At 41.9% G+C, this 71,410-nt stretch overlaps 3 protein-coding genes across 3 annotated transcripts in view; 1 reads left to right on the top strand and 2 right to left on the bottom strand.

Moving 5' to 3' along the window:
- Positions 1 to 7,647, bottom strand: part of GABARAPL1 (GABA type A receptor associated protein like 1) — a 9,153-nt gene extending 1,506 nt beyond the window's left edge. The window contains exons 1-3 of the mRNA XM_012477042.3: positions 7,281 to 7,647; positions 2,725 to 2,803; positions 1,040 to 1,158 (exon numbers count right to left, since the gene is read on the bottom strand). Of these exons, the coding sequence (XP_012332465.1) occupies positions 1,040 to 1,158; positions 2,725 to 2,803; positions 7,281 to 7,370 (288 nt within the window). The 5' untranslated portion in view covers positions 7,371 to 7,647. The remainder of the gene's footprint in view (positions 1 to 1,039; positions 1,159 to 2,724; positions 2,804 to 7,280) is intronic.
- Positions 7,648 to 30,702: 23,055 nt separating this feature from the next.
- Positions 30,703 to 43,093, bottom strand: TMEM52B (transmembrane protein 52B). Its single transcript, XM_012477069.2, has 5 exons — positions 42,499 to 43,093; positions 39,769 to 39,812; positions 36,582 to 36,620; positions 35,340 to 35,509; positions 30,703 to 32,575 (listed from the first exon to the last, which is right to left on the bottom strand). Exons 1-5 carry the CDS (start codon positions 42,595 to 42,597, stop codon positions 32,352 to 32,354), a joined length of 576 nt encoding a protein of 191 aa, XP_012332492.2. The 5' UTR covers positions 42,598 to 43,093; the 3' UTR covers positions 30,703 to 32,351.
- A 7,169-nt stretch (positions 43,094 to 50,262) lies between these two features.
- OLR1 (oxidized low density lipoprotein receptor 1) lies at positions 50,263 to 63,514 on the top strand. Its single transcript, XM_012477066.2, has 6 exons — positions 50,263 to 50,398; positions 53,970 to 54,071; positions 56,196 to 56,441; positions 60,893 to 61,032; positions 61,355 to 61,470; positions 61,787 to 63,514. The coding sequence occupies exons 1-6, from the start codon at positions 50,323 to 50,325 to the stop codon at positions 61,929 to 61,931; spliced, it is 825 nt and encodes a 274-aa protein (XP_012332489.2). The 5' UTR covers positions 50,263 to 50,322; the 3' UTR covers positions 61,932 to 63,514.
- The last annotated feature ends 7,896 nt before the right edge of the window (positions 63,515 to 71,410 follow it).

Below are 71,410 nucleotides of genomic sequence, written 5' to 3'. Positions count from 1 at the left end.
TCACAAACAATCCTTCATTGAAAACATGTTGCATAGGTATCAGGGATATGAAGATGACTGGAGCACAGTCTTCACTCTTACAGAGCTCACTCTAGCAAGGGGAACGGAGATACCACAGAGCATGGGATATATAATGGGATATATCCTGACAGGGAATATACACTATGGAATAAAAGTTAGATTCAGGATTATTAAAAGTTTATGTAAGTCAGTAACGGGGCACAATGAGAAAGAAGCATCTTATGTAAAATACTGTAAAAAAATTGTTACAATCCTAGGTTATATTTTCAGTAATAAAGTCCTTTACTATAGTTTCCTCAGATTCTGACACTTTACCAATTAAAGCAAATCACATAAAAATTATTCCTCCTGAGTTTATCTGTTAAGACAAATGAATACATTTACAGACTTTGTCTTAATTTTATATTTCATTTATCTGATTCATTGTGCCCAGCTAATAAAGAATCTGCTTCACAGTTTTAGTTTTGTTCTAGTAAGTTTCCTGTTGTTTAGATCAATGTGGTTGTCTTAAGCCAAAACTTCAGAGTTCATAGAGGAAGTTGACTGTGTGAGAAACCTTCAGTTGGTGGAGGCTGGCCAAAGAGCTGGCTTTACTATTATGGGCTTTCTCAATCTGTTGCTAAATGGGAGTAAAATAATGAACTGGATTCTGAATGCATTACAAATTACATGCTGCCAACAAGAATAGCAGGAACTGCGACAGGCTGATGCTTTGAAACTTTTGCTATCAGGAATCACTTCCTGCTGTTTCAATAAACAATCCAGCATGAAAACACTATAGTCAGACAAGACTGAGAAGAGATTTCAAAAGGATTAAATCTAGTAGAATGCTTAATCCCTAAAAAACAAGTGGTATCTAATCTCTCAGAGTCTTAAACTGCCCTGTGTAAGAGGATCCTGATAAATAACACCTTCTGCCCCACTTCTCAGGTGTGTTATCAGCATATACTGGACTAAAAGCTAGAGGATGCCAGGCTGCACTGGAAGGTATCCAGTATTGTGTGACCAGAACCATTACCTCATAGAGTTGGCCCATGGTAGCACTAGTAGGAGGGATAGTGTTGTTGACAAAGAAGAATAAGGCGTCCTCAGGTCTCAGGTGGATTCTCTTCCGGATTAAGAAGTAGAACTGGCCAACTGGATGATGGAAGAAGAAAAGAGCAGACAGGAAGGGAAGAAAACAAGGGGTTAGTAGAAGGGTAAGTCCTGGAAAAAAATCCAATTGCATTTTTTCCCCTTAGAGTCAGTAGCAGCTGTATAGACTATCTGAGAAGAGCCAAATACTGTCCTAGAACTTTCAAAACAAACAGGGAAACTCCAAAGCCCACAGAGTCCCTGACATGCCACAGTGGAGTTTATTCCTCCCTTCTCCCCTTGCTCAATCTCAGACCTCATGTTAGCATATCCACTCAAAGCCTAGGACTATGTAGAAGGAATTCCATGTGCATCCAGACCAAAACATTCCCCTCATGGTCTAAATCTGACTTGAAACACTTTCCTCAGCCTCCCACATAGTGGGATTACAGGCGCCTGCCACCACACCCAGCTTATTTTTATATTTTTAGCGAAGACGGGGTTTCACCATGTTGGTCAGCCTGGTCTCGAACTTTTGACCTCAGGTGATCCAACCATCTCCACCTCCCACAGTAATGCTGGGATTACAGACGTGAACCACTATGCCGGGCCACAAAGCTGCATTTTATTTTTTTGTTTTTATTTTTTTATAAAAAGACAGGATTTCACCATGTTGGTCAGGCTGGTCTTGAACTCCCGACCTCAGGTGATCTGCCCACCTTGGCCTCCAAAGTGCTTGGATTACAGGCGTGAGCCACCACGCCCGGCCTATTTTTTTGAGACAGGGTCTCACTCTGTTGTTGAGACTGGAGTGCAGTGATGCAATCTCAGATCACGGTAACCTCCACCTCCCAGGCTCAAGTGATTCTCTTACCTTAGCCTCCCAAGTAGCTGGGATTACAGGTGCCCACCACACTTAGCTAATTTTTTTGTATTTTTAGTAGAGATGGTTTTTCACCATGTTGGCCAGGCTGGTCTCAAACTCCTGACTTCAAATGATCCACCAGCCTTGGCCTCCTAAAGGGCTGGGATTACAGATGTGAGCCACCACACCTAGCTGAATTTTAAAATTGGGTTATGTCTGGCATGGTTGCTCACACCTGTAATCCCAGCACTTTGGGAGGCCAAGGCCAGTGGATCAACTGAGGTCAGGAGTTTGAGACCAGTCTGGCCAACATGGTGAAACCCCGTCTCTACTAAAAATACAAAAAAAATTAGCCAGGGTGGTGGTGGGCGCCTGTGATCCCAGCTACTTGGAAGGCTGAGGCAGGAGAATCACTTGAACCCAGGAGGTGGAGGTTGCAGTAAGCTGAGATCACGCCATTGCACCCCAGCCTGGGCAACAAGAGCAAAACTCCATCTTAAAAAAATTAATAAATAAATAAAATAAAAGTGGTTTAAATAATGGGCATCTGATCTTTTCTTTCAATGTCTTATGCTTTGCTGTGTCAAAATCCAACAAGACATAGTGATGAGAAAAAAACGACTGAGCCATTTTTTAATCAGCTAACTCTGGAGAATTCCATTCACTTCCTCTAAGTATGTACTGCCTCTCAATCTTATGCATATAGTAAGGATCTAGAGAGCTTTGTCAGGGGAGGAAGGGTCAGGGGAGGCAAAGAGCATTACCGGTAAGGTCGGAGGGCACTAGGTACTTCCTTTTGTCCAGATCAGGCACCCTGGCTTTTGGAGCCTTCTCTACAATCACCTGGAAGGAGAGGAGGAGAGTGGGGATGAAAACTACATAAGGCAATCTAGTATTTTTTTTTCCACACCCTACAGTTGCCTAGTTACTACTGGAAATGAATCTGTCTAGGCTTAGGACAACCGTTTTCATTTCTTATTGCCCCCACCCCTTATAAAATACATGAAAAAAATGGGCTTCCTTAGTGAGGTTATAGCTTCATTACTAAAATAAAAAGAAACTAGAGATTGTACATGATGAAAAGTAAAAAGAACTTTGATTTTGAGTAATTACAGGTTACCTAAAAGATCTATCATAGGACATATACCTCCTGGTATTTATTATTAATCTTTGAGATGGAGTCTCGATGTAGCCCAGGCTACAGTACAGTGGCTCAATCCTGGCTCACTGCAACCTCTACCTCCTGGGTTCAAGCAATTCTCCTGCCTCAGCCTCCTGAGTAGCTGGGATTACAGGTGCACACGACCATGCCTGGCTAAGTTTTTGTATTTTTAATCGAGACAGGGTTTCACCATGTTGACCAGGCTGGTCTCGAACTCCTGACCTCAAGTGATCTCTCTGCCTTTCCCTCCCAAAGTGCTGGGATTACAGGTGTGAGCCACCATGCCTGGCTACCTTCTGGTATTTAATTGGAGCATCAAGAAAACTGGGTTTTCTTATATGGTTCTGATCATCTATAAGTTTTTATTATTTCTTATATCATTTATTAAAGGTACTAATAATGTGGTTTAAATCTTATACTTTGTCAAAATTTCCAAGAACTGTTCCAGACACTATTAAATGGAAAAGAAACAGTGTTAAAACAAGTCTGACAATGACATCCTATAATATGATGTCAGTACAACAAGCCATTTAAAGATACTGATTATGTTAGGACTTTAAGGGACTTTCAATGCCTATATTATATACTTCTATAATATTTCAAGTTGTATAAAGATCATGTATTTCTGTACTAGATATAAAAAAATTTAAAAAAATTTTTATACACTAAAACTTACCAAACAGAAAATATCATGAGCTTTAGACTTTCAGTTTAGAAAATATAATTATTGGGCCGGGCATGGTGGCTCACACCTGTAATCCAGGCACTTCGAAGGCCAAGGTGGGCGGATCACCTGAGGTACAGAGTTCAAGACCAGCCTGACCAACATAGTGAAACCCCGTCTTTAAAAAAAAAAAAAAAGAAAGAAAGAAAATATAATTATTTTTGAAGCTATGGGAAGTGTAGGAAAAAAACTGAAGAAGCAGAAAAAAAAACTGTACAAGTACTTCTAGTGGCTGTGTGATCTTCAACAGGTCACGTAACATCTCTCTCAACTTCAGTTTTCCAATGACTTTTTTTTTTTGAGGCTGAGTGTCACTTTTGTCAGTCAGGCTGGAGTGCAGTGGCCTGATCTATGATCACTGCAACTTCTGCCTCCTGGGTTCAAGTGATTCTCCTGCCTCTGCCTTGGGAGTAGCAGGGAATACAGGCGCATGCCACCATGCATGGCTAAGTTTTCTATTTTTTAGTAGAGACGGGTTTCACCATGATGGCCAGGCTGGTCTCGAATTCCTGACCTCAAGTGATCCACCCACCTCAGACTCCCAAAGTACTGGGATTATAGGTGTGAGCCACCATGCTCCACCTGAAAAGAAAACTTTCTAACACATCTTTAACAAAGTCATAGTATTGATATGATGTAAATGTAATAAAATTTTATATGAAAATGCTTCATAAATTATAAAGAATTATCTAACGTAATTAAGTTGGGGGGAGTTTGAACCTTTTAAATTAAAAGAACAGATTAAAATTAGTAAAAAAACAAAAACAAAAAACAAACTTGTTTTACGTTCTTGTAGAAAAAAATCCTGAACCAGGAAGACCAGAGGGACATGATCACATTTTAAATTTAAAAATAAAAACTGAAATAGGGTAATGTGAGTCAGAAATTAAAAGGAAAAGGCAGAAAGAGGCTAGCATTGTGCCCCAAAGGAACTCTGAGACCCAGCAGTAAGAGATAAAAACCACAAAGGAAGACAGAAAAAAGTGATAAAGCAGATTGCAATACCTGAATGGGAGGGAGGGGCTTGGAGAGGAAGAAAAAGGGAGGGGTAATCATTAAAACCTTGGATTCCCAGAACCAAGGTTAAGTTTCCAGGAATCCCAATTCTATTCCTCACTATGGTAGACCCATGGCCTAGATGCTTTGCCTCTTTGGGTCTGTTTTCCTCATTTGTAAAATGTGACTCATACTCAGTAGGGTTATGAATTTTTAAAAACAGACAATCTGTTCCTAACAGTTTTTTTGTATGTTGTATCTACGAAGATAATTTCAAGATCCCACCAACCCTTGCTCTCTGAAGGCACAAGTACACCTATTCTTTTCAACGTGAGCTTTGAAGAAATATTGGTGGGGGTAAGCTCTGGTTATGAGAGCAGTCAGGATATGCCATTGCTTTAATAATACCAATGGTCAAGCGGCAATGGGCTTTAGGAGTCATTACTACAACCCTCTTTTCTGTAAACAAGGCACTCTAGCACCACAAGATTAAGAGTTCTGCCCAAGGATGCAATGAATTCCCAGAACTAGAACCAAATCAAGAAACCTGCGTCATAACGAGAAAGAAGGTCACAGACAGAGCACTTTGGGAACAGCTCACCACTGGTTAAAACATAACCCTAGGAAAGCTGAAATCTGAGTGACAGTCTTAATGGCTTAAAAATTATCACAGAAGCAAAACATTTAACACGAAACTATGAGCAGGAAAATAATAGAATTCACTGAAATATTCAGAGTGAATACACATAAATCACTAAAATATTTATCTAATACTTAAGAATGTGAAGTCCACAGTACATCACTAATTCTGGTTAATACAGCTATATTAGAAACTGAGATATATGGCATGGAGGTTAAGGTCTCTGAGAGCTCCACAGTCCATCAGACAGGGGTGGAATTCCGGCTCAACCACAGATCAGCAACGTGAAACCTTTAGGAAGTTACTGCATTTCTTTGTGCTTTGAACACTCCATCTGTAGAACGGGGATTATAATCGTGTAAGGATTAAGTGAATGATTACAGACTGATACTTACAATAATGCTAGGGTAAACTATCAATAAAACTTGGCTGTCATGTTTAAATATCATTACTCAAAAGTAAGATTGGCATCACCAGAATTGGGCGAAACTTTCACAGCAGGTATCCAAGGTCCAGAAACCAGGAAAGTAATTTGTAAAGGATCCTTTATTGGCTAAGGGTTTAGCGCATTCCTTTATAAGTTGAAAACCCTTTTGTAATTCCTGGGGAATGAAAGAGCCCTAATGATTCCTTTTTTTTTTTTTTTTTTTTTCCTTTAAGGAAAAGAGATACAAGAGGATTGTACTGCTGGGCTAAGGCCCTGGTGGCTTCTGGTAGCTATAAAACCATGAATGTTAAGTAAGGATTAAAGAAGAAACCCAGAGTGGCTGTGAATCAAGAAAAGACACCAGATAACAGCAATTGTTTTACCATTATGTGACTTGTAACACTAATGTCCCCATATGAAGATAACTGTAAAATCTCCGCTACTCCATCTCCAAAATCCAACAGCTGCTGGTCCCTCTACCACTTAAAAGTCATATTCTGGCCTTCAATCCGGCTGCGCAGCCTACATTACAGAAACACCAGGCAAGTGGGCGGGGGAGGAGGTAATGGGGAAAACGCCCGGATGCTGAAAGATACCTAATTATTTCTTCTCCGCTCCTCCTCACTACCTGCGCTGGTTTTAACTACTTAAGCCGGTGTCCAAAACAGAGAAAAGGCGCCTCAGTCCTGCCTTATCGCGTCCAGGTACCATGTGATCAGAAATCAATACCGGGGAAGGCTGGCTGTCTCCACACATGCCCCGGAGCCTAGAACGATGAGGCAAACGGGCTGTTGCGCAGAGAACTTGACCTTGTTTTCCAGGCCAGGACTGTTCTGTGCTCCCCCACTCCCCTGTAATTATGAGAGAATGCAAGAAAAGAACCGAATAGCTTCTGAACCTTCTTCTCCCAAGCCCAATGATATGAGAGCGAAAGTCAACTTCATTAAAAGAGAACCAGCCAAGGCAGAAATCGACCGGGGCAAACCTCACCGCACAGCACAATGTCCCTGCGTTCTTAAAGGCAGCCAATCCATGGCCCCGACCTAACCACTCTCGCACACGGGGGTCCTATTTTGTGCACCCCTCAACCTACACACGTCTCAATACTGCTGAGTCACTGCAGACTGCGGCTCGGCTCCGAAAACGTCAGCTCTAAAGTGGGATTCACGTTGCTGGCCTACAGGTTTTAAAAGCTCCGCAGTCTGGACGTCCATTGGCTCTGGTACCGAAGAGCGTTCAGGATTAAGTAATTCATGGAACCCACCCCCGCCTTCTCCAGAGCCGCCTGGGCGCCCTAGGGCAGACATCGCTACTCCCCGCCCCCGCCCCCGCGGGCCCTCCCCTCCCATCCCCCCACTGCTCTACACTCACGGGGACCCTGTCCGGATATTTCTTCCGAATCTTTTCTCCTTCCTTTTTCCGATACTCGAAGGGATGGTCCTCCTTGTACTGGAACTTCATGATGCACCGCAGGACTTGCGAGATCCCCGCGCGGGGCCTGCCTCCTTCGCAGCTGACAGCTGGCCGCGTCCCGATCCCTCCGCCGACGTCAAGGTATACTCAGAACAGCTGCAGAAACGTCCGCTCCCGGCGCAATAGCGCTGGGCCGAGTGTGCGGTGGGGGGAAAGGAGGGGAACCTCGGGTGCGCCTGCCTGGAGGTAAAGGAGAGCCAGGTGGAGAAACAGCGGCTTTTTCGGAGAACTGGAAGCACAAAAACAGCCCTGCGGCGCGTCGGCCTGTGACGTCACCCCGCGCGCCGCGCCACGCCACGCCCCCGCGCGCCAGGCGCGGAGGGCAGGAGGAGGCCGACCGCTCTGCCTCGCTACTTTTCCTTTCTGGCTAACCTTGTTTAAAATCGATGTCATTGCAAACATCAAAACATTCTAGTTGTGTTTTATTTTGTAACTGTGAAATTAAATATGGTTTTAAAACAAAAAAAATTCTAAACATGTTTTCTTCCCTCTCCACTGTTTTTGTTGGTTGGGCCCCGAAACAAATACAAAAGGCAAAAATCCAGCCTGTCCCTGCTAGTTGGGATCCACCCTCAGGGGAAAAGAGGGCCAGGCCTCCTGGGAGCCCTTTGGCCAATGCAGAGCTGTCCCGTGCTTGCACCGTGCCCTCTGCGCGTTCCGCTGCCGCTTCCGCGGCCCTCCTCCGGCGCTGACGTCACTGTTTGGATCCGCGCCGCGGTTCGCTCGTGGAACAGCAACATAAACAGAGCGTGACTCAGGAATCTGAAGAGACAAGTTAGGTGAAGGACACGCAGAATAATCAAGGTCCAGAGGAGACGTGATGTCAGTAAAGACTAGCGAGGGCTTCACGTACAATCAAATAAAGAAACGATTCACTTTCTGCCATTAATCCAGAAAGAGGGCGTGTCTTTTGGAAAAGAAAGTATCAAGCAATTAAGGTGATGATCTCAGTTGTTCCCCCACATCTTATTTCTAGTGGTTAGGCATCCCTCACGTGACTAGAAAGCGCCGCCTGGAATGCTAGTGGAAGACTGAGCGTTGGGGCAGGTGCGGTGAAGCCTCGTTCTGGCTTTCCCCACCGAGAGTCAAACGACAGAGGCCTTCCAACCGGTACTGTAGGCAGCGAAGGGAGTGCCGTGGAGATTGTAAAGAAAAAGAACAGTGAAAAGGGGCTGCTTTGCCGACACAAGTCGGGTGAGTTCTGAAAAATGTTAGACACAGAAGCCCCATGGCCTATCTTTTTCAATCAGGGTCTCAAAAACAATAAATAAATAAAAATGAAAAGCATACTCTGAAAATAAAAGAAACGAAGTTACATTACTGGCACAGAAAAACGTATCATATAGTCCCACCACTTCTCCACGGCATCTTTCAGTCCTTATATATGAAAATCCATGAGGGCAGGGCACGGTGGCTAGAGCCTGTAATCTCAGCACTTTGGAAGGCGGATCACCTGAGGTCAGGAGTTCGAGACCAGCCTGGCTAACACCGCGAAACCCCTTCTCTACTAAAAATGCAAAAAAAATCGCTGGGCATGGTGGCAGGCGGCTGTAATCCCAGTTACTCAGGAGGCAGAGGCAGGAGAGAATTGCTTGAACCCAGGAGGTGGAGGTTGTAGTGAGCATAGATCATGCTTTGCACTCCAGCCTGGGCAACAAGAGCGAAACTCCATCTCAAAAATAAATAAAATGAAGAAAGCTAGAAAATCTATGAGTTATTTTACCACATTATATGATTATAATTTTTAGATGTTATTTTCAAATTGAAAATAGTCTTTCAAAAGAGTTATTTATAACCAGTTGAGAAAGAGAATTAGGGTGGAGATGAAAATTTTTAGAGTGTTGGCACAGCATGGTAGCTCACACCTGTAATCCCAGCACTTTGGGAGTCCAAGACAGGTGGATCACTTCAGGTCAGGAGTTTGAGATCAGCCTGGCCAACATGGTGAAACCTTGTCTCTATTAAAACTACAAAAATTGTTGGGGTGTGGTGGTGCACCTGTAATTCCAGCTCCTCAGGAGGCTAAGGTGGGAGGATAGCTTGAATCCAGGAAGAGGAGCAAGATTCCCTCTCAAAAAAAAGTTTTTTAAGTGTTGTTTTCTGATCAGATCTACTGGAAACAATCATAGTTCATCTAATGCTGATTTTATTTTTGTGTATTTATTTATATTTTTGAGACGGAGTTTCACTCTTATTGCCCAGGCTAGAGGGCAGTGGCATGATCTCGACTCACTGCAACTTCTGGCTCCTGAGTTCAAGCGAGTCTCCTGCCTCAGCCTCCTGAGTAGTGGGATTACAGGCGCACACCACCATGCCCAGCTAATTTTTTTATTTCTAGTAGAGAGGAGGTTTCACCATGTTGGCCAAGCTGGTTTCGAACTCCTGACCTCAGGTGATTTACCCATCTTGGCCTCCCAAAGTGCTGGGATTACAGACGAGAGCCACCATGTCTGCCAGCCAAATGCTGATTTTTAACATTTAATTTTAAAATACCGCCGGGCACGGTGGCCAGTGCCTGTAGTCCTAGCTAATTGGGAGGCTGAGGTGGGAGGATTGCTTGAGTCCAGGAGTTCCAGGCTGTAGTGCGCTATGCCGATCGGGTGTCCGCACTAAGTTTGGCATCGATATGGTGACCTCCTGGGAGCGGAGGACCACCAGGTTGCCTAAGGAGGCGTGAAGCGGCCCAAGTCGGAAACGGAACAGGTCAAAACTCCCGTGCTGATCTGTAGTGGGATTGCGCCTGTGAATAGCCACTGCACTCCAGCCTGGGCAACATAGGCAGACCCCGTCTCTTAAAAAAAAATAAAATAAATAAAATAAAATACCAAAGCACAGCCCCCCCGCGGTGGAACGTGCCTGTAGTCCCATCTACTCCGAAGGCTGAGGTGGGAGGATCGCTTGAGCCCAGGAGTTCTAGGCTGTAGTGCACTGTGCCTATTGGGTGTCTGCTTAAGTTTGGCATCAATATGGTGACCTCCCAGGAGAGGGGGCCCACCATGTTGCCTAAGGAGGGGTGAACTAGCCCAGGTTGGAAACAGAGCAGGTCAATATTCCCATGCCGATCAGTAGTGGGATACCTCCTGTGAATAGCCATTGCACTCCAGCCTGGGCAACATAGCGAGACCCTGTCTCTAAAAAAAAAAAAAAAAAAAAGATACCAATGCACAGTGGCTATTTATATATAAAAAATAATTTGGAGGCCGGGCGTGGTAGCTCACGCCTGTAATCCAAGCACTTTGGAAGCCAAGGCGGGTGGATCACTTGAAGTCGGGAGTTCAAGACCAGCCTGACCAACACGGTGAAACCCCGTCTTTATTAAAAAAAATAAATAAAATATAAAAATAAAATAAAAAATAAAAATAATAATTTGGAGATGAAATATCAATCTTTCTGCCACAAATCTTTCTTAAATGCTAATTGACAGATGTTTGGAAATTGACAGATTATACATAATCTGTCAATTTCCAAACATCTGTCAATTTTTTTTCTTTTTATTTATTTATTTATTTTTTTAAAGACAGGGTTTCACCGTGTTGGTCAGGCTGGTCTTGAACTCCCAACCTCAGGTGATCTGCCCGCCTTGGCCTCCAAAGTGCTTGGATTACAGGCGTGAGCCACCGTGCCCCGCCTTTTTTTTCTTTTTAGATTTTCAAAGCTACTGCAAATCAAACATCTGTCAATTTTCAAAGGTTGCTTTTTACTTTTATTTTAAACATAACATTTAGAATTATTATATAGAAGCATAGCCTTTTTTTAAAAAAAGGAATTATTATATAGAAGATTTCTTTTTTGAGAGAGAGAGGGTCTTACTCTGTTGCCCAGACTGGACTGCAGTGGCATGATCTTGGCTGACTGAAACTTCCTCCTCCCAGGTTCCAGCAATTCTCCTGCCTCAGCCTCTTGAATAGCTGGGACTATAGGTGCATGCCACTACGCCCAGCTAATTTTTGTATTTTTTGGTAGAGATGGTGTTTCACCACATTGGCTAGGCTGGTCATGAACTTCTGACCTCATGTAATCCACCCTCCTCAGCCTCCCAAAGTGCTGGGATTACAGGCATGAGCCACTGCGCCTGGCCTATAGAAGTAAATTTTAAATTAACACAATCAAGTAAAATATTTCAAAATGTTTTATTTAACCAAAAACAAAATACTACATTAAGAAGCTCACATTTTCTCAAATATCTTTTCAATGTTTCTTGTACTTTTTTTATGTGTTCAAAGGTTAGAAGTTTTTTCAATCTTTTATGAACATTTTCAAACATGTATTTTGAAAAATAGTATAATAAACACGAACATACCCTCCACCTAAATTTTTTCCATTTGATAGTAAATTAGAAACATGACACCACCCCAATATACAAATCATATCCCCCCTGAGAATAAGAACATGTTCCTCCATAACCAAAATAGTTACTACACCTTAAAAAGTACTAATATTTTCTAACATTGTCTAATATAGAACTTATATTTATATTTCCTCAATTGCTCCAAACATACTTTTTTTTCTCTCTCGATCAAATATTTGAATCTGAAAACAGGTGGAATTTACCATAAAGATAGGTCTGATTTTTTTTATTCAGGGTTTCTCTTTTTTTGTTTGTTTGTTTGTTTTTTGAGACGGAGTTTCTCTCTTGTTCCCCAGGCTGGAGTGCAATGGCACAATTTTGGCTAATTGCAACTTCCACCACCCAGGTTAAAGGGATTCTCCTGCCTCAGCCTCCTAAGTAGATGGTACTACAGACATGTGCCACCACAACAGCTAATTTTGTATTTTTAGTAGACATGAGGTTTCACCATGTTGGTCAGGCTGGTCTTGAACTCCTACCTTAGGTGATCCACCCACCTTGGCCTCCCAAAGTGCTGGGATTCCAGGTGTGCACCAGTGCACCAGGCCTGGGTATCTTACATTATCACATTTAAACTGATATATAAAACCAGAATTTTAGTTCATTGGTCTCCAATGAGAAATACAATAGGTAGAGGTTTAAGTTACTCACAGCTGTTTGCTAAATTTGCTTGCTAAGCTTGGAATTTAAACAAGGGATTTTATTACTTAATTTGAATTTTTTAATGAGCTGCCATCCACAAATCAAGTGTCAAATACTACCAGGCTGTGCCTGGTTGACTCCAAGACCAGCAGAATATTTCCTGCCCCTGAACTATACATGAGTGGATCGTCCTTAATAATTTGTGTGCTCACATTGCTTCATTGCAGCTGCCACTACCTTAATCTTCATTTTTAAAAAAAATGGCTTAGTGTTCTGATTATCTATTGCTATACAGCAAACCACTTGAAAAGAATGGCTTAAAATAACAGCATCATCTATTTTGCTCACAAATCTTAAGTAATGGGGCTTAGCTGACAATTATTTCTTTTCTTTTCTTTTTTTTAAGATGGGGTTTCACCATATTGGCCAGGATGGTCTCGATCTCCTGACCTTGTGATCTGCCTGCCTCAGCCTCCCAAAGTGCTGGGATTACAGGCGCGTGCCACCATGCCCGGCAACTCTTTCTTTCTCTATAGGATCTCACCATGAGACTCTTCCCGTAGTGGTTGCAGGCCAGTTAGACTTCTATGGTACCTAGGAGCTCCCTGGACAAATTTGCCAAAAGAAGTCAGCAGAAAGCACATGACCTCTTGTAATCTAGTCATTTTAGTTTCAAAGGGACACTTCTGCCTCATTTTGTTTAAGGTAGTCACAAAGTTCTGCTCAGATTCAAAGGAAGGTGCCACAGACTCCACTTCTACCTGGGGGAAGTATTAGAGAATCTGAGAATATGTTTTAAAATCACTACTTTTATTCAAACACATTAGGTCTTCAGTTTTGTCCTTGCCATTTCTAGGAAAAAGAGAAAGCTCACTGATGCCAGACAAAATGTAATAGAACTATATTTCATTGTGTCATTTCTCTTCTTAATATCATTCAGTGGTCAGGGTTCTCTGTAGTCTTTGGGAGAAAGTTCAAATTATTTGGAAGGGAGATAGAGTACTCATAATCACGCTATTGGTTCTCTCTTGAGCCTCATATGTAGCCATTTCCTATTTTGCACTCAATGTTTCAGGCATACTAAATTATTTTCCCTATATTGCTATTGTTTTAGGCCACTGGCTATTCAACATTTAGGTATTACACCTTAAAAACTACTAACATTTTCCAACATTATCTAATATAGAGCCTATATTTATAGTTCAATTGCCCCAAACATACTTTTTTTCTCCCCCAATCAAGCATTTGAATCTGAAAACAGGTGGAATTTACCATAAAGATAAGTCTGATTTCTTTGATTCAGGGTCTTTCTCTTTCTCTTTTTTTTTTTTTTTGTGACATGGAGTTTCCCTCTTGTTGCCCATGCTGGAGTGCAATGGTGTGATTTCAGCTAATTGCAACCTCCACCTCCACCTCCCAGGTCAAAGTGATTCTCCTGCCTCAGCCTCCCAAGTAGCTGGGATTACAGACATGTGCCACCACACTGGCTAATTTCGTTTTTGTTTTTGAAACAGAGTTTCGCTCCTGTTGCCCAGGCTGGAGTGCAATGGTGCGATCTCGGCTCACTGCAACCTCCTCCTCCCGGGTTTAAGTGATTCTCCTGCCTCAGCCTCCTTAGTAGCTGGGATTGCAGACATGTGCCACCACACACAGCTAATATTTTGTGTTTTTAGTAGAGAAAGGGTTTATCTATGTTGGTCAGGTCAGTCTCGAACTCCTGACCTCAGGTGATCTGCCCGCCTTGGCCTCCCAAAGTGCTGGGATTACAGGTATGAGCCACTGTGCCCGGCCTAATTTTGTATTTTTAGTAGACACGAGGTTTCACCATGTTGGTCAGGCTGGTCTTGAACTTCTGACCTCAAGTGATCCACTCACCTTGGCCTCCCAAGGTGCTGGGATTCCAAGCATGTGTGACTTCTTCCTGTGAAAACATTTCCTTCTTGCTTTTTTGGACTAGTTTCTATAAAATATTCAGGGTTTAGTTCAGGCATCATGTTCTCTAGGAAACCTTTCGATCTCCTTTGCCTGAGTTCTGTATTCCTTCTAGGCTCTTGCAAAGCATTATGTGCTTATCTTTGTCATAGCCCTTATAATGATGCATTGTTCCTTAGATAACATGATGCCTGGCTGGGCACCGTGGCTCAGACCTGTAATCCCAGCACTTTGGGAGGCCAAGGGGGGCAGATCACCAGAGGTCAGGAGTTCGAGATCAGCCTGGCTAACGTGGTGAAACTCTGTCTCTACTAAAAATTCAAAAGATTAGTTGGGCATGGTGGCACATGCCTCTAATCCCAGCTAGTCAAGAGGCTGAGGCAGGAGAATCGCTTGAACCTGGGAGGCGGAGGTTGCAGTGAGCAGAGATCACGCCATTGCACTCCAGCTTGAGCAACAAGAGCGAAACTCCATCTCAAAAAAACGAAAACAAAAAATGATGCCCATTATATCTCATTATTTTTTAGGGGGGATATAGTATGTATGGTTTTGGAGGTAACTACTCTTTCCACACTGACACCACATGGTTCTAATGGAACCCACCAATCATAAAATCTCACTGCCTTGACCATAAGATTAATCAAATTTTTCCTTAGAATTTCTTACATATGAATTAAAGGAAAGAAGCCCCTTTTTCTCTGAGGATGAAGTTTAGATTATGTCTTAGTCCATTCCGGCTGCTATAACAAAATACCACAGACTGGGTGGCTTCTAAACAACAGAGATTCATTACTCACAGTTCAGGAGACTGGGAAGTCCAAAATCAATGTGCCAGCCAATTAAGTATCTGGTGAGGGCCTGCTTCCTCATAGATAGCTGTCTTCTCGTTCCAACCTCACATAGCAGAAGGAAAAAAAGAGGGGTCTGTCTCAGGCTTCTTTTATAAGGGCACAAATCCATTTATGAGGGTTCCATTCTCATGACTTAATTACATACCAAAGGCTTCACCTCCTAATAACATCATCTTACAGGTTAGGATTTCAGAGTAAGAATTTGGAGAGGATACACACATTCATTCAGACCACAGTGGATGATATGACATCAGGGGCTTACATTGGCTATTGTTTTGGTCTCAGGCAGTCACCAGATAAATGGGATAAAGATAACACTCAGGCCAGCACTTTGAGAGGCCGAGGCAGGTGGATCACAAGGTCAGGAGTTCAAGACCAGCCTGACAAAAATGGTGAAACCCCCGTCTCTACTAAAAATACAAAAATTAGCTGGGCACGGTGGCAGGTACCGAGTGGCAGGTACCCAGCTACTCAGGAGGCTGACACAGGAGAATTGCTTGAACCCGGCAGGCGGAAGTTGCAGTGAGCCAAGATTGCACCACTACACTCCAGCCTAGGCAACAGAGTGAGACTCTGTCTCAAAAAAGAAAAAAAAAAGGTAACACTCAGAAAAGCAAGGTGTATGATAGGGATAAAGATAGATAGAGATACATACAGAGTTTGAGGGAGTTCTTTTATTATTATTATTATTATTTTTTTAAATAGAGATGGGGTTTCACCATGTTGGCCAGTCTGGTCTTGAACTTCTGACCTCGTGATCTGCCCACCTCAGCCTCCCAAAGTGTTGGGATTACAGGCGTCAGCTACCGCACCTGGCCTTGAGGGAGTTTTAATGGCATTCAGTCCCTAGTTTCAGATAGTCTCTTCCAGTAGCAAGAGAGAGAGTTCATTTTCTTATTTTCTATATATGATGGTGTTTTGACTTTAAAAAAATTTTTTTTTTTTTTAGTAAAGACGGGGTTTCACCATATTGGCCAGGCTGGTCTTGAACTCCTGACCTTGTGATCTACCCTCCTCATCCTCCCAAAGTACTGAGATTATAGGCGTAAGCCACTGTGCCCCACTGGAGTTTAGACTTTAAAAAAAAAATTCTGGCTGGGGATAAACTGTCTTTACCAGAGCTAGCTAGGTCTTAGAGATAGCAAGGGCTCTACCAGGCATGGTGGTTCATGCCTGTAATCCCAGCATTTTGGGAGGCCGAGGCGGGTGGATCACGAGGTCAGGAGTTCGACACCAGCCTGGCCAACGTGGTGAAACCCCATCTCTATAAAAGAAGAAAAAAAAAAGAGAGAGAGAGAGACAGAGATAGCAAGGGCTTAGCTGAGAACATGCCTTTGATATACAAACTCACCAATCTAGAGCCATACTTCCTATATCCAACCTGTATACTCCAGGAAGCAACATTCCTCTGCCTTAGTCATAGGAGGACAAGTTATCAGGCAACCAGGGACAACCTTTGTGGTTTAGAGCCCATAGAAATATTTCAAACTAAATTGTTTACCCTTCTGTTCCTTGTTTTTCCCATGGAAACCCCAATGAAAGCTTTGACCTAAACCTTGCCCTTGCTTCTATCTTCTTTCCCCCAACCTCCCTGGTGTTTTTCCCATGTGTGGCCCTGTATGGCATGCTGTGACTGAAGTCTCTGGAACTTGTGAGTAAACTGTGTTATTCACAGCTTGTTTACTCACAAGTAAACCACGTTACTTGTCAGAAAACTTTGTTTTCCTGTCTCCTCTGTCTCCTTTTGTGTCCTCCCTGACTGACCACCTCATAAAAGAATGCAAAAACAGCTTATTATATTTTTGTTTGTTTGTTTGTTTTGAGATGGAGTTTTACTCTTGTTGCCCAAGCTGGAATGCAATGGCACAATCTTGGCTCACTGCAACATCCACCTCCTGGGTTCAAGCAATTCTCCTGCTCCAGCCTCCCGAGGAGCTAGGATTACAGGTGCATGCTACCATGCCCAGCTATTTTTTTGTATTTTTGGTAGAGACAGGGTTTCACCATGTTAGCCAGGCTGGTCTCAAACTCCTGACCTCAGGTGATCCACCTGCCTCGCCCTCCCAAAGTGGTGGGATTACAGGCATGAGCCACCAGGCCCAGCCTTATATTGTTTTTATGTCCTCGGGGCCTTGGATAGCTCATGACACAAAGACTCAAAATATGCAATATAGCATCATCAAAGGAGCAAAGGATAGACTTCCGATTTAAGATCGTGGAATGAAAAAGTATATTTGGCTTTGCTGTCTCCTGAGATGGCACTAAAACTGCTGTGTAATTGGTTAAATTGTGTTGCCCAAAAAGATGTGGAAGCCTTAACTCCCATTACCAGTGAATGTGTCCTTGTTTGGAAGCAAGGTATTGGCAGATGATTAAATTAAGTTTAGGTCATTAGAGTGGATGGTAGTCAATGTGACTGGTGATCTTCTAAAAGGGGAGAAATTTGAACACAAAAGCAGGCATGAATAAAGGAAAGAGGATGTGAAGACAGGAAGAATGTCATCCACAAGCCAAACAACACCTGAGAATACCAGAAGCTGGGAGAGAGGTATGGAACAGATTCTCCATCCCAGTCCTCAGGAGAACCTCACTCTGCTGACACTTTGATATCAGACTTTTAGTCTCTGGAACAGTGAGACAATACATTTCTGTAGTTTGAACCACCTAATTTGTGGTATTCTGTTACAGCAGCTCTAGGAGATAAAGATAGAGTATAAAAGAAGGAAGTAAAAAACTCACAAAATCAGGCCAGGTGCAGTGGCTCATGCCTGTAATCCTAGCACTCTGAGAAGCTGAGGCTGGTGGATCACCTGAGGTCAGAAGTTCAAGACCAGCCTGGCCAACATACCAAAACCCCATGTCTACTAAAAATACAAAACTTAGCCAGGCATGGTGGCATGCACTTGTAGTTCCAGCTACTCAGGATGCTGAGTCAGGAGAATTGCTTGAACCCGGGAGGCAGAGATTTCAGTGAGCTGAGATTGTGCCACTGCACTCCAACCTAGGCAACAGAGCAAGACTCCATCTCAAAAATAAATAAATAAATAAATAAAAAGGAAAAGAAAAGAAAAGAAAATTAAAGGAGACGTCCTAGAAAGTAAAGCAGTAAGAGCAAAGAGATAAGAAAAGGGGAGAAAAGGGGGCAGGGGATGTAAATTAGAGGTCCCACATTCAAATACGAGGAATCACAGAGAGACAACAGGGGAGAAGGTCAGATTTATTTAAAGAGGTAAATGTTAGAAATCCGTCATTCAAATAGTAAGAGTCTCAGAGAGATGACAGAAGAGAAAGACATCAGCTTTTCTTTAAAGAGCTATGCCTTTAATTTCGAAGGGAAATTATTCCTAGAATTTTATAATAAGGTATACTATTGTTTAAGTGTGGGGGTAGATCAAGACCCCCACATTTTTTTTTCTTTTTCTCTAATCTTATGACAGATTATCAAGGCATTTTTAGACATGGAAACTCTCCCAAAATTTACTTTTTTTTTTTGAGATGGAGTCTCACTCTGTCACCCAGGCTGGAGTACAGTGGTGTGATTTCGGCTCACTGCAACCTCAGCCTCCCAGGTTCAAGCAACTCTCCTGCCTTACCCTCCCAAGTAACGTCCAGCTAATTTTTTTTGTATTTTTAGTGGAGACTAGGTTTCCCTACTAAAAATGCAAAAAGCCAGGCTGGTTTTGAACTCCCGACCTCAGGTAATCCTTCTGCCTCAGCCTCCCAATGTGTTAGGATTACAAGTGCGAGGCACCGTGCCCAGTCCCCCAAATTTACTTTTAATATTCTTGTTTTCAATAAGCACCCCCACAATGAGAAAATAAACCAAGAAAGAAAAAGATGTGGGATTAAGGAAGCAGAATTTTCATTCTACAAAGAGATGATGAGAGGTGAAGATAATCTATCAGATGATGGAAGTAATTAATATGTATTAGTATATTAATATGCATGCTCTATATATGTTATTATATATGAATACATATATATCAACTCCCATAATTCTCATATAATATAATGTAGATTTACTCATTTTATCATCATTTTACAGTTGAGGAAATCAAAGCCAGAAGGATTAGGTGACTACACCAAGATTGGACAGAGAGTAAAGAACAGAGCCACAATTTTTACCCTGAAAGCCCAGTTTCAGGCTCTTAACCATTAATGCTCCCTTTCTTGCTTCTGATTATACTCATCTAATCAAATCATGATATCATCATATTTGGACTATGGGAGGGTATGAGAAATATTCAGATGTGTGATGGTAGCAAAGCTGGAGGTGATGGTGCTTAAAAAAATAAAGAGCCTCTTTTTTACCTTCTATAATGGCAAGTCAATAGACTGTGTTCCAAACCAAAAATAAAAATCAAGAATAGCAACATATGCATAGTATTTGGAGAACTGTAGGCCTAAAAATATCAGCTAAAAAGTAGGGAATAGAAAATGTGTGTGTGATGGGAAGGTGCTATTTTTCTTCACAAGCCTTGCAGAGCTATTTGAATTTTCAATCTGTAAGGATACATAGATTTAACTTAAAAAAAAATGAAAATTAAATTTAAAAAGAACAGGAAAGCGTTTTTCAGTTTGATGTTTGAAGTCTGACAAAGTTATTCTGCAAATGACATTACTTCCTGACAACTCAATGTCCAAAGCTGAAAAATGGGAGTTTGGAGAATCCAGCGACATAGTGCACTAGGTGCACGGTTGGCATTCAAATGGTTGTGATTACTAACCAATTATTTGACTCTTTTAATTTTTTTTTTTTTTTGAGACGGAATCTCTCTTTGTCACCCGGGCTGGAGTACAATGGCCCAATCTTGGCTCACTGCAACCTCTGCTTCCTGGGTTCAAGCGATTCTCCTGCCTCAGCCTCCCAAGTAGCTAGAACTACAGGCTGGCACCACCGTGCCTGGCTCATGCCAGGCTAACTTTTGTATTTTTAGTAGAGATGGGTTTCATCATGTTGGTCAGGCTGGTCTCAAACTCCTGACTTCAGGTGATCCACCTGCCTTGGCCTCCCAAAGTGCTAGGATTACAGGCATGAGCCACCATGCCCAGCCAAATTATTTGACTCTTAATGAACATTTTTTTTTTTTTTTTTTTTTTTTTTTAGATGGAGTCTCTCTGTCACCCAGGCTGGAGTGTAGTGGTGTAATCTCGGTTCATTGCAACTTCTGCTTTCTGGGTTCAAGTGATTCTCCTGCCTCATCCTCCCAAGTAGCTGGGATTACAGGCAAGCATCACCACACCTTGCTAATTTTGTATTTTTAGTAGAGACGGGGTTTCACCATGTTGGTCAGGCTGGTCTTGAACTCCTTGATAGATATAGTGTACTCTGAGTTTCTCTTCAAAGAATTAGTATGTCAGCATGTTCAGCTCTCTTATTCTTTAATTCTCCATTTTAAAGTTTAACTTCCTGGTTCTCTGTGCCCCCTTACCTCTAGTTTCATAAACAACTTCCCTACCAGTTCTAATCAGTAGTTCACATCTGTTTCCCTGGTCACCTGCTTTGACCTGAGTCACCCCTGGTCACCTGCTCTGACCTGTCCGTAACCATCCTTCCAGTCAAACTACCCACCCCCTCCACTCTGGCTCATACCCCTGCTCTCTTTAAAATAGCCAATTGGACTAGGCACGGTGATTCATGTCTGTAATCTCAACACTTTGGGAGGCCGAGGTAGGTGGATTACCTGAGATTGGGAGTTTGAGACCAACCTGACCAACATGGAGAAACCCTGTTTTTAAAAAATAAAATTAAAAAACCATAAAATAAAATTGCCAATTCGAATTAGTTTAGACCTGTGCAGTCCAATCCTAGCTAATAGTGGAATGACATAGCAGTAGGGGCTGCCTGCATCAGGAATAAGAACGCTTTCTCCTTCCTTGTCCAGGCGTGTGCTCACCATTGCTCCATCTATGAGATACACTCTTCCATAGAAGTAAATTGCCAAAAACAAGAAAAAAGAAAAAAAGAAAAGATAGAATTGCCTTGCCGAGAAAATTTATATTTGAGTTCTACTACTTTTGCAGCACTGAAAATTTACATATAGTATCCTGACCTCAGGTGATCCACCTGCCTTGGCCTCCCAAGTGCTAGGATTACAGATGTGAGCCACCATGCCCAGCCTCTTAATGAACGTTTTTTTCTCATTGAATTGGATTTGCATTTATCAGCTTTGATATTTACTGAGTTTGAAGTTACAACTCTTTGGAAGACAGAGGATAGTACTCAACTTTATCACTTATGGTAGTTAGTATTAATATTGGAGGGGTGAACAGGTCCTAACTATAGTGTAAGAGAAGAGCACAAGAGAGATCCTGTATATGTAAGTTTGATATACAAACTGGGACTCAAGAAAAGCCTAGATACTTGGAGCACTGATATCGCTTATCAAACAGGAACAGCAAGAACCAAAGGGCAACTTAAACAATGTAAGGTTTGGTACTGGGAGGCTGAAAGAGAAGGGGCATTAACTGAATCTGTCTTATTTCATATCTTTGTTCATAATTAAGATCTTATCATAGAAATTAAAGAAATATTGCCAGGCCAGGTGCCTTGGCTCACACCTGTAATCCCAGCACTTTGGGAGGCTGAGGTGGGTGGATCATGAGGTCAGGAGTTTGAGACCAGCCTGGCCAACATGGTGAAACCTTGTCTCTACTAAAAATACAAAAAATTAGCCTAGTGTGGTGGTGTGAGCCTGTAATCCCAGCTACTCAGGAGGCTGAAGAAGGAGAATTGCTTGAACCTGGGAGGCGGAGGTTGCAGTGAGCCAAGATTGCACCATTGCACTCCAGCCTGGGCAACAGTTTGAGACTCTGTCTCAAAACAAAACAAAACAAAAGGAAAAGAAATATTGTCGCCGTGCACAGTGGTTCATGCCTGTAATCCTAGCACTTTGGGAGACCAAGGCAGATGGATTGCCTGAAGTTGGGAGTTCAAGACCAGCCTGACCAACATGGAGAAACCCCATCTCTACTAAAAATACAAAATTAGCCGGGTATGGTTGCACATCCCTGTAGTCCCAGCTACTTGGGAGGCTTGAACCTGGGAGGCGGAGGTTTCGGTGAGCCAAGGTCTCGCCATTGCACTCCAGACTGGGCATCAGGAGCGAAACTCTGTCTCAAAAAAAAAAAAGAAAAGAAAAAGAAATACTGCCTTCGGGGTAGGTCTGTAACCATAATGGTCTCCCTGTCTCCTGTATTTTACTTCTCTTATTCATCTTTTAGTGACAACCAAAGCATCTTAAAAGTTACATTATCCCTTTTCCCTCTTCAAGAACTTGCAACGGCTTTCATGGACTGCAGGATAAAGTCTAAACTGCTTAAGCTCACATTTAATGCCTTCCATAAAAAGAAAGCAACCTGTCATCCAGGTTAATTCCTATAACATCACTCCTGGAATTTTTGTCAGTCTCCATGATTCACATTCTCATTTTTTCTATCTTTTTTTATAAACAGAAAATGCCATTACACCATGTATTTAATGTTTAAAATTCTATCATCCTTTTGATCCAACACTGCTTACTTTCATAGTACCCTTCACAGACTCCTAAAGTTGTGAGGCACCCTGGGGTGGGAAATAGTGCAATCCTGGCTTAACCAAGGCGGAGATGCCAATGGAAGGACGCTGGCCACCGCTACTCAGTGACAGCATGTCACATATTTTCCAAAGTTGAACTCTCCATGTATCTTAGACAATCCTTAAATCACTGAAATCGTTTTCCCAGTTGGCTTGCTCAAGGGCAGATGTATCACCCTGATCTCTTTGTTATCTTCCAGTCAAGCTGCTTTACCCAATGTGGGAAGGTAGAAAAGCTCCTTTTTAAAGTTTCCTTTCTTGTTAAAGAATAAGTGTGCTATAACTTTGTTAAGCCCCGTCCTATGTAGCTGTTAGACATGCCATGCTTACAGGCACGTAGTACATTCTATGTCCTTGTACTTTAACCAAGATACCTGTGCTGGATGTGCTCACAGGCATGTCCCAGCTCTCCATTGCTTTTACCTGTTTAAAAAAGCTTTAAGTTGTTAGCCAATTGGGTTTTAGATTGTGAGGTCTGACTCTAGCCAACGGAGATCAGACACAGCAGTAAGGATGACCCCAAATGCGTAAGGGATAAATTTGTGTGTGTTCCTTTATTCATTGTACTTTTGTGGCATGATGGCTAGTGAGAGTACGCTTCCTGCTGATCCTTTGTCTCAGTGCTAATTTTTCTTTGCGGCAGCGCCGAGGATCTATCTCGAACATCTATTTCAAACACCCAAGGAAAAGAAAACAAAACATGTCTTCCCCAGACTTAGCCATTTTAATTTCCTGCCACTTAAATTTGTTAAATAATTCCTGTTTTTGCTGTATTTCCATACTTTCATATGCAAATAAATGCTTAACAGATTAACTAATCAGTCCCTCTGATAAAGATCTTACAGCTGTACCTACAAGGCCAACTCTGTTAGAACTGATGCTGCAGTTCCTGAGCTAGACCTGGAGGGAAAACAGGCTACTTACTGCAACGCCCTCTATACCGTGGTATTTGCCTCTAAAGCACAGATAACTAGTCATCGCAGCCACAGAACGCTGCAGACACATCCTCCCCACTGAAGGAGAGTTTGTTTGTCTTTGCGTAAAATTAATTCACGTTCATCTTTCAGGTTTCTCTCACAGATTAGGAGCTTTGTGCTGTGAGGGTCACTTCCTCCTGCTATGCTCATGTCAACACCTTCTTTCAGAAATTGACAACACACTGGACACAGCCCTGACTCCAAGAGTTTCAGTTTTGGCAAGTGTCAACCAAAAGAGCCAAACTCTATAAAATATTTGAAGAGATTTATTCTGAGACAAATACAAGTGACCATGGCCCATGACACAGCCCTCAGGATGTCCTGAGAACGTGTGCCCAAGATGGTTGGGATGCAGCTTGATACATTTTAGGGAGGCATGAAACATCAATAAAATACATTCAAGTAATATATTAGTTTGATCCAGAAAGCTGGGACAACTCAAAGCCGGCGAAGTACCAGTGGAGTTGCGGAGGCGCGAGGGGGGCGCGTTCCAGGCAAATTTTAAACGTTTTCTAGTTGACAATTTGTTGAGTTTGTCTAAAGACCTGGGATCCACAGAAAGGAAATGTTCAGGTTAAGATAAAAGACTGTAGAGACCAAGGTTCTTTTGAAGTCTTCTAAGTGGCTGCCCTTAGAGCTGAGAGATGACAAATGTTTCCTATTTAGATCTTTAAAAGGTGCTAGACTCTTTCTTAATCTCTTTAGGATTGGGAGGGCCTGGAAGAAAAGATCTAGCTATGTTAATAGAGATTTTCTTTTTTCTTTTTTTTTTTTGAGATGGAGTTTCACTCTTTTTGTCCAAGCTGACGTGCAATGGCACAATCTTGGCCCACCGCAACCTCCGCCTCCCGGGTTCAAGCGATTCTCCTGCCTCAGTCTCCCAAGTAGCTGGGATTACAGGTGCTCACCACCACTCCTGGCTAATTTTTGTATTTTTAGTAGAGACGGGTTTCGCCATGTTGGCCAGGCTGTTCTCAAACTCCTGACCTCAGGTGATCTGCCCGCCTAGGCCTCCCAAAGTGCTGGGATTACAAATATGAGCCACTGTGGCTGGCTGAGATTCTTTATAGATGCAAATTTTCCTCCCACAAAGGACAGCTTTGCAGGGCCGTTTCAAAATATGGCAAAGAAACATGTTTTGGGGTAAAATATTTTGATTTTCTTCTTTGTCACATAATGTTATGCCAGAGTCAGGTGGAAAAGTAAGTCATGATATACAGGGTTAAATAAAACCCATCTGATGAGAATTTATGGTTTGTAGGGCATGACTCCCCAGACCCCTTAGATAGGAATTAGGGCAAGATAAAAGAAATCAGAATTTAGTCCTCACAAGTAAAAAGTGAAAGGAGGGCCGGGCACAGTGGGTCATGCCTGTAATCCCAGCACTTTGGGAGGGCAAGGTGGGTGGATTGCTTCAGGCCAGTAGTTCAATACCATCCTGGCCAACATGGCAAAACCCATCTCTACTGAAAAGACAAGAAAACTTAGCAGGGCGTGGTGGTGCATGCCTGTAGTCCTAGCTATTCAGGAGGCTAAGGCAGGAGAATCGCTTGAACCCAGTAGGTGGAGGCTGCAGTGAGCAGAGATCATGCTACTGCACTTTAGCCTGGGCAACAGAGCAACACTCTGTCTCAAAAAAAAGAAAAAGAAAAAGAAAGTGATAGAGGATGTGTTTTTGTTTGTTTGTTTTTGTCCAGTGTAATCACCCTTGACAGTAAGTTGAAAAGAATGCAGATTGGAGCTGCCCTGTTTAGAGGTTTGTGCATATTTATGTTATTTGAGCTGAGAGAGGCCAGTGAATTTTCTCTGCTTAAAATTATAAGAAACCTAGAGAACAGTTGTGATAAAAATCACATTTTTAACCACTTCGTTACTTATTTTTTTTCAGTTGAGCTCAGCTTAGAATTCTGTTGAAAAGAAAAAAATGAATATTATTTTGCCACCACCCCAGTGTTTCTTTTCATGCTGTCATCATCTATCTATTTATTTATTTATTTATTTATTGAGAGGAGTCTTGCTCTGCCACCCAGGCTGGAGGGCAGTGGTGTGAACTCAGCTCACATCAACCTCCACCTCCTGGGTTCAACCCATTCTCCTGACTCAGCCTCCTCAGCAGCTGGGATTACAGGTGCACACTACCACATTCAGCTAGTTTTCATATTTTTAGTAGAGATGGGGGTTCACCATGTTGGCCAGGCTGGCCTCAAACTCCTGACCTCATGATCTGCCTGCCTTGGCCTCCCAAAGTGCTGAGATTACAAGTGTGGGCCACTGTGCCCTTCCCTTTTTTTTTTTTCTTAATACATTTTCCTCTCCAATTCAGCAGCAAGTCCTGATGATCCTATATCCAATATATCTCTCAAATTCCTACATTTATCTCTCTCTCTCTCGATTCTCACCATACTCATCCTATTCACAATCATCCCTTATCTACTATTCTTCAGTACCCCTCACCTGGTCTTCTGACTTTCCCATTCCACTTCGTTCTCCTGTAGCATTTAGAGTTGTTGTCTTAGGCCAGGTGTGGTGGCTCACACATGTAATCCTAGCACTTTGGGAGGCCCAGGTGGGCAGGTCATCTGAGGTCAGGAGTTCAAGACCAGCCTGACCAATATGGTGAAACCCCATCTCTACTAAAAATACAAAAATTAACCGGACATGATGCGGGTGGCAGACCCAGTAGTCCCAGCTACTTGGGAGGCTGAGACAGGAGAATTGCTTGAACCTGGGCGTCGGAGGTTGCAGCAAGCTGAGATCTCACCATTGCACTCCAGCCTGGACAACAGAGCAAGACTCTGTCTAAAAAAAAAAAGAGTTGTCTTAAAATTCAAATTGTATCAAGTGACTTATTATTTAAAATCCTTCCACAGGCCAGACACGGTGGCTCATGCCTACAATCCCTGCAGTTTGGCAGGCCAAGGTGGATGAATCACCTGGGGTCAGGAGTTCCAGACCAGCCTAGCTAACATAGTGAAATCCTGTCTCTACTAAAAATACAAAAATTAGCTGGGTGCGGTGGCGAATGCCTGTAGTCACAGCTACTCAGGAGGCTGAGGCAGGAGAATCCCTTGAACCTGGGAGGCAGAGGTTGCAGTAAGCTGAGATAGCATCACTGCACTCCAGCCTGGGTGACAGGAGCAAAACTCTGTCTAAAAAAAAAAAATCCTTCTACGGCTTCTCAACACGTGAATATAGTCTAGACTTCTGTGTACAGGTTTCTTCCTCCTCTTGAACTGTGTTTCCTATAACTGTCCCCTTGCTCCCTATAATCAGCTACTCTACTCTCTCTCTCTCTTTTTTTTTTTTGAGATGGAGTTTCGCTCTTGTCACCCAGGCTGGAGTGCAATGGCGCAATCTTGGCTCACCGCAACCTCCGCCTCTTGGGTTCAAGCAATTCTCCTGTTTCAGCCTCCCGAGTAGTTGTGCCACCTCCCTACAGGCGTGTGCCACCATGCCCAGCTAATTTTTGTATTTTTAGTAGAATTTTCTGGTCACTATGTTGACCAGAATGGTCTCGATCTCTTGACCTCGTGATCCACCCGCCTCGGCCTCCCAAAGTGCTGGGATTACGGGGCGTGAGCCACCGTGCCTGGCTCTTTTTTTTTTTTTTTTTTTTTTTTTTAAGACAGTCTCGATTTGTTGCCCAGGCTGGAGTGCAGTGGTGCAATCTCGGCTTACTTCAACCTCTGCCTCCCAGGTTCAAGCAATTCTCCTGTGTCAGCCTCCAGAGTAGCTGAGACTATAGGTGTGTAGCACCATACCCAGCTAATTTTTGTATTTTTAGGAGATGTGGTGTTCACCATATTGACTGGTCTTGAATTCCTGACCTCAGCCTCCCAAAGTGCTGGAATTATAGGTGTGAGCCATCACGCTCGGTCTCTACTGTTTGTACATTTGTTTGTCTGAAGTTTTTCAGATTTACCAAGGCTTTTCTTATCTTCAAAAATGCTTTTGCCTCACTGCCTCTCCCAAGTATCCTCTACCCTCTCCTATCTGTTGTCCTCTCTCAGTCTTTGTTTAGCTCTTTGTATTTTTTAATCTGCTATTATTTTATCTTGCTCTTTCTTTTTTTTTTTTTTTTTGAGACAGAGTTTCACTCTTGTTACCCAGGCTGGAGTGCAATGGCGCGATCTCGGCTCACCGCAACCTCCGCCTCCTGGGTTCAGGCAATTCTCCTGCCTCAGCCTCCTGAGTAGCTGGGATTACAGGCATGCACCACCCTGCCCAGCTAATTTTTGTATTTTTAGTAGAGACGGGGTTTCACCATGTTGACCAGGATGGTCTCAATCTCTTGACCTCGTGATCCACCCGCCTCGGCCTCCCAAAGTGCTGGGATTACAGGCTTGAGCCACCGCACTCGGCCTATCTTGCTCTTTCTTAATATTATTTCCCCTTTCTAAATTGTAAACTCTGTGAAGACTGAGAGGCAGAGGCCATTTGTTTTGCATGCTCTACACTATTATTGGTACATAATTTTTTCTTCTCTTTTTTTTTTTTTTTGAGATAGTGTTTTGCTTCTCGCCCAGGCTGGAGTGCAATGGCACGATGTCTGCTCACTGAAACCTCCGCCTCCCGGGTTCAAGTGATTCTCTTGCCCCAGTCTCCCGAGTAGCTGGGATTACAGGCACGCACCACCACACCTGGCTAATTTTTTTTGTATTTTTAGTAGAGACAGGGTTTTGCCATGTTGGCCAGGCTGGTCTCGAACTCCTGGCCTCAAGTGATCTGCCAACCTCGGCCTCCCAAAGTGCTGGGATTACAAGTATCAGCCACTGTGCCTAGCCAATGCATAATTTCTTAAATCATACTTGCTGAACACACACACACACACACACACACACACACACACGCTATTAAATGAATGTAATGTAAGCACAGCTAAAATTATTACTACTGGGTAGAAGAAAGGACACCTATTTCAAGTAGACCAGAGAAAGAAGAAAAGGCTGGATATGGCTCTATAGATGTTTGTAGCCTTGGCGCACAAAGTAACCTGAAGGCTTTTGTTCTCTCTCTCAACTGGGAGAATAAGTTCCTTGCCTAGAATTAATGAGTTTGGTAACACAGTGTGGGTATGAAATTTGAAGACCTACTAAAAGAAATGGAGAAATTCCAAGAAGAAACCTGGAAAGACTGCTACGTGGCCCTGGTGATGTTGGACACCTTGACTTTATAGTACCTTAATCAGTAGAGTTGAGATTTTTTCCAAGTCTGCACAGCAGTGTGGGCATTGAAGAGAAATCAGTGAGCTCCATTGAACCAGGTTGTTTTCTTTTTTGAGACTGGGTCTCGCTCTATCACCCAGGCTGGAGTGTAGTGGTGCAATCTCAGCTCACTGCAACCTCGGTCTCCTGGGTTCAAGAGATTCTTCTGCCTCAGCCTCCTGAGTAGCTGGGACTACAGAACCGCCCCACCACACCTGGCTAATTTTTGTATTTTTAGTAGAGACAGGTTACACCGTGTTAGCCAAGATGGTCTGGAACTTCTGACTTCGATCCACCCACCTCGGCCTCCCAAAGTGCTGCGATTATAGGCATGAGCCACTCTGCCCAGCCAAACCAGTATTTAAAGATTAAAAAAAATCATTTTAAAAATATTTTTTAGAAAATTAAAAAAAATTGAGAACAATAGTGATGGTGATAGTGATGATTAACAGATGTATTAGATTCAGTATAGAAAGAATTGAGGCAGGCCAGGCGCGGTGGCTCACGCCTGTAATCCCAGCACTTTGAGAGGCCGAGGTGGGCGGATCACCTGAGGTCAGGAGTTTGAGACCAGCCTGCCCAACATGGCAAAACCCCCCTCTCTACTAAAAATACAAAAAATTAGTTGGGCGTGGTGGCAGGTGCCTGTAATCCCAACTACTTGGGAGGCTGAAGCAGGAGAATCGCTTGAACCTGGGAGCCAGAGGTTGCAGTTAGCCAAGCTCGCGCCACTGCACTCCAGCCTGGATGACAAGAGCGAAACTCCATCTCAAAAAAAAAAAAAAAGGAAAAAGAAAAAAGAATTGAGGCCAAAAGTGTGCAAATAGCTAGTGACCAAATAGGAGGGTTATGGGAGTGAGAGACTCCACGTGGCTGAGGAGCAGCACATGTGAAGCAGATTAGGAAAAGACACACTATGGGATGGAGGCAGGACAGAGTAGTATGTCATGGTTGGATGTGATTCTATGTTTCAAATAAGATGGTGGGGCTAGAGAGAGGGTGTGGGGCAGAGAGATGCCTTTAGAATAAGATATTGTAGCCAAGATTTTCCCCAAGATTTTCTAATGCCAATGAATGTTTTATCTTTTTTTTTCTTAGACGGAATTTTGCTCTTGTTGCCCAGTCTAGAGCACAATGGCACGATCTTGGCTCACGGCAACCTCCACCTCCTGGGTTCAAGCAACTCTCCTGCCTCAGTCTCCCGAGTAGCTGCAGTTACAGGCATGTGCCACCATGCCTGGCTAATTTTGTACTTTTAGTAAAGATGGGGTTTCTCCATGTTGGTCAGGCTGGTCTCAAACTCCCAACCTTAGGTGATCCACCCACCTCAGCCTCCCAAAGTGCTGGGATTATAGGCATGAGCCACCGTGCCTGGCTACGTTTTACCTTTTTCAAGTCTGTGGTGTCTTGGTGCCTTAAAGGAAGAGCCTAGAATGTTTTCTGGATTGTGTCTGTGATGACTAAATGATTCATCTGGCAGCAGTAAAACAAGGTCACTTCAGGAGCTATTAGCAAGCAATTCATGCATTTGAATAATTCCCAGAGCCAATTTGTTAAGTGACTCAGGATAAATTCAGATCACCAGCAGGTTGTACTCAGAACATTTTTCCCTCTGGGCTGAGTGAGCATTCCAAGAATGTAGTTAATAAGGAGCTGGCCGAATCAGCCAATTCTGGCTCTGTGTTGCCTCCCTGAGTACTGGAGCTAATTAATTGCCTAATAAACAATTCGTTTTCTCAAATATTCCTTACCTCTACACTGAACGTAGTAAAAGGAATCACTTACATCTGTTGTTGTTTACCTCAATCAACAAATATTTATTGAGAAAAATAAAGCCACTTCAGGTGTGACAACAGTAACATAGCTGGCAAAGGGATAAATGGGAACATAGCTCTCAGAGGAGTCATAGCAGGCAAAGGAAGGTTAGATGACAGTAGGAAGAATAACGTACATATGTGTAGCACTTTACAAATCATGCCACACATATTTAGCTTCTTTGAACTTCACAACAACATTCTGAGGTGTTATTATTCCCTGTTTTTTAGGTGAGAAAACTGCTTTAAAGATTTTAGGCTGGGAGCAGTGGGTCAGGCCTATGATTCCCACACTTTGGGAGGCCAAAGTGGGAGGATCACCTGAGGTCAGGAGTTCGAGACCAGCCTGGCCAACATGCTGAAACCTCGTCTCTGCTAAAAATACAAAATTTAGCTGGGTTTGGTGGCGGGAACCTGTAATCCCAGCTACTCGGGAAATTAGGCAAAAGAATCGCTTAAACCCAGGAGGCACATGTTGCAGTGAGCCCAGATCGTGCCATTGCACTCCAGTCTGGGCTATAGAGCAAAACTCAATCTCAACAAAAAGAGGATTTCAGTGATTTATGTAAGTTGAGTAGTTTTTCCCCAAATGTGCATCACTTTCTCGATTTTCCAATAATTATACTTCTGGTGGTGGTATGTTATATGGATAGATTGGGAAGCATCCCATCCAGGCTTAGTTCAGCATTTACTTTTTGCTCCAACAACTGGAGAGAATTGCAGATAGGCTCAAAGGAGAGAGTGTATTTTCCACCATGTTTCCACTAGGTGGCAGTGAGGGCCACCACTAGAGACAAGCACGAGTCACTATAGGGGTGTTGTGGCTTTAGGCGGTCCAGACAAAACAGAAAAGCAGCAAAGCAACACTATTTCTTTAAAGTTGAAACTGGATTCATGTGTACATGCATGTGTGCACACGTGGGTGTTTGCAGTGCAGAGGAACTGAAGAATTAATCCAACTGTTACTTGCACAGTATGGAGTTTTTCATACTGCTGATGGGTAGGAACAGAGAGAAAGAAAGACTGATATTTGGCACTTGAATACTATACTGTGTTATCTTAGCCCATGTCAGCAATCTCATCCCTGGATTTTAGATATCCAGGTGGGTGTGTTGTGCTAAGATGATCGTTGTCATTCAGTGTAAAATCGATTGCCGTCTCAGGAGGAAAGATGAATGCATTCAGTGCATTAATGTCGATGGTTGTGCTGACACTGTTGTCTTTCTTTTCTAGTTTACTGCAATGGATTAGCTGACAGAGAGGAACGCAACTTGCAGTATCATGTGGGTACAGGAATTTTATATGCACTCAATAGTTGAAGGGATTCAAGACAACTTGATGATATCCTGGTTTAGTAGTAATCAGTGTGACTAGAGATTACTTGCAGATTTCAGCCATTGGATAAAAAATTAAAGTTCCCAGTTAGAGCATTCTGTATCAGAAAATATAAAGGCCCGTGAATGAAGAGTCAGAACCCATCTTTCCCATAGAATGATGGTGTCAGATGCCATCCTAAAACTTCTGAGGGTTAGCAGAGAATATGTTCCATTTACCCACAGACTCTGGGCATACCTCTACCCCTATTTATAAAATCACAGCTCCCGTCAGTTCCAAGAGGGTCCTATTCACGTTGACTCCTTCTCCATTGGAGGCAGCTGCTTTTCTTCAGGGACTGGGGGTAGATCAGGTGCTTTCTGCCCACACCTGGCTACTGTGAAGCGATTCATGTGAAGAGCTTCTTCATACCCTGGGAGGGTGTCCGAAGAGGAGGGCAGTTGGCCCAGGGAGCTGTGGGAGTGAGCCACAGCCAGGATCCTCCGAGCTGCAGGGCCAAACACTGACTGCAGAGCTGTGAAGAAAGAAGGAACAGAGCTAAGGAACTAAGGGAAATGGGACACCCTCAGACAGCAGAGACTTCTTCTTCACACTCACTGTTTCTTCCTTTTTTTTTGAGATGGAGTCTCCCTCTGTCACCCAGGCTGTAGTGCAGTGGCATTCTCTCAGCTAACTGCAACCTTGGCTTCCCAGGTTCAGGTGATTCTCCTGCCTCAGCCGCCTGGGTAGCTGGGATTACAAGCGCCCACCACTGCACCCAGCTAATTTTTGTATTTTTTTTTTTTTTTTGAGACGGAGTTTCGCTCGTTACCCAGGCTGGAGTGCAATGGCGCGATCTCGGCTCACCGCAACCTCCGCCTCCCGGATTCAGGCAATTCTCCTGCCTCAGCCTCCTAAGTAGCTGGGATTACAGGCACGCGCCACCATGCCCAGCTAATTTTTTGTATTTTTAGTAGAGACGGGGTTTCACCATGTTGACCGGGATGGTCTCGATCTCTTGACCTCGTGATCCACCCACCTCGACCTCCCAAAGTGCTGGGATTATAGGCATGAGCCACCATGCCTGACCCTATCCCTTCTTCTTCTTCTTTTTTTTTTTTTTGTAGAGATGGAGTCTCACTGTCACCCAGGCTGGAGTGCAGTGGCAGGATCTTGGCTCACTGCAGCCTCTGCCTCTCTGGTTCAAGCAATTCTTCTATCTCGGCCTCCCTAGTAGCTGGAGCTACAGGTACTGGCCACCAAACCCAGCTAATCTCTTTTGTATTTTAGTAGAGACAAGGTTTCACCATGTTGCCCAGGCTGGTCTCAGACTCCTGAACTCAGGCAATCCGCCCGCCTCAGCCTCCCAGAGTGCTAGGATTACAGGCGTGGGCCACTGCGCCTGGCCTGTCCCTTCATTTTTAACAAGTGTTCAAACTCATTGTCACTCCTTGCCACAAACTTTATGAATATCTTGGAAGCATGTTTACAACCCAGCTTCCTGCCCTGCTGGAAGGACCTGTTTTCTCTGGTATCCTCAAACAATCTAAAGAATGGTCCTGCATCTCAACCCTGCCCTTTCCCCTTTCAGACATAGATCCCCTTCCCCCAGCCCCGGACACTATAGTCTCCTTAGGAATATTTATTTTTGCCTTATCTATTTTCTTTCTTTCTTTTCTTTTTTTTTTTTTCGAGACAGAGTCTCAGTCTGTCGCTCAGGCTGGAGTGCAGTGGCACTGCAACCTCCACCCACCAGGTTCAAGCTATTCTCTCCTGCTTCAGCCTCTCAAGTAGCTGGGATTACAGGCATGTGCCACCATGCCTGGCTAATTTTTGTGTTTTTAGTAGAGACGGGGTTTCACTATGTTGGCCAGACTGGTCGCGATCTCCTGACCTCAGATGACCCACCCACCTTGGCCTCCCAAAGTCTAGGATTACAGGCGTGAGTTACTGCGCCGAGCCAGTTTTCGCAGTTTTAGTAGAGACGAGGTTTCACCATGTTGGCCAGGTTGGTCTTCAACTCCTGACTTCAAGTAAGCCATCCACCTCAGCCTCCCAAAGTGCTGGGATTACAGGGGTGAGCCACTGTGCCTAGCCATCATTCTCTTTTCAAAATAAATATCCATGTTTTGCCAGCTGGTGTTCTGCCAGCTCCTCAATTTTAAGAAAGAACATAGTCCAGGCACAGTGGCTCATGCTTGCAATCCCAGCACTTTGGGAGGCAGAGGCAGGTAGGTCATGAGGTCAGGAGTTTGAGACCAGCCTGGCCAACATGGTAAAACCTTGTATCTATGAATAATAATAAAAAAAAAAAAATTAGCTGGGCATGGTGGTGGCCACTTGTAATGTCAGCAAATCAGGAGGCTGAAGCATGAGAATCGCTTGAACCTGGGAGGCAGAGGTTGCAGTGAGCTGAGATCCCACCATTGCACTCCAACCTGGACAACGAAGGGAGACTCTGTCTCAAAAAAAAAAAAAGAAAGAAAGTAACCATTTTGACTGGGCACAGAGGCTCATGCCTATAATCCCAGCACTTTAGGAGGCCAAGGCAGGTGGATCACGATGTCAGGAATTCAAGCTAGCCTGGCCAAGATGGTGAAACCCCATCTCTATTAAAAATACAAAAAATAGCCAGTCATCGTGGTGGGCACCTGTAATCCCAGCTACTCGGGAGGCTGAGGCAGAGAATTGCTTGAACCTAGGAGGTGGAGGTTGCAGTGAGCTGAGATCGTGCCACTGTACTCCAGCCTGGGCAACAGAGTGAGACTTAATCTAAAAAAGAAAAAAAAAAAGAACATAATGGAAAGAACAGAACCTCAGGAGAAAAGGGAAAGTGTCTTATAATTACTAAGAAAATGTTAAGGCTAAAATTTAGTGTATCAAGACTTGAAGAATAAAGAACTGAAAGTATATGCCATTAATTCATTTAAAAATATAAAATAGTATAGATAATAGCAAAAGTAGGTTTCCACAAAATTCAAGACATTTTGAAAAAGGGATCTGTTTGGAGTTCAAAATAGCTTTTAGCAAAGTAACTGCTTATAAACTGGCTAATTCTTCCTGTTCAATATTTCCAATAGTCTCTGATACTTCACTTCTTTATCATCAGCCAGACAGATCCTTCAGAATACAGCTTCAGTGAGAGCCCAGGTCACTGCACCATCAGGCTTCTGGACATTGAAACTATTGTGAGTCCTGGGATCTTTAATACCACTCCATCAGTGTTGTACGCCTTCGCACCCTTTTCATTATTCATTTAAATTGAGTCTTTCAGGTTTTTAAAAGGTCAGTGTACTCACATGAGATAGTGCTCTGGAGAGTGCTGTCATGATCGAAAGCAATGACGGTGACTTCACAGGGTGGTGGGCCCCCATCGTCCCCATTTTGCTGGCGGCTCAGACAGCAGCAGCGGAAGCACAGGGATGTCAGGCCACACAGGAGAAGCAGCGCGCCAATCACCACCAGCAACCTGCAAGAGCCCACGGGGCCAGTGGGAGTTCTGGGATTTGGCTTTTTTCCTAGTTCTGCTGTAACCAGTCTTCAATGTCTATGTTTTGATTCTTGTTTGAATATTTTATAGAATAATTATAAATATTTTAATTTATAATTTTAATTTCAAAGCTTTTGCTTTACATATATACCGCCTTATTTTGTCAGCTGGAGTAAGTCGGTTCATTAGAACAAATAATAAGACATTTAAGGTAGTTTGGGGAGACTTTTTTTTTTCTTTTTTGAGACAGAGTCTCTCTCTGTTGCCCAGGCTGGAATGCAGTGGCACAATCTCAGCCTACTGAATAGCCAGTACTATAGGCACATGCCACCACACTTGACTAATTTTTTTTTTTGTGTGTGTGTATTTTTAATAGAGATAGGGTTTCACTATGTTGCTCAGGCTGGTCTCAAACTCCTGCCCTCAAAGCAATCTGCCTGTCTTGGCCTCCCAAAGTGCTGGGAATACAGGCATGAGCTACCACACCTGGTCAGGGTCTGCATTTTGATTCACTAAAGTAATCTCCTCTACAGAGATATTTCTAGAAAGACTCCAAGGGAAGGACACAATAATGTTTTGATGTTTGTGGAGGAGATGGTATAGAAAAAGGAAATCCTGGCCGGGCGCAGCGGCTCATGCCTGTAATCCCAGCACTTTGGGAGACTAAGATGGAGAGATCACGAGGTCAGGAGTTTGAGACCAGTCTGACCAACATAGTGAAACCCCGTCTCTACTAAAAATACAAAACTTAGCTGGGCGTGGTGGTGCCTGCCTGTAATCCCAGCAACTCAGGAGGCTGAGGCAGGAGAATCGCTTGAACCCGGGAGGCGGAGGTTGCAGTGAGCCGAGATTGTGCCACTGCACTCCAAGCAAAACTCCATCTCAAAAAAAGAAGAAAGAAAAGACAAAGGAAATCCTGACATATTGTCACATAGGTAGTGATGAAATAATGAAATCTTACTCCACGAGATGCTAAGTAAGTAGGCAGGCTGTCATTTTTAATGGCCTTAAGGAATACAGTGTCTTTCTGGGTATTATAAGTGAAACTTACCATATATACCAGAGATGTACCCAGTCTGTGGTTAGGCAACTATAAAGAAAGAATGAAGTTTTCACATTAAAAATATAGTCAATCCTTGTTATAACTCCAGACTCAGAAATATGAGTTACAATATGATGTGATACCTAGTAATAATAAAAGCACCATGGGTTATGTTGTTAAAATTCAATGTAGCTAGTTGAATGTTTTGCCAAATGATAAGCTTTAAATAGTACTTCATAATATAGATGGCACTGTGCAAGTCATTTTGTAAATTACTATAAAACAAGCTAAAGTAGTGATCATTAGAAGTGTTCATAGAAAACATATCTGTGCCTATTGTAAACACGATAAAAATTACCAAGAAAGCACTTGAAACGCAAGTTTACAAAGAGAGACTTTGAAAATGGATGTGAAAGTTAAGGCTCGTGTATATTTGAGGTCAATGAAATGTAAACATGAAGAAAATTTCAGTTATGAATATGAAAGCCATACAATCACATTTGTAATTTATCTTTTGCAAGCTTGTTGCAACACTCCCACTGAGAATGTAGGAAAAAAGAAACTTAGCTTCTTCCTGCTACACTCTCCCAACCCTCTGACACCAGATGTGGCTGGGTGGGGATTTCCCCACACACCACAAGCAAGCAGTCTTTCAGAAACCAACGACAGCTGAGTGTCCTCTAATCCAATTCAGTTCCAACATTACCTGCCGGGAGATAGTATCAGACCCCACAGTGTGAGGGCTCAGTCCCTAAGATTGGTCCCCAGAATTCTGATGCCAATCACGAGTTTTTTGCCTGTGTTTCTGACCTACTGGCTATAAATTCGGGGTTCCATGACTCCCCTCTTGTGGTTGCATTAATTTGTTAGAGCAGCTCACAGAACTCAGGGAAACACTTACTTACATCTACGGTTTATTACAAAGACTATCGCCAAGGATGCGGATGAAGAGATGCGTAGGGCAAAGCATGTGGGAAGGGGCATGGAGCTTCCATGCCTGCCAGTTGCACCACCCTCCAGAAATCTCCGCCTGTTTAGCTGTACAGAAACTCTCTAAATCCATCCTTTAGGATTTTTATGAAAGCCTCATTATGTAGGCATGATTGATTAAATCATTGGCCATTGATGGTCAATTTAACCTTCAGCCCCTCTACTTTCCCTGGATGTTGAGGGGTGGGGCTTTAAGGATTCTGCCTTGGTCTTTCCAATGACCAGTCCCATCCTGAATCTACCTAGGAGCTGCCAGCCACAGTTGGCATTAGACAACTAATTGGCATGCAAAATGATACTTCTTACTCTGGGGACTCCAGGGATTTTAGAAGTTGTATGCTAGGAGACAGGGACAAAACCAAATATATATTTCACAATATCACACCCACCATAAAGAGTACCCTAATTTTCCACATCCAGGATCAAAACTAATATGCATATCCACTGAGGCCAAACAGAAAGAGGGAAAAAAGTGGAAGCCAACTTTACCGTGATGAAAGCGAAATTAATACTCAGAGTTCACTATGGCAATCGTAAATTTTCTCTGTAAGAATGAAAAAAAAAATGGTATGGTATGGGAGAAGGAGTATAAGATAAGGTCAGGAATTGGAGGATGAGGGGAGGCAAAGTATTTGTGTATCTTTGAAGAACAGTAAATTTTGTCATTTAATAATTCTTTACTACGAAATCTAGTGATTCTATTTCTATTCTCTGGTCACACATTTATAGAAAATATAGTTTGTTTTTTTCACTGAACAATGGCGCCTCTTGGTTTTCCCACATTTTTTGCTTGTTGAAAACTCCTCTAGTTCTAATTAGATTCAGGTTTATAGGAAAGGATTCTTTCTATGGTGAAAGATGTGTAAAACCTCAGACAGCAGGTATCAGGTAGTCAACACCCAATGTGCACGTGACAGGTAATCAAGGCCATCACCATTTCCCTGGGTTTAACAGACCTGGCTATTGAGAAACCCTTCCCATGGCTAAATATGTATTTTTCTTCATCTTGAACAAGTTTTTATTCAAAGTGCCCCTACTTTTTAAAATGTTTATTTTATAGTTTATTTATTTATTTGTTTATTTTAAGATGAGGTTTCACCATGTTGGTCAGGCTGGTCTTGAACTCCCGACCTCAGGTGATCCACCCGCCTTGGCCTCCAAAGTGCTTGGATTACAGGTGTGAGCCACCACACCCGGGCTATAATTTTTGTATTTTTAGTAGAGATGGCCAGGCTGGTCTTGAACTCCCGACCTCAGGTGATCCGCCCACCTTGGCCTCCAAAGTGCTTAGATTACAGGCGTGAACCACCACACCCAGCCAGTTTCTTTATTTTTTATTTTATTGTATTTTATTTTTGAGACAGAGTCCCGCCTGCTCTGTCGCCCAGGCTGGAATGTAGTGGTGTAATCTCAGCTCACTGCAACCTCTGCCTCATGGGTTCAAGCGATTTTCCTGCTTCAGCCTCCTGAGTAGCTGGGATTACAGGTGCGCACCACCACACCCAGCTAATTTGTGTATTTTTAGTAGAGACAGGGTTTCACCATGTTGATCAGGGTGGTCTCGATCTCTTGACCTCATGATCTGCCCACCTTGGCCTCCCAAAGTGCTGGGATTACAGGCGTGAGCCACCGCGCCCAGCCTATAGTTCCTTTAAGTGGAATGACTCTTTGGCATTGTTATCTTCAAGTCCTCTGTGTCTACATAAGACCTAAATGTGACAGGCTTCGATTAGTCGATAACTATATCAAAGTGATAGCTAAATGAAGTCTGTAAAAATGTTAACATGCCATGAAAACTAGAAAATACTTTCCCAATTTAAAGTAGTAATGTTACTTTGGAAATCATCCAAATACATATGCCAGTGACTAGATACAAAACCCAGTCTGTCCTGGTGAGTCACTGACAAACAGGGCTAAGGAAGTCTTTTGCAAGTCCTATGACTATATAAATTGAGATTAATCGTGCTGCTTTGATGGGAAGATTGGCTTTGGAGAAAACAGTGCTGTCAGCAGTGTTATTTTGAGTGCTTAGGATGGCACAAACACATGTCTTTATTTTGTGATAACCCGTCTATGAGATCCATTACTTAATTAAAAAAAATAAAAGGAAGTCATAGATGTCTAGTGACCTCTTGACCCTCTTTTGGGTGTAGTGATGTTTTTGTCTGTCGCTCCATCCTCCCAGCTTAAACTCTCAGATACTTACTGTTCAGGATTGCCACAGATTTCCTCGCATCTTGTCCCAGAAAGCTGTAGAAAGAGAAATTGTCTTATACAGGGAAATTGTCTTGTCTGCTGTGTTCAGCTGCCTACCAATAATCTCTCATGGTTATGCTGTGTTAGATGAATGAGTAAGAAGGTCACAGTCATGGGGCAGTCTATTTAGGACTGCTATTTTCATCTCCCCCATACTTGCTGGCCTTTGTACTTGAGGTAAAGGAACGTTGAAGAACAAATATCTCATCTGTGGTTTGGCGGTGGGTGACCATCACCACCTTTGTGTATGAGAGGCAGCCATTTACATTAATGTGTTTTTGTAGAAAATATCTGTCCCTTAGGATATTGCTATTGTCCTCCTAATTCCTGCCCAGTTGAATTCTATACCACTGCTCTTTTTTATCCTCTTACTCTGACAATGACTATACAAAAGAAGAAGGGGAAAGTGAGCGGGCCACTGAGGCAGAGGGTCTTATTTATTGAATAGCTACTAGATACCAGTCAGACTGCTAAGAACTGTTTTTTGTTTGTTTGTTTGTTTGTTTTTGGTATTGCTCTGTCCCCCAGGCTGGAGTGCAGTGGCATGATCTTGGCTCACTGCAACCTTCGCCTCCCGGGTTCAAACAATTCTATTGCCTCAACCTCCCGAGTAGCTGGGACTACAGGTGCATGCCATCACACCCAGCACATTTTTGTATTTTTAGTAGAGATGGGGTTTCACCATGTTGGCCAGGCTAATCTCGAACTCCTTACCTCAAGTGATCCACCTGCCTCAGCCTCCCAAAGTGCTGCTGGGATTACAGGTGTGAGCCACTGTGCCTGGCTATGAACTCTTAATATTTTATGACATTTAATCACAATAACCCTCTTGGTTATTTAACCTTATCTTGAAAGGTTAAGGGACTAAGGCACAAGGTTTTAAGTAATGTGATCAAATGTACACACCTATTGATGTAGACAGAACTCAAATCAAACTCTGTCATCGATATATATTGAATGAATTAATGGCACTGGGGACAAAGTTGCTCCAATGATTCCTTGACATGGCTATCAAGTCCCTTCTACTACTCCTGAAAAAAAAAGTTCACTCCTTCTTCTACCTGATGTTTTAGATGACTTCCTCTTTCAAAAACCCATTTAAGGCTGGGCGTGGTGGTTCACGCCTGTAATCCACCACTTTGGGAGGCTGTGGCAGGTGGATCACTTGAAGTCAGGGGTTCGAGACCAGCCTGACCAACATAGTGAAACCCTGTGTCTACTAAAAAAATACAAAATTAGCCAGGTGTGGTGGCATATGCCTGTAATCCCAGCAAATCAGGAGGCTGAGGCATGAGAATTGCTTGAACCTGGGAGGCAGAGGTTGTAGTGAGCCAAGATCGTGCCATTGCACTCCAGCCTGGGCAAAAAGAGCAAAACTCCTTTTTGAAAACAACAACAACAAACCATTTAAGTAAACTCAATTCTTTAAGCTGCTTCTGTCTTCTAATAACTTGAGTGATCTGACATTTCAGGAAAGCAACCACAAAGACCCTTAGAAAAGAAACAGATTTGTAACTATTGGGAGTCTGTGGTGGGCAGTGAAGGGGTAAAGAGACACACATACTCAAGACGTATCAGGTGAGAAGGATCTGCAAAAGAATTAACAGCCAGCCTTTGCAGATAATATTTGGGACGCCTGGCGCGGTGGCTCACGCCTGTAATCCTAGCACTTTGGGAGGCCGAGGTGGGTGGATCAGCTGAGGTCAGGAGTTCAAGACCAGCCTGGCCAACATGGTGACACCCCATCTTAAAAAAAAAAAAAGGGAAACCCCTGTTTGTATTTTCATTTAAAAGAGACAGCCACTAAGGATGACAAAGTGTGTTTCCTCCACCCAACCCTGGGACTTTCTTTCACTTTCTTCACTAAAGGCAAGAGAAGCTTCAAGTGCTCAGCAGAGAAAATGCCACTTTTCAGCTTTGTTGCAAAGAGAAAATAAAGGAACAATGAAGGGAAGAGAAGGCAAAGGAAGTGAAGAGGAAACAAAAAGAAAATATAAGAAAAAAATGGATTTTCAGATACCAGTTTAACAGGTCTATTAGCAAGAAAAACATACAGCCCACTCTGGACAGGGGCCGTACAGGAACCTGATACTATCCAGTTTTCTTGATTTGTTCTCCTTCTTGCTAGATGACATAGCTCTATTAACTTCCCTGTGACAATTGTTTAGAATCCCTCAGTCCAGTGACCCTTTTCTCCACTAATGGATTACTCAGAGACTTCTGATTCATTGTGGGGCTCAAAATATTTTCTCCCTCTCTTATTTCTAGACTAAGGGCACCTAAACTGCTAGAATGGGATTAGATCTGATGTGGGAAATGTTGTTTAGGGGAATTACATATGTAGTTTTCATAATGTTTTGGGATTTTGAGGGATGAGTGATAAGATGCTAAAAGAGAGAAATATGCTTCAGCGGCACTTCTAAAGTGCCACAGCTATCCTGCTTGTTTCCATGCTCACTTGAATTTCTGTCCCCCTGTTCCTGGTCATTGCCATCAGTCACACAAGCATCTATACAATCTCAGAATACCAACAAAACTTTGTAGTTATTCACTTCCCTACCACCCTCTGGGTTCTGTACATGTCTCCCCACCCCGCAGTCCATTTCCTTTCAGATTCTTCTGAGAACTGATTAATCTGTGGAAAAGTACAATCTTTCTGCCTTTTCATCACCGAACTCACCAAGATGAAATGCACCAGGGCAGAGGCTGCCACGACATGAACTCGGACTCCCATCAGGCTGAATTCCGGCTTCTTCAGAATCTTGCACTGGGCATCCATTGCCTCCTTTCCATGCTCTGTGCCATATTTGACTTCTTGACTTAGAATTCTTAAGGAGATAAATTTTTCTCAGCAATTTATCAGCTTTTCTCTCTCTCTTACTCTCTCTGGCTGTTATTTTCTATGGCCTTTGCCTCCCCTTTGGTTTTCCTGGTTTTCTTCTCTATTCTTATTACTATTTCTATGACCCCACATTTGCTACCTTTTGCCTTCTTTCTTTCCTTTATACTATTAATTCTTTCTACATCTCTAAGTTTATTTCTCCCACTGCTCCCAAAAAGAAGACATTCAAAGAGGACATATGTGTCCTCTGAATGAGGTATTTTTCTAGACAGTGATGAAAATCTTGGCTTTGAGGATGGTCAAAGGCAGATTGCTGGTGACCAGATATGTTCTTTTCTTCATCAGAAAATTGGTAATATTCGTAATCTTTCACCAGAGCACTCCAGGGTGACTGTGGCAGGGTGAAAGTCACCCTGTCAATCTCCTTTCTTCTCTCCCCACGTGATTAACAACCCTTTCTTGCTCTTTGAAACCCTCCCCTTCACTATGTTGATAATCAACTCTCCTGGTTCTGGGTCATTTATCCTTAATCATTGGGGAAGACTGAGAGGTTGCCAAATGAACAGGAAAGCCATCTCATCTCCTGAGAAAACAGATCTGAAGATGAGAAATCGAGTTGGAAGATTAGAATTTTCATGTGTTGTTAGTCACATCTTCCGCCACCCTGACTTCACTTCCCATTGAAATAGACAAGTGAGAAAGACATTATTTTAAAACCATATATTTTAAAAACAAATATATAGGCTTCTTTGTTTCTTTCTTGTCTTGTTCCTGTCTCTCTCTCTCTCTCTCTCTCTTTGGTAAAGTAGTGATGCGATTGAGAAATGTCTTGCCACTCATGAAAACAAAACCTAAGGTCAGAGTAAAAACAGGCACTCATGCAAGAGCATAGAATACTCATAATAAACAAATTCTATAGAAACAAATGGGGCTGGATGCTGTGGCTCATGCCTGTAATCCCAGCACTTTCGGAGGCCAAGGCTGACTGATAACTTCAGGCCAGGAGTTTGAGACAAGCCTGGACAACAAACATGGTGAAACCCTGTCTCTACTAAAAATGCAAAAAGTAGCTGGGTGTCATAGCAGGTGCCTGTAATCCCAGCTACTCAGGAGGCTGAGGCAGGAGGATCACTTGAACCTGGAAGGCAGAGGTTGCAGTGAGCTGAGATAGCGCCACTGTACTTCAGCCTGGGCGACAGAGTGAGAATCCACCTAAATCAAAACAAAACAAAACAAATGAATACTGTAAGAATGATTTGTACTTAAATAGGTGATCTTTTACTTAATACCAAATATTTCATAAGAAAATTATTATTATTATTATTATTATTTTGAGATGGAGTCTCTCTCTGTCAGCCAGGCTGGAGTGCAGTGGTGCGATCTTGGCTCACTGCAGCCTCTCCCTCTTGGGTTCAAGCAATGTTCCTGCCTCAGCATCCTGAGTAGCTGGGATTACAGGTGCCTGCCATGACACTCAACTAATTTTTGTATTTTTAGTAAAGACAAGGTTTCACCATATTGGCCAGGCTGGGATAAGAAAATTAGATGTTAGTTTACAGTGATATGACTATCTCATAAGAATGGAGTAAAACCTCATTTCAGAGCCTTTCTAGCTCAGTAAATCTAATTATTCTGAGTGATTGTGGGAGGGAGACTCCTGGGTAGGCTGATCATACTCTAAGTGTCCTCACACAGCTTGATGATGGGATATGAGAATGGAGGATATAAACCGGTTTTGTTCTTAGCTAAGGAAAACAAATACCAAGAGACTGGCCTGGTACAATACTGGTAATTTAAAATCTGTCAGTTTCAAAACTAAATGAGCACTGACAGTCTTTTTTTTTTAAAAAAAAATTAGGCAATTAGGGTTAGAATGAAGAGTGATTTCCAGATTTCAATAGAAGACTTGGCAAGGTGGAAGGTATCTTATAGGACAAGGAGAGCAGAGCTTTAGTCGACCTTCCACTAAATTATTATGTAATTTCTCCAGCCCTTAATGTTCCCATTAATAAAACAGGAGTGGAATACCCACCTGACCTGCTTTCGATGTTATTTCCTAGAGAAAATGCAATAAGAGAAAGGAAGGCATTGTGAATACGATATTTCTATCATGAGTTCCCTGTACATAGGAAACCCATCATGAACCTTTCCCTTCTCTTTTTCTTGTCAGAAAGACAGTAAAGCACCAAGGCTTAAAGCCTAGCCAGGATACCTGAGTTTAAATACTTAGTTTTGTCATTTGTGAGCTGTGAGATCTTGAGGCAGGTTATTAGATCTCTGTTGGCTCACTTTTATTTTATATAAAATGGGGGTAATAGGCCGGGCGTGGTGGCTCACGCCTGTAATCCAAGCACTTTGGAGGCCAAGGCAGGCAGATCACCTGAGGCCGGGAGTTCAAGACCACCCTGATCAACATGGTGAAACCTCATCTTAAAAAAATAAAAAATAAATGGGGGTAATAATAGTAATATTTACATGATAGGTTTACACAGATTAAATAAGTTAATATGTGTAAAATAAATATTACAATCCTAACTGATACTTTTTGTGTTCACTAAGATTATTTTGATTTTCAGTGAATTTTGCCAGCAACCTTTACTTTCACTATTCTGGATAATTGCTGTCCTTTATGCTTCTCTTGTACATATATATATATATATATATATATATATTTTTTTTTTTAGACAGAGTCTTGCTCTGTCACCAGGCTGGAGTACAGTGGCATGACCTCAGCTCACTGCAACCTCTGCATCCTGGGTTCAAGAGATTCTCCTGCCTCAGCCTCCCAAGTAGCTGGACTACAGGCATGAGCCACCACCGCCAGCTAATTTTTGTGTTTTTAGTAGAGACGGAGTTTCACCATGTTGGCCTGGATAGTCTCAATCTCTTGACATTGTGATCCACCCACAGCCTCCTAAAGTACTGGGATTACAGGGGTGAGCCATTGTACCCGGCCCTCTTGTATATTTTTATACCACTCCCTCTCCAGACCACATTTTAGGTTTCTTGATATTCTAATTCTTGAATATTTTCCCTTGCTTGCCTGGCCACCTCTTCCCCCAGCCATGCCAGCCTTCACCTGTCTAAACAGGTTTGCTGGTTAACATAACTCCCCGCTCCCATTGCACTTTCTAACATGTGATTGCCATTATCTTTTTGCCTTCCGGCTTCCTAACAGGTTTGAACAAAATAGGTCCTGTTAATGATCTCCTTGTGACTTTCCTTTCTTAGAATTACTATTACCCTTTTTTTTTCCTCATCAGATTAGTCCCTGGAAAAATAAAAGCTGGTTTTTATCCTAATGAATGAGATTATGCCTTGGGGCAGCTTTAACTCTGTCCCTAACCAAGCCGCCATATAAGGAATCATGAAAGAAGAAAGATAATTCAGGCAAGAATCCTGAACAAAGTACACATTGGACAGGTTCAGAAGGGCAGGTGGCTGGGGTAGAGGGAAATGGTCTCATTACAATCCTACACAATCTTGTGCAGTTCTTTTAAACTTGTGAATCATTAGCTTATACTCAGGTAGTTAAGAACTTGGAGTGGAACCAGTAGAGGGTGCATGTACATAGACCTTTACACCTGTGCTTCAGGGTATTGTTATACAACTGCTGTAACAAGTGTAGCCAAAAAATCGCTTACTTCTGGTCCCATTGATTATTCTCCTTTTCACCTTGCCTAAGTCAGGTGGCCACTATGGATTTCTTTTCTCTCTGTGCCTCATTAAAATAGAGACCAGGACTATTCTTACTCTGAGCCATCAACCTCAAACTGTAAGTCAGTGAATAGGTCCACAGCCCTGACTTCAAAAATAAATAATATAGCAGAAGAAGTTTTATCTTTGCAACCCTTGGGAGATCCCCTGGGAAGCGTTTCCATCTGATGAGCCAAGATCACAGCATAGGGATTGAGTGACAGCCTCAAAGGCATTGAAGTCCGTGAAAAGACTAGAGTTAAAAAAAAGTTAAACAAGACAGAAGGATTCAGTTTATCCTAGGATGTTTTAGGTTCACATGCTGTATAACACATCACCACACATTATATGAGCAGCAGTGTAAAACAACATACTTTTATTATCTCAAAGTATCTGTGGGTCAGAAGCATGGACACATCTTAGTTGGGTCCTCTGCTTGTGTCTCACAAGGCTGCAATCAAGGTGTCTGTGGGGCTGCTCATCTGAAGGCTCACCTGGGAAGATTCACTTGTAAGCTCCTTCAGGCAGAATTTATTTCTTTTTGTCTGCAGGATTCATTTAAGCTTGCTTTTAAAAATCTATACAGGGAGGGCCAGGTGTGGTGGCTCATGCCTGTAATCCCAGCACTTTGAGAGGCTGAGGTGGGCAGATCATGAGGTCAAGAGATCTAGATCATCCTGGCTAACACGGTGAAATGCTGTCTCTATTAAAAACACAAATATTAGCTGGGCTTGGTGGCATGTGCCTGTAGTCCCAGCTACTAGGGAAGCTGAGGCAAGAGAATCGCTTGAACCCAGGAGGCAGAGGTTGCAGTGAGCCGAGATTGCGCCACTGCACTCCAGCCTGGTGACAGAGCGAGACTCTATTTAAAAAACAAAAATCCAGACAGCGAGATAAAGATGGAGATAAGATAGGGAGAGAGACTTTAGCATACTAGTCACTATACTTTACATAAGCACATAAGCATGATCACATGCATTCCAGCATCTCTGCTACACTCCAAGTCATAGGTCTCACTTACACTTGAGGGGAAGGATTATACAAGATCAGGAACACCAGGAGGCAGGAATAATGGGAGCCTCCTAAAATTGGTTAAATCTGTCCAGTTATCTGCCACACAAGGATTGTAGAAACTATCCCACTGATCTTTAAAAAGAGGAGAAACGCAAACATCCGTCAATGGATAAATAAAGTGTAGAATGTAGTTTATACATACAATGGAATATTAGGCAGACTTAAAAAGGAACAAAATTCTGGCACATACTACAACATTGATAATCCTTGAAGACGTAATGCTAAATAAAATAAGTTAGACACAAAAGATCGAATATTGTATGATTCCACCAGTATGAGGTACCTAAAGTAAACCAATTTATAGAGACAAAAAAATAGAATGGTGGTTTCCAAGAGAGGAGAAAGGAATTGGAATTTGTATTAGTCAGACCTGTGCAGAGAAACAGAATCAATAGGAGGTATACATACATAGAAATAGATTCATTATAAGGAATTGTCTTGTGTGATTATATAGAGTCTGGTAAGTTAAAATCTGCAATGTAGGCTGCCAGACTCGGTTGGCAAGTGGAGAACTGGGAGAGCTGATGGCTTAGTTCCAGTCCACAGACTGCAGGAGAATTCTTTCTTACTTGGGGAAAGGTTAGACTTTTTTTGTTCTTTAGGCCCTCAACTTTTGAATGAGACCCACCCACATTATGCAATAAAATCTGCTTTCCTCTGCTGATTAATATGTTAATCTCATTTAAAAGCATCCTGTCTGGAAACCCCATGGCCCAGTCAAGAAGACACATAAAATTCACCATCACAGGAGTTATTGTTTGGTGGGTACAACAGAGTTTCAGACAGGGAAGATGGAAAGTTCTGGAGCTGGATGGTGGTGGTGGCTGCATGACATTGTAAATGTACTTAATGCCACTGAATGGTACACCTAAAAATGGTTGAAATGGTAAACACTTTATGTTATATAATATTCATGGCATCTAAAATAACTGAGTCACTGTAGAAATGATAATGTGCCCTTTTCAGTGTGATATGCTTTCAGTATTTCTTTCTTTCTTTCTTTCTTTTTTTTTTTTTTGAAATGGAATCTCGCTCTGTTGCCCAGGCTGGAGTATGGTGGCACAATCTCAGCTCACTCCAACCTCTGCTTTCCAGGTTCAGACGATCCTCCTGCCTCAACCTTCCAAGTAGCTGGGATTACAGGCCCAGCACCAGGCCCTGCTAACTTTTGTATTTTTAGTGTTTCACCATGTTGGCCAGGCTGGTCTCAAACTCCTAACCTCAAGCGATCCACCTGCCACAGCCTCCCATAGTGCTGGGATTACAGGCATAAGTCACCACGCCCAGCCAACTTTTTCAATTTGGCCTCAGATACTCTGCACACAGTAAAAGGAATACAGGAAACAGGGAAGAGGAGGGAAATGGAATCCTAATTAGGCTGTCAATATTGGTGATTTTTTTTTTTTTTTTTTTTTTTTTTTTTTTGCGACGAAGTCTTGCTCTTTCACCCAGGCTGGAGTGCAGTGGCACGATCTCGGCTCACCGCAACCTCCGCCTCCCAGGTTCAAGCAATTCTCCTGCTTCAGCCTCTCAAGTAGCTGGGATTACAGGGCACGCCACCACGCCCAGCTAAGTTTTGTATTTTTAGTAGAGATGGGGTTTCACCATGTTGGACAGGCTGGTCTCAAACTCCTGATGTCATGATCTGCCTGCCTTGGCCTTCCAAAGTGCTGGGATTACAGGCATGAGCCACTGTGCCCGGCCGGTGATTTTTCCTAATAGTTTCCTATATGTTTTATTTATGTATTTATTTTTTCATTCTTCCTTTGTCTATTCTTTCCTTTTCACTTTTTTTCCTGGAGTAATTTAAAGTAAATCCCAGATATCATATCATTTTGTTTATAAATACTTCAGAAGACATCTCCAATAGATATATATCCGATTAGGAGGTTGTCAAGGGAAAATAGGTAAGCACTGTATCAGTAAATACATACAGACATACTTAAGGGGCTCCCATATGAGAGTCTTTGTGATGTAAGTTAATCATGGATTTGACTGAAATACATTATTTGATGGGTAATTTAACTGTGCTGAATATTACTAGAATATTAATAACTGTTATTTATTGGGTTCTTATTATGCTCCAAGTACAAAACTTGTCATTTTTACCCAGCATGTCCTTTGAATTCCTATAGCAAATGTTATCAGGTAGACATTATACCCAGATTTTCAGACAAAGACATAGATTCAAAGTATTAAGATTTCCCAAGACTGTAGACTAAAGGAAAGTATTGAAACCAGCTCTTTCTAGTTTCAGAGTGTCCTCTGCTGCTATGTTACGGTGGCACTGTGTTTAACAGCCCCAATTAAATTCTAAAGTTACCCAGGACACCATTGCTAGAAATGGGAGCCATGTGTGATTCACCCCAATATTCTCAGATCTGTAGCCAAATGAAACAGTGAAAATTTAAAAAGAATGTATGTAATTTGTAAAAGACACCATATAGAAACAGTCTGCTAAGTGAAATTAACAAACAAACAAATACAAACATTGGAATCAAATATTCTGGCCCAAAATTCTGACACATTTTTTACAAATGTAGTGTGATTTACTCTTTGAATTTCAGTTTCTGTATCTAAAGAGTGGCTACAATGTCTCTCCTCTAATGCTCATGAAAGATACAGTTTTCCCTTTCATGAATTACTTAGCGAAATATCCTGAAACACTATCAGAATCACCACTTTCTCTGCCTGCAATATACGTAACACAAGAATTTTCGTCAGCGAACTTCCCAATATGAAGCAAAGCATCTCCTTCCTCCTACCAATGATTGAGTCATTCTTCTATTAGATAACAGTAGCTATTTAAATACTTCGGCAGAAGCTCACATATTTTTAGTTTGTTGAAGTTCGTGACTGCTGCACTCTCTCTTTCTTGGCCTGACTTTGGAAATGACTTTTGATGACCTAAAGATCAAGACTATGAAGGACCACCCTGATGAGAAATCAAATGGAAAAAAAGCTAAAGGTACTAGGGATGGGAAAATGTGTACAGGGACAGAATCCCAGTGTTAGCCCCAAAATGCAAATTCACTGAAGAATGGGATTAGAAAGCTAAACACCCAAGTATGGGAAAATAGAATTAATACCATTTGCTTAAAAGAAAAACAAGTAGGCTATAATAATGATGATGATCATGATAACTTATTTATAACAATTTATACTGAATATTTACTACAAGTTATTCTCTATGCTATTCACTTTAAGAATATTATTTCTCAGAATCTTTACAACAACACTTTGAGATTGACAGTATTACTATCTCCCTTTTACAGAGAGTTAACTGGGCATCAAGAGAACTAACAACATCGTATTACCCAGTTTTATGGAGCTAATAAGTGGTACAGCTAGGACTGTACCACAAACTCCCATTTATCCAGAATTCATTACATCGGGGGTTCGGGAAACAAATTTATCCGGTGTATACAATGATAATTTCTGTAATGTCCTTCAGGCATACAAAAACCTGAAGTACTTCATGAATTATGCAGCCAAAGTAAATGATATTTAGTATAGTTTAGCATAAGTTACATTTTGTTGTTTACTACTGCTTTGAAAAATTGTAAGTTCTGTTTGGCACATACAGTAAATTAAATTGCATTGGTATAAATTAATTCATAATCTCAATTCCACAGACAATCTGGATAAATTGCCTCTTAGTCTAGATCTATTCGGAGGAAAATGAACAGAATATAAGGAGAGAAAGACAAGTATTATCAGAATTTTGGATAAAGAAATTTCAAATTACATTTCCAAAAACAATATAGAAATCTCTCTTTCTTTTTTTTTTTTTTTTTAAAGATGGGGTTTCACCATGATGGCCAGGCTGGTCTTGAACTCCTAACCTCAGGTGATCCACCCACCTCGGCCTCCCAAAGTGCTAGGATTACAGGCGTGAGCCACTGCGCCCAGCCAGAAATCTCTCTCAATAGGGAACATAGGTGTCAGCAAGGAGTGATTTAACATTTGAGCAAATAAACTTAATTGGTATAAAAACAGTGCTGGCATTTACAGGTAAAACCAGAAGTGAACAATAGTCATTTGTTTATTCAGTCACTCATTATTTGTGTAGTAAATATTGAGGGCCTGAATTTTACTATAATCATGAGATTGATTCTTCTTTCAGAATCTTGATAAGATCAGGTACCTACTGCAAAGAATTGGATTGCTTTCTGATTAGAAAATCAGTAGAAGGGGCAGCAGCTGGATTAATGGTCTCTGCCTTCCAAGGACACAGGACAAAAGGGAATCTATAGAAAAAGGGAAAGTGTCTTTCTGCATAGGATCCTGTGATTCTTTCTCCTTTAAAAATTTAGTTTTTCATTATTTAAGAATGATGTGGCTGGGCGCGGTGATGCACACCTCTAATTTCAGCACTTTGAGAAGTCGAGCCTGGTGGGTCATGAGGTCAGGAGTTTGAGATCAGCCTGACCAAGGTGGTGAAACCCCGTCTCTACTAAAAATACAAAAACTAACAGGGCATGCTGGTATGTGTTGGTAATTCCAGTTACTCAGGATGCTGAAGCAGGAGAATCACTTGTACCTGGGAGGCACAGGTTGCAGTGAGCCGAGATTGTGCCACGGCACTCCAATCTGGGCGACAGAGCGAGACTCCATTTCAAAAAAAAAAAAAAAGAGTGATGAAGGTTTCTGACGCCCTATAATGTGGAATGAACACTGACCAGAGAGTTGAAAGACTGGTTGAAAGATTTACCCAGAGATATTTGCCCCTGAGGCTAGAATTAGGCAATTATTTGCAAGAGACACAACTATCGTCTACAATTTCTCTGCTAGTTTGCCACACACACTCTAGAAGCCAATAAGTATTGAATCAGAGGATGAACCATATTTATCCCTGTCAAGTTTCTATCTTCTTTTTATCATATGTGGAGTCTAACACAGTACCTCTGATACAGGAAAATTTGAATGTGTCTGACCACTGCTTGACTTGGATTATTATACATTCACATTGGAAATTTTATTATAATGTTTCAAGTCAAGTAGCTACTGACAAGTTTAGTCTCTGACTTTAGTAGACTAAAGACTTATTTTTGGGATTTAGCATCTGCGTGATCTTAAACAAGTTGCTAAACCTTTCATTCTCCTTATTTGCATACAGAGGATAATAATATCAGTGCCTTACTTGTTTATCTCAGAAGGTGAGGAAACCAAATACATTGTATGGGATGTTTTTCTACAAAACTAGTAATACCTGTGGGTTTTTTTTTTTTTTAATGATGGAACACATAATTGGATATTCATACACCTGTGAGCTAAGTGATTTTTTTTCCAAAATGGTGAACATTTCTCTTATAAAATCAAGCCTACACTTGGTGTGAGTGTAGGACATGCTGTTAATATGAACCAAATTAATATCAAGGTTTCATCCCTAATGAGATGTCGATCACCACCTGCAGAGGTCTGTCCTGCAGATCCTGCCTCAACGATGGTTGAATAAATGCACTCTCACACCCATTACACTGATTTAAGTGGTCTAGGGATGGTCGTTGACTGCTTTCCAAGGGCGATTGCAGCCAACCTACCAAGACCCACGTCCCATCCTTACATTTATTCAGTATGGATTTAATAACAGAGGTTCTAAGTTAGCATGCTTGTGAATAATTAATATGGTTAAAAGAGTGGTTTTATGAATGATAAAAGCTTTAGTTTCTGGAGCTCAGAGTAAACACCATTAACGGGTAATTCCCCTTTGACCTCCCCGTGAGAGCACCATCCAGCACAAAGTTTACATGAGTAAACAGTTAGAGTAGAGACAAAGGAATGTGGGGTAAACAGACTTAAACTGGGAAAGACTCTTATCGTCTCTATCTTTTTCCTGTGCTGACGTAATGAACCAGCTGCCTTCAGCCTGTCCCAATAAAACCTTTTAGCCTTCTAAAAGGTTTGTGACTAATCTAAACTTTCTCTTCCCTAATATTTTGTCAGTCACCTCAAGTGAATTCCAACACCTACTTCTGTTTGATTAATAACCCCAATTCCAATATGTAATTTTGGTGGAATAATAATTGAATAGCATAAAATTATTTATGAAGTTATTTGAGAAAATCTCAGTTGATTGATGAAAGTTTACTTGCTTGATATCTGACATTTGTTTATGTTATTTATAAAACACACCGTGTGTGCGTGTGTGTGTGCACATGTGTACACATGGGCTACATTAAAAACTTCAGGCTCTCTGCACCGTGAATGAGGTTGATCCAACCAAGCCGGACTGTGTGTTTCCTGAGGAATCATTGTGGGGAAAGTAGATAAAGTAACAGCTTTAGAATCATATATTTAGATTCAAATATCTGGTATTGAATCTTGACTCTGAATTTACTGGTGTATGACCATGGGTAAATTACTTAAATTCCTTAACTTTTCCTATTTTCCATTCCTAAATGTGTATGATGAATTATTTGCAGAGTCATTTGGAGGACCGGTGGTTTGGAACGCAAACACCAAGTACGGACAGGCTCCAAAGAAGGGTTTGCTTACTTATTCACTCTTTTTTGTCTTTCTATCTTCTGTCACTCTAGGTCTTCCCTTTCTTTATTCTCCATGGTGGTGCCCGGTTGCTGTGACTCTAGGGGTCCTCTGCCTGGGATCCATGGTGATCATTATAAAGCTGGGTGTGGAATGTAAGTGCTAAAATAAGGAACTGATATTTGTCAGGGTGGGAGTGTTGGAAATGAGGTTAATAAATATAGCATATGGTTTATAAATTTCTTTCATAACAACTACAAACAGCCACGATTTAGATTCATTTTAGGCAAAAAAAAATTTTTTTTTGAGACAGAGTCTCACTGTCACCCAGGCTGGAGTGCAATGGCATGGTTTTGGCTCACTGCAACCTCTGCCTCCCAGGTTCAATGATTCTCCTGCCTCAGCCTCCCGAGTAGCTTGGATTACAGGTGGGTGCCATCACACCAGGCTAATTTTTGTATTTTTAGTAGAGACAGGGTTTCACTATATTGGCAAGACCGGTCTTGAACTCCTGATCTCATGATCTGCCCACCTCAGCTTCCCAAAGTGCTGTATTACAGGCATGAGCCACCGCACCCCAGCCAGCAAAATGTTTTTATAGTGACCGTGAAGATAAATGGGTATATTGTTCATCCTCAAATGGAGGCATAAAATGAAGATTACAATTGGTTAGTGTTTGTTTATTTGTTTGTTTTTATAACTTCATGGATAGGTTGGGTGCTGTGGTTCACGCCTGTAATCCCAGCACTTTGGGAGGCTCAAGGTGGGTGGATCACCTGAGGTCAGAAGTTCAAGACCAGCCTGGCCAACATGGTGAAACCCCATTTCTACTAAAAATACAAAAATTAGCCAGCTGTGGTGGTGCATGCCTACAGTCCCAGCTACTGAGGAGGCTGAAGCAGGAGGGTCACTTGAACCCAGGAGATGGAGGCTGCAGTGAGCAGAGATTGCACCACTGCACTCCAGCCTGGGCAACAGAGTGAGATTCCATCTCAAAAAAAAAAAAAAAAAAAAAAAAAAAATTCATAGATAGAGCCTATTTAAATTTTGAAACGATGGAAAAGACAATAATTTAAAGTTACGAATCTCCAAGATCATCTGAGAGGCCCAAAAGTAAAAGAAATTTTATTTAGCTTGCTGAGTTTTGATAAAGATAATTAAAGATAATTAATTAAAGATAATTTTAATGTTAAGAACCAGAAACACAGTCTTAATAAATAAAACATTTAAAACAAAATATATTTCAAATGTATAATAAGAACATTTAGAAAAGAGAGGATGGATATTGAGGAAAAAAAGAAGTGAAAAGAAGGTCCAGAGTGGCCAAAAAGGAAAGAAAATGGGGCCCATCATTCACTCGAACTGCCTGTGAATTTAGGTTATATATCTGAGTGGATTAGGCTACGCAGGATCCAGATTATTATGGCCATTGAAGTGCTATTTGCTTCTTAACTGTTGTTCAAGTTCACAGACTATTTCATTTTAAATCTGTCACTTAGAGCCTTTCCTAGTGACTGGAAGAAGTGCCCTTGACTCAGTGGTAGTGATCAGAAAAACTTCTGAGCCTTTGATTAACGGGGTCAAAGCTGCCTTCAAAACAAGTGGTCTGCTTTGTATTGCACCATCAACATTTGAGAACTGAGACATTTGACCCGTAACATTTATTGGCTGCTTGATTTCACAATCTTCACTTTATCGCCACCCTTCCTAAAACGTACTGTAGCCGGTTTGGGGCACAAAGAAAGAAAACATGCTTGAAGACTCTTGTGACACAGTGATTTACAGTAGTTCTGTATGTGGCTGTCTCAAAAAAGGGGTGTGTGTCACAGTTCTTCAAATTAGGAAGTCTGGAAGAGTAGACAGAATGGGAGGAAATACAGCAGAGGAATTGAGACATAAATAGAGTAAATCACTAATGACAATTCCTGCTAATAGTCACTGAGTCTGATGGGTGTCGTGTCTATTTTAGGTTTTCCTTATGTTATTTATTACATTGCTATGCTGGTTATCTTGTGATTACTTTTAATTTGTAACTCAATTTAAAAAACTTGGTAATTAAAAAAAAATCATCAGTGTTTACAATGTTCCTGACATTAAACAGAATACCACAGGAATATTCAAGAACCTCCACATCTGTAATTTCTGAGTAAACTTGGATCATATTTCAGCAGCTTATCTGTTGTCACAATAGATTTAATTCTGTTTTGATTTCCTCAAAAAGTCTCTTGAGGGATTTTTATTTGGGTTGAAACTAGAGTCTTAATGAAATTGTGATTCAGTATCCCAGGTATCGGACCTCCTAACACAACAGCAAGCAAACCTAACTCACCAGAAAAATAAACTGGAGAGACAGATCTCAGCCCGGCAACAGGCAGAAGAAGCTTCACAGGAATCACAAAAAGAACTCAAGGAAATTATTGAAACCCTCGCCCAGAAGCTGAATGAGAAATCTAAAGAGCAAATGGAACTTCACCAACAGAATCTGAATCTCCAAGAAACACTGAAGAGAGTAGCAAATTGTTCAGGTATTGGGAGAAGGGTGGGTGAGGAGAGATGGTGGAAGCTTTCCGTCCAATCTTAACTATTTTTTGGAAACAACTCTGGGCTCAAAATTGATGTATTGTTATGCATATAATTATTCATTCATAATGTTCTATACAAGAAGTTCTCAATTTTTATTGTTGTTGTTAGATGGAGTTTCACTCTTTTGCCCAGGCTAGAGTGAAGTGCTGATATCTCTGCTCACTGCAATCTCCACCCACTGGGTTCAAGCGATTCTCCTGCCTAGCCTTCCAAGTAGCTGAGATTACAGACACTGCCACCATGCCCGGCTAATTTTTGTGATTTTAGTAGAGACAGGGTTTCACTATGTTGGCCAGGCTGGTTTTGAACTCCTGACCTCAGGTGATCCACCTGCCTCAGCCTCCTAAAATGCTGGGATTACAGGTATGAGCCACTGTGCTGGGTTCATCAATTTAAATAGTACCAATGGAGGTTGGCTGGCTTGCAAACATTACGCAGATACTTCAGATTAGACAAAAACATGAGGAGCCCAAGAAGTCTATTTATATAAGAAGAAATGAGTTAATTTTAGTTGTCTAAAGGGACTCAGAATCCAGAGGCAGGCAGAAATAGTAGCATCTATAAGAAGATTATGATGTGAATTCTGATACTGTTACAGAAGCTACTGCATTATTTGATCTTTCTGCAGTATGTCATTAAATCTGGTATACGTTTTTTGGCCTGGGGGAGTTAAAAGGTGTGAGATAGAGTCATTCAGAGGTACTTTGTTTCCGTGGAGGTGCATAAATTAGTGCCCTATTGTCAGGATTAGTAAACAGCTGCCTCTTAAATAAACAAAGATCTTTCTAGCTTGCTTGCACAATTCGCTTAATCTCAACCACATAATTTCTTTGAATAAAGAGTATATGATAACAGTTCACAGATACCTAAACTTTTCCTTGACAGGTGAAACACTGAGACCTAGATAAAGTTAAATGATAATAAAAAGTAATTTTGTGTCATGTTTTTCAGTTTATAAATCCCTTCACTATTTAGAAGTCATTTACATTTTCAAAATGCGCAGAAATTTTTAGACAAAATAATTTTTAGCAAGTATCAAACATATTTAATCTCTTTAAAGTTGGAGCTTTCAAGGAAATGAATATATCACCTTCAAGAAGGCTTAAAGGAAGAAGGTTTATATATTAAGGGTAGGAATTTTTATAAAAGCAGAAATAACCACACACCAACCAATGGTTATATCACAGGCAAGGCCATAAGACAATTTTGTCTTTATCAGTTGTATGGGATTAAATCTACATCAGGACCATTCAGAACTATCTCCTAGAGATGCCCTGGATGAACAACTAATAAAAAACAATAAGTGATATGTCTGATGCTGCCAGATATACCAAGTAACACGTTCCATTCCTTGACAGTGTCAGATAAAGGCTAGTTAGTACAGATACCAAATAAAGTTCTGCCTTTCATCAAGGACCTTTGAGAAGTCTTTAAAAAGTGATACTAAAATGCCATATTAAAAAAAAGGCCTGGTTTTTCCAGGGTGAGGCAACTTTTATCATTTTTACTAAAAAGACTGTGGTCTTCAATGTATATATGAGTGGGGAGAGATGCTGAGATGTTATTATATGTTTGCTTTAGGCCAGTAAGCTAGCAGGATGCAGGCCTTTGCAGGAATAGACTTTACATTTAGCAATGGAATTTGAGGTGGTTCTCAAGCTTTACTGTATGTAAGTAGATTCAGGAGTTCGAGACCATCCTGGCCAAGATGGTGAAAACCCGTCTCTACTAAAATACAGAAAAAAAAAAAAATTAGCTGAGCTTGGCGGTGCATGCTTGTAGTTCCAACTACTCAGGAGGCTGAGGCAGGGGAATCGTTTGAACCTGGGAGGCAGAGGTTTCAGTGAGCTGAGATCGCACCACTGCACTCCAGTCTGGCAACAGAGCGAGACTCCATCTCAAAAGAAAAAAAAAGTGGCAGATTACAGATTTATCGTCAAGATTCTGTATCAAAATGTCTTGAGTGTCACTGAGAAACATTTCCTCAAATGGTTTTAACTTAAAAGTTTGAAAAGTAGTATGTTAGAGTGGTGAAACACACAGAATCTAGAGTTAGATTGCGTAGGTCTAGATTCTCCTCTATTTGTCAAAAGAAGAAAATGAATGGAACCTATCTCATAGAGATATTATGAAGATTAAATGAGTTAATATCTGTAAAGTACTTCCAACAGTTTCTGGCACATAGTGAGTGATATTTGTGTTTATTAAATTATATAACAAACACAAATATCACTTACTATGTTTATTTTGGTGTATACACACATACAAACACACACACACACACAAACACACAGAAATGCAGTTAGTTTAAATACTACATTTTGTAATGTGTCCTTCTTCCTTTGTTATAGCTTGGAAAACTTGCCCAGTCTATCTTTTTAGTCCACAAAAACTCACATATATCTACACATATATATTTTTGAGAAGGAGTCTTGCTCTGTCACTCAGGCTGGAGTGCAGTGGCGTGATCTTGGCTTACCATAACCTCTGCCTCCTAGGTTCGATGACGCACACCACCATGCCCAGTGAATTTTTTTGTGTGTTTTTTTTTTGTAGAAATGGGGTTTCACCATGTTGCAAAGGCTAGTCTGGAACTCTTGAACTCAAGCACTCCACCCACCTCAGCCTCCCAAAGTGCTGGAATTATAGGCATGAGCCACCACACCCAGCTGAAAAAGTACATATTTTTACATTGACATAATATGATGGGGTTAGGCAAATTAAGAAGTAAGAAGCTTGTATTTACTGCTTTCAACTTGGTCTCTTTTTCTTTTTATAAGCATCAGTTTGATGAAAAATCAGCTTAGTGTTTTGTATGCTCTTTCTATTCACTTTCTTCTTCTTTTTTTTATTTAAGACAAGATTTCACCATATTGGTCAGGCTGGTCTTGAACTTCTGATCTCAGGTGATCTGCCTACCTCGGCCTCCCAAAGTGCAGGGATTACAGGTGTGAGCCACCACATCCGGCTTCACTTTCTTCTTTTGTTTTTCAGTCCCTCCTATTTTCTCCTCTCTAATAAAGCCTACTCTTATACATTTATCTAGTGATTTTATACCACAGTGAGAATGAAATTAAAATGCTGCCTTTCTCAAATATTTTAGTTTTTCACCTTTTGGTTGCAGTGTAGACCAGAGTACTTTGTTACCCTTAAAGAGATGGAACAGATGATGATGATGATGGTGGTGATGACAGTGATGATTTGGGAGTTCCTGAAAGCATTCATAACCATGTGGACTTTGGTATATTTTGCCTATTGTCTAAGCCCTGTGTTGGATTTGTTGGAATCCCTGTGAATTTTGCTACTGAAAATCTCCTTATTTTTAAAAATCTTATTGAAATTGAGATCCACACTTTGTATTAACTATTTTCCCTAGAACAACTCTGTACAAAAGAAATATAGTATGTGCTACATATATATCATTAAAATTTCTAGCAGCCACATAAAAATGAAAAAGTAGCAGATAAAATTAACTTTAGAAACATATTTTACTTAACCCAAAATATTTGAAATATTATTTAATACTAATCAGTATAACACTTTTTAATGACTATTTTACATTCTTTTCTTTTTTTCAAACTAAGTTTTCAAAATCATTTGTGTGTTTTACACTTACAGTACATCTTAATGCAAACTAGTAGGTGTGGTGGCTGATGCCTGTAATTCCAGCACTGTGGGAGACTGAGGCAGGAGGATTGCTTGAAATCAGGAGTTCAAGACCAGCCTGGGCAACACAGTGAGACCGTGTTTCAATTAAAATAATTTTTTAAAGAAATGCAAACTAGCTACATTTCTAGTACTCAAGAATCACATATGGCTACTATATTAGACCATACATGTCTAAAAGCAAGACACACAGTATTTAAGCCTAAATTCATTACTCCAAGACACAAAGTTTTAAAATACGTAGGCATTGCTTTTTTAAAAATAGCAGACTGGCTATTAAATATCTATTTCCCCAACCCTCATTTTCATTATTCCAAAAAAAATAGATCAGTTTCTAAGATTATATGCTAGCTTAACTTGCTTTTCAGCAGGGGAAGTGAAAATGCTAAATGAGAAGTACATTTAGGTTGCTAAAATTGGTATGCTTTCTTTTTTTTTCAAAAATAGAGAAATAAGGACTCTGAGGCTATTTAGGTATTTGCAGAACTTGGGTGAAATTTTGCCTAAGAAGTAGTATGCGCTTGGCGCGGTGTCTCATGACTGTAATTCCAGCACTTTGGGAGGCCTGGCCGACGTCGTGAAACCCCGTTTCTACTAAAAATACAAAAACAAAAAAGAAAAATAAATAGTATGCACATGAGAGGACTAAGGGGATAATTGATTTAAGAACTGCAGAACTGCTTTTACCCAAATATAACTGATTGATTAGATATACTACCCTTTCCAGCTCCTTGTCCTCAAGACTGGATCTGGCATAAAGAAAACTGTTACCTATTTTCCTCGGGCTCACTTGACTGGAAAAAGAGCCAAGAGAACTGCTTGTCTTTGGATGCCAAGTTGCTGAAAATTAATAGTACAGCGGATTTGGTGAGTGATTTTGGATATTTGTTGGGCTGGAGTATTGGTTGATAGGGAAATAAATCTGGTTTAGATTTTCACTGGAGGAATTCTTGTTTGAGAGCCAAAATATCTGTTTTTTAGCTTAGTCTGACCACCAGTTTTGTGCATGACCTTGGACTGACAGGCTCCATAGTATCTCTAGGCTTCAGTAAGTGTTTCCATAAAACCATCAAGGGGATGTCAAAGATCCCTTTTGGTTCTTTAGTTTTATAGATCTAATGCTAACTGACTTTCAGATTCTAAAACCACCATGTAGATTCCGCAAACTCAGAAACATTCCTCCCCACAGGACTTCATCCTGCAAGCAGTTTCTCATTCCAGTTTCCCATTCTGGATTGGGCTGTCTCGGAGGAACCCCAGCTACCCGTGGCTCTGGGAGGACGGTTCTCCTTTGATGCCCTACTTGTAAGTTTCTCATTCTTTTTGATGCCTCTCTTGTCAGTTTCCTCTTCTTTGCTGAATCTGCTAGTGAAGTCACGGCCTGAATTCCACCAATGTCCAATTCTTGCCAGAGAGAAGCTTGGGGGAATTTCTCAAAGTCTCCTTCCTCACCTCTCTCATAAAAAGATTTACTCATTTACCCATTCTGACCTTTTCTTGAGTTTTCCTTCCCTCATTTATTACTGATTGGAGGCTTTAAGACAAAAAGCTTCAAAAGCTAAGCTTCTGAAACAAGGTGGCAGTAAATCTAAGGTGTTATTTTTTCTCTCCCTGCCTACAGATTTAGACTCCGAGGTGCTATTTCGCAGACATACTCTTTAGGTACCTGCGCATATATACAACAAGGAGCTGTTTTTGCGGAAAACTGCGCTTTAGTGGCCTTCAGAATATGTCAGAAGAAGGCAAATCTATTAAGAGCACAGTGAATTTGAAGGCTCTGGAAGAAAAGAAGAAAGCCTTTGAGTTTTATCCTGGAATTTAAGCTATTCTTTTGGTGCAAAGCATGAGAGCCCAGAGAACGAACGATCAGCTAGCTGGCTGCAGAATTCCTTTGCAGAAACTGGGGCTCCAGGTGCGTGCATGGCACCTTTATGCCAACATTTTCTATTCTAGCTGTCTGTATTACTTCACCTAGCTTGTCCCAAGCTTCCCTGCCAGGCTGAAGTCCATTTTTCACTTTTTATTTTAAAATTTGACTCCTCTTCAAGCTTGAAAACTCTCTGCACTCAGTCTTTCTACCTCATTATCACCTTCCCCTCACCCTCCTAAAATTGCGTAAAAGACAGAACATGGAGAACTTGCTCAACTGCAGGCAGAGAGCAAAAAGGGGAAATATGCCCAGGAAAACGTGCACATGAAGAAACAGAGAAGGGCAGAGGCCATACCAAAATCAAGAAACACATGTTCTTCACTTTAAAAGCTATCACTCCTTGGTTTTTAAACTGTGGTTCAATCTCCAGACTCTCTACCATTTACACACACACACACACACACACACACACACACATACACATATTTTGTGACAAGTGGGGAGTCCGATGAAGTAATTAGTAAATGAGTGGTCTTTTCTGTGAGCTAATCCACAACCTATTAGTACTTCCTAAATCAGTTATTATTTCTTCACCATTTTTTCTACCAGAGAACAGCTTAATAGCTTTAACCCTTCACAACAGTTCTTGTTAGAATCATGGGATGTGTGGCCCAGAGGCAAGAATGAAATTTCTTTCCCTAAAGAACATACCCTTTGTAGATGACCTCTTCTCAACTCTGTTTTGCTATGCTATAATTTTGAAACATATAAGATGAAAAAATGAAGACATTCAATCTAGAACAAAGTGAGCCAGGTATTCAAATGTTACTGAATATAAACAGATGGAATTAGAAATATATCTTCTGTTTTCAGGTTTCTATTTCCTTTCCACTCATTCTTCATAGGCTATTCTACTTTAAGGAAGTCCTTTTATTTTGCTGCACATAATCTAGCAGGAATCTTTTTTTGTTTTGTTTTCTTAAAGAGCTGAATCATCCTTAGGAAGTCAAAAGATATTTGCTTTTGTTAATAGCTTTATTGAGATATAATTAACATAAAATAGACTGAACATATTAAAGTGTACAATTTGATATGTTTTCACACCTTGTGAAGAAGATGAATACCACAATTAAGAGAGCGAACATATCCATCATCCCTTCAAGTGTCTCAATGCCCCTCCCGATGACTTGTCCCCAGAAAATCACCAATCTGCTTTCATTTTGCATTTCATAGAGTTTTAATGAATGGAATCACATAGTATGCCTTTTTATTGTCTAGCTTCTTTGACTTTGCATAATTATTTTGAGATCATATGTTTCCATCTTATTGCTTATACAAATTGTTCATTCTTTTAAATGCTGAATATTCCCTTAAATTACATACATCACAATTTGTTTACCCATTTACTTGCTGATGACATTTGGGTTATTTCAGTTTTGGAATATTACAAATAAAGCTGCTGTGAACATTTGTGTACAAGTCTGTATGAACACAGGATTTCTTTGCTCTTGGGTGAATACTTAGGAGTATAATGTCTGGATCACACAGTAGGTGTATAGTTAACTATTTAGGAAACTGCCAGACTGTTTTCCAAAGTTGTACCATTTTACATTCCTCCCAGCAGTGTATGAGTGTTCCAATTCCACCTCATCCATGCCAGGATTTGATATGGTTTGTCTTACAGTTTTAATGATTCTGATAGATATGTAATGGTATATCCTCATAGTTTTAATTTGTATTTCCTACAAATTTTTGTTTGTTTGTTTTTGAGACAAAGTTTCGCTTTTCTTGCCCAGGCTGGAGTGCAGTGGCGCAATCTCGGCTCACAGCAACCTCCACCTCCCAGGTTCAAGTGATTCTCCTGCCTCACTCTCCTAAATAGCTGGGATTACAGGTGCCTGCTGCCACGCCCTGTGAATTTTTGTATTTTTAGCAGAGATGGGGTTTCACCATATTGGCCAGGCTGGTCTTGAACTCTTGACCTCAGGTGATCCACCCGATTCAGCCTCCCAGCATGCTGGAATTACAGGTATGAACCACTGTGCCCGGCAAATTTTTATAAGCCTGTTTACCACCTGTATTAGTTAATTTTGATAAAGTAACTGTATAAATCTTATTTTTTATATATAAAGATGGGGTTTCACCATGATGGCCAGGCTGGTCTTGAACTCCTGACCTCAGGTGATCCACCCACCTCGGCCTCCCAAAGTGCTAGGATTACAGGCGTGAGCCACCGTGCCCGGCCAACTGTATAAATCTTTTGAAAATTTTTGCTTGGTTTATTTTTCTTACTGTTGAGTTTTGAGAACTCTGTATATTCGGGATAAAAACCCTTTATCAGATATGCATCTTGAAATATTTTTCTTGTTTTTTTTTTTTTTTTTTGAGACTGAGTCTCGCTCTTATTACCCAGGCTGGAGTGCAATGGCGCGATCTCGGCTCACCGCAACCTCCGCCTCCTGGGTTCAGGCAATTCTCCTGCCTCAGCCTCCTGAGTAGCTGGGATTACAGGCACGCGCCACCGTGCCCAGCTAATTTTTTTGTATTAATAGAGACGGGGTTTCACAATGTTGACCAGGATGGTCTCGATCTCTCGACCTCGTGATCCACCCGCCTCGGCCTCCCAAAGTGCTGGGATTACAGGCTTGAGCCACCGCGCCCGGCCATCTTGTTTTTTTTTTGAGATGGAGTCTCACTCTGTTGCCCAGGCTGGACTGCAGTGGCACGACCACAGGTCACTGAAGCTTTGACCTCCCAGGGTGAAGTGATCCTACTGCCTCAGCCTCCAAAGTAGCTGGGACAATGGGGACCATAGGTGTGCACCATCACGCCCAGCTAAATTTTTTTTTTTTTTTTTTTTTTTTAATTTGAGAAAGAGAGACAGGATCTTCCTATGTTGCCCTGGCTGCCCTTGAACTCCTGGGCTCAAGCAATCCTCCTGCCTCGGCCTCTTAAAGTGCTGGGATTGCAGATGTGACCCACCATGCCTGGCTAGTATTTTTTTCTTTGTTTTGAGACAGAATCTCTCTGCTGTCACCTGGGCTGGAGTGCAATGGCACAATCTAGACTCACTGCAACCTCTGCCTCCCGGGTTCCAGCAATTCTCCTGCCTCAGCCTCCCAAGTAGCTGAGATTACAGGTGTCTGCCACCACATCCGGCTAATTTTTGTATTTTTAGTAGAGATAGGGTTTTACCATGTTGGCCAGGCTGGTCTTGAACTCCTGACCTCAGGTGATCCACCCACCTTGGCATCCAAAGTGCTGGGATTACAGGCATGAGCCACCGTGCCCGGTCCTGGCCAGTATTTTTAAACATAGTTTCCAGCCCCCCCACTTTTCTGTAGCTCAGGCTGAAGTACAGTGGCATGATCTTGGTTCACTGCAACCTCCGCCTCCCAGGTTCAGTTAATTCTCCTGCCTCAGCCTCCTGAGTAGCTGGGATTACAGGCATGTGTCACCATGCCCAGCTAATTTTTGTATTTGTAGTAGAGACGAGGTTTCACCATGTTGGTCAGGCTGGTCTCGAACTCCTGACCTCGTGATCCACCTGCCTCGGCCTCCCAAAGTGCTGGGATTACAGGTGTGAGCCACGGTGCCCGGCCTAGTTTTCTTTTCTTTATATGGCTTTGCCTTGTTAGAGTATCCAAGAAATTTTCTCAATGTCAATTTTCTGGGAGATTTTGTTTACAGTTAGTACTATTTCTTCATTAAATGTTTTATACAATTTACCCCAATGTCATCTGGGCATAGATAGGGTTTTCTTTGTAGTAAGGTTTTAACTACAGATTCAGTTTCTTTCTTTTCTTTTTCTTTCTTTCTTTCTTTTTTTTTTTTTTTGAGACCTCCCTCTGTTGCCCAGGCTGGAGTGCAGTGGTGCCATCTCGGCTCACTGCATCCTTCCCCTCCCAGTTCCAGCAATTCTCCTGCCTCAGCCTCCCAAGTAGCTGGGATTATAGGCGCAAACCACCATGCCCGGCTAATTTTATGTATTTTTAGAAGAGATCGAGGTTTCACCATTCTGGCCAGGCTGGTCTCAAACTCCTGACCTCGTGATCCGCCCGTCTCAGCCTCCCAAAGTGTTGGGATTATAGGCGTGAGCCACGATGCCCAGCGAGATTCAATTTCTTTACATGTTGAGCTGTTCAGAGGATTCCTTTTCCGATGAGCTTTGGTGGTTACTGTCTTTCAAGGTTTTTATGTGCTTCATCTAAGTTGTTTAATTTATTGGCATAGCATTTATAAAAATTATTTTAATATCTGTAGAATCTTTAGTGTTGCTACTTCTTTCCTTCCTTACAGTGTTAATTGTATCTGCTCCCTCCTCCCGTTTTTTTTTTAACTAATCAGCTTAGCTAGAGATTTATCAATTTCATTTTTCTTTTTTTTAAAAAAAAGCTATTTGGTCAACAGAGACAAAATGGTCAAATAGACGCAGCCAAGAAGCATCACTCCTGCTGACAGAGATGGAGACTGGGAACCCAGTTCCTGGCCCTGAATAACTCCTAGGCAAGGCAGCCCACTCTTGCCGTGAACCTCTAGGATTCATTTCTGAATGAAATGTGTAGCTACAAGCGAACTACACTCCCCATAAGCATTTGAACTGGCATGGAGATATGCCCTACAAGTAGGCAGAGGCAGAACTCCAGCCTGCATAGAGCCCAGGTTTTTTGCGTAGGGGTCAGTTCCAGTGGAACATGGCCATACGCATCCATCCCCCAAGGCTCTCCCTCTTCTTCCGAATAACTCTAACTCCACTTACTGCCTTGCAAGGAGAAAAGCAGGGCCGACTATCCCTTGGGATTGGAGCACTTCTATTCCGCAGGACCTTCTGCCTTCCAGCCCCTCTCAAGGCCTCTGCCTGGCTGCTCTTGGAGCGGATGAACGGTGTAGCCCTCACTGCCCATCCTGGGTGCTTTGCAGGCCGACGACCTGCCTGAGTTCTTTCCCAGCGGCCCGAGAGCACTTCCAATTCCCCATCGCAGCCCGTGCCCGAACCTGAGGCGCAGGTTGGCGGATGTGCTGGCTGGGGTCAAAGCCCCCGGGGCTGAGGCATGCAGCTCCGCAGTGCGGAGCCCAGATCCGTGGCCTGCACTCCAGCGGGCGAAGAGTCCCAAGTCTCAGAGCACCGAGGGAGTGAGATGCCCAGGTTAGGGGCAGCGCGTGTGGGTCTCTGCCGGAGGAAGCCGCCCGGCCTGGACAACCTAGCAAAGGAAATGCGGGCATGGCGATAGTGATTGGAGGGGGCTTTGCCCAGGCCTAAGAGCAGACCTGGTGACGCGGTCAGCTCCCCGCGTTGGGCCACGCCACAGGACACTGCCGCCAACTCGCTGAAATACAAGAGAGACCTGCAGGGCTGGCCGTTACTCTTATGCGCCATCTGCTGGATAATAGACCAAATTACACCAAAAGTATTCTGCCAATATATTAAATATCGGCCTGTGAAACCCAGGGGAAGAATCCAGCCGCAAACGAAGATTTCGCACAGAGCCCTGGTCCTCGGACAGCGCTCAGAAATGAAGCAAATGATTAGACTCAACTTACACCACAGTTAAAGGAGCACCAGCCCTCTCAGATGAGAAAGAATCAGCTTAATAATTCTGGCAATTAAAAAGTAAGACTGTCCTCTTACCTCCAAATGAGCACACTAGCTCTCCAGCAATGGCTCTTGACCACATTGAAATGACAGACACAGAAATTAGAATCTGGATGGCAAAGAAGCTCATTGAGACTTAGAAGGATGTTGAAACCCAATCCAAGGAATCCAGGAAAATGATCCAAGAGCTGAAAGATGATAAAACCTTTTTTCTTCATTTTCATTTTCTTTTCTTTCTTTCTTTCTTTTTTTCTTTTTTTTTTTTTTGAGGTGTAGTCTCCCTCTGTCACTCAGGCTGCAGTACAGTGGCACAATCTCAGCTCACTGTAACCTCCACCTTCCAGGTTCAAGAGATCCTCCTGCTTCAGCCTCTCAAGTAGCTGGGATTACAGATGAACATCACCATGCCAGGCTAAGTTTTTGTATTTTTTGGTAGAGACGGGGTTTCGCCATGTTGCCCAGGCTGGTCGTGAACTCCAGACCTCAGGTGATCCACCCACCTCGGCCTCCCAAAGTGCTAGGATTATAGGTGTGAGCCACTACACTCAGCCTGAAAAAAAAAAGCATTTTAAGAAAGAACCACACTGAACTTCTGTAATTGACAAATTTACTACAAGAATTTTATAATACATTTGGATGCATTAATAGCAGAATAGACCAAGCTGTGAAAATAAAGTCAAAGACTGGTTCTTTGAATCAACTAATTCAGACAAAAATAAAGAAGAAATAATTTTTTTAATGGCCAAAAGCCCAGAGAAATATGGAATTATGTAGAGACCAAACCTATGAGAGAGTAAGCTATTTGGAAAATATATTTGAGGATATGGTCCATGACAATCTCTCCACTCTCACTGGAGATGTTAACACACAAAGTCAAGAAATACTGGGCTGGGAGCAGTGGCTCATGCCTGTAATCCCAGCACTTGGGAGGCCAAGGTCGATGGATCACTTGAGGTCAGGAGTTCGAGATCAGCCTGGCCAACATGGCAAAACTCCATCTCTACTAAAAATACAAAAATTAGCAAGGCGTGGTGGTGCATGACTGTAATCCCAGCTACTCAGAAGGCTGAGGTAGGAGAATCACTTGAACTTGGGAGGCAGATTGTGCCATTGCTCTCCAGCCTGGGCAACAAGAGCAAAACTCTGTCTCAAAAAGGAAAAAAAGAGAAATACAGATAACCCCCATGAGATATTATACAGTGAGGAAGGAGACCCAGGTATCTAGGATCACCTCCCCCTTGACTTCCACACTGCATTTCAATAGAAGAAAAGGTTGGCTGACTGGCGCCTCCTAAATCACCTTCCTATAAGATAGCAGGCATGATATGGGGGAATCTCTCTGAAAGACAGTGTTTTTGTTTTTGTTTTAAGATGGGGTTTCACCATGATGGCCAGGCTGGTCTTGAACTCCTGACCTCAGGTGATCCACCCACCTCGGCCTTCCAAAGTGCTAGGATTACAGGCGTGAGCCACTGCACCTGGTCAAGACACTGTTTTTACTTAAACAAGATCAAACCTCCACCCACTCCTCCATCTGGGGACCAAGACCCTTTCACATGTAATTCCTAAAACTGTAAACCCAAGACCCTTTCATATGTGATTTCTAAAGCTGTAAACCCAAGACCCTTTCACTTGTAATTTCTAAGGCTGTAAACCTAAGATCCTTTCACGTGTAATATCTAGAGTGTAAGCCTATGTAAAGGCAGAGCTTCTCTTTGTTAAGGGAGCTTGGCCGTTTGGACAAAACATAAAGCCTTGCTCCTGGGCCGTAATAATAAAACTCCTTCCTTTCTAGTTCAGTGTCTGAGAGGTCTGTTTCTCATGGCTCCTCCTGCTTCAGCATAACAGGCATTCCCAAGGCACATAGTTAACAGATTTATCAAGGTCAATGCAAAGGAAAAAAATTAAAGGCATCTAAAGAGAAGGGTCAGGACACTTGCAAAAGCAGCACCATCAATTTAGTAGCAGACGTCTCAGCAGAAACCTTACAAGTCAGAAGAGATTGGGGCCTATTTTTAGTGCTCTTAAAGAAAAGGAACTCAAATAAAAACATTTATATCCTGATAAACCAAGCCTGACCGGTGAAAGGTGTAAGATCAGCAGAGAAAAAGGACGAGGAGACCCAAAGTCAGGCAAGCAAGTTTATTGACCTGCCAAGCTGCTCCGTAACCATTAGAGGAGGCAGGCCTGAGCTTATAAAAGGAGGGGTTTATTTGAGGTGAGAGGGGCTTAAGGGAGTTCTCCAGACTGAGAAAATTTATCAGCTTGTAACAAGCAGGAAGGTAGTTTATCAGCTCGTGACAGACTTACACTACATCATCCTGTGACTTTTGTGGTGGCAGTTAAAAAACCCAGGATTTTACAGGTATGTGTGAAACAGGAATTTACAAGTACCTGTAACAAAGGTTTGTTTCCCATGACCTCTCCTGTGCTGCCCAGATGGCTGTAATCAGGCTTGTCTGGCAGCCTTCCTGTGGCACCTAGATAAGAGTTTAGGAATGCAGCTGCAGAGTAATCAGGGTAGGGGTTTAGTAATCAGCTGTGCTGAGGGGGTTTTCTGGGGCAGCTTGTCCCTAACAAAGGGGAAATAAAATTCTTCTCAGACAAGCCAATGCCAAGAGAATTTGTTACCACTGGACTAGGCTTACAAGATATTTTTATATGAGCGCTAAAGATGGAAATGAAAGAATGATATCTGCTATTACAAAAATACACTTAATCACATAGCCCACCAACAATAGAAAGCAACTATGCAATAGGAACTAAAAAGTCACCAGCTAAGAACATGATGACAGGATCAATGTCACATAGCAATACTAATCCTGGGGCAGGGACACTGGCTCATGCCTGCAATCTCAGCACTTTGGGAGGCCGATGTGGGCAGATAACTTCAGGTCAGGAGTTCACAAGCAACCTGGCCAACATGGTGAAACCCCATCTCTACGAAAAAATACAAAAATTAGCTGGATGTGGTGATGTGTGCCTGTAATCCCAGCTACTCAGGAGGCTGAGGCAGGAGAATCACTTGAACTCAGGAGGCAGAGGTTGCAGTGAGCCGAGATTGTGTCACTGATTCTGCTTCAAAAAAAAAAAAATTAGTTTGGTGTGGTGGTACATGCCTGTAATCTCAGCTACTTGGGAGCCTGAGGCACTAGAGTCTCTTGAACCCAGGAGGTAGAGGTTGCAGTGAGCTGAGATCATGCCACTGCACTCCAGCCTGGGTGACACAGTGAGACTCTGTCTCAAAAAAATAAAATAAAATAAAATAAAAAATAAAAATACAATCAGAGAGGAACTGAATACAATTGAGTTGCAAAACACTATATAAAAGATCAAGAAAACCAAGAGCTGGTTCTTTGAAAGAATAATCATGATTGATAGGCCACTAGGTAGGTTAATAAAGAAAAGAGAAGATCCAAATAAGCACAATCAGAAATTACAAAGATGACATTACAACCAATTCCTCAGAAATATAAAGGATCTTAAGAGACCATTATGAAAACCTCTATGCAAATTAAAAAAGCTAGAGGAAATGGGTAAATTCCTGAAAACATACAACTTTCCAAAATTGAACCAAGAAGAAAGCAAAAACCTGAACAGACTAATAACAAGTTCCAAAATTGAAACAATAATAAAAAAAAAAATACCAACCAAAAAAATCCTGGACCAGATGGACTCGGAGCTGAATTATAGCAGGTGGACAAAGAAGAATTAGTATCAATTCTACTGAAGTTATTACAAAAGATAGAGGAGGGTGGCTCCTCCCTAACTCATTCTATGAA

The sequence above is a fragment of the Aotus nancymaae genome, unplaced genomic scaffold (genome assembly GCF_030222135.1).
Source record: "Aotus nancymaae isolate 86718 unplaced genomic scaffold, 86718_ANA_hifiasm-v0.15.2.pri h1tg000016l, whole genome shotgun sequence".
Lineage (NCBI taxonomy): Eukaryota > Metazoa > Chordata > Mammalia > Primates > Aotidae > Aotus > Aotus nancymaae.
Note: the sequence above shows the minus strand (reverse complement) of the source record. Positions and strands in the feature narration are given on the sequence as shown.

What these genes read in the sequence shown, in the direction of transcription:
- TMEM52B (XM_012477069.2), bottom strand. Translation starts at nt 42,597, where the DNA reads ATGGATGCCCAGTGCAAGATTCTGAAGAAGCCGGAATTCAGCCTGATG. An exon ending in GTACATCTCTGGTATATATG is followed by an intron (nt 35,510 to 36,581) that starts GTAAGTTTCACT and finishes GGGCTCTTGCAG; the next exon opens with GTTGCTGGTGGTGATTGGCG. An exon ending in TCTCCAGAGCACTATCTCAT is followed by an intron (nt 32,576 to 35,339) that starts GTGAGTACACTG and finishes CTTTCTTCACAG; the next exon opens with CTCTGCAGTCAGTGTTTGGC.
- OLR1 (XM_012477066.2), top strand. Translation starts at nt 50,323, where the DNA reads ATGACTTTTGATGACCTAAAGATCAAGACTATGAAGGACCACCCTGAT. An exon ending in AAATGGAAAAAAAGCTAAAG is followed by an intron (nt 50,399 to 53,969) that starts GTACTAGGGATG and finishes CTGTCACTCTAG; the next exon opens with GTCTTCCCTTTCTTTATTCT. An exon ending in TTAATAGTACAGCGGATTTG is followed by an intron (nt 61,033 to 61,354) that starts GTGAGTGATTTT and finishes TCCTCCCCACAG; the next exon opens with GACTTCATCCTGCAAGCAGT.